Source organism: Caretta caretta, chromosome 9, assembly GCF_965140235.1.
Source record: "Caretta caretta isolate rCarCar2 chromosome 9, rCarCar1.hap1, whole genome shotgun sequence".
Classification (NCBI taxonomy): domain Eukaryota; kingdom Metazoa; phylum Chordata; order Testudines; family Cheloniidae; genus Caretta; species Caretta caretta.
Genome location: NC_134214.1, coordinates 11,067,475 through 11,129,637, shown reverse-complemented (window position 1 = coordinate 11,129,637; position 62,163 = coordinate 11,067,475). Strand labels below are relative to the sequence as shown.

The window sequence follows — 62,163 nt, the reverse complement described above, 5'->3', positions numbered from 1 at the left end:
AAACACTTGAGTGGGGTGTTTAATGGAATTTATAAAGAATGTGGTAGTTATGGTGCTATCTTGATAGGAGCATAAGTTACTCTTACCATGAATATTGAAACTCATTTGTAAATCTTTGCATTCAAAAAATATGCTGCAGATAGTCTGGTTCAGTGCATGAAAGTGTAAATGATTATCCTGTCAAACTTGTTTTGCTGATATTAGAAATGTAGAAGAGGGTGAATAGGGAAGGTTTATCTTTCAGCTCAGCAGCCTCTGTCCATAATCCAGTCAAGCTGGGAATTGCCCCTTGCCATTCTGCTCTCACCTCCTGTCCATGGAAATTCTTGAGATGAGTAGGCAGGTCCACAGAAGCAATATTTAGTTGGGAAGTACTAGTATTTTTTTTTGTTGCTTTTCTGTAAGTGGGATAGTTTTTCCAAAATGGAATGTCACAGGCTCGGCCAGTGGTTCTCAACTCTGATCCTCTGCTTGTTCAGGGAAAGCCCCTGGAGAGCTGGGCTGGTTTGTTTACCTGCCACATCCACAGGTTTGGCCAATCACAGCCTCCACTGGCTGTGGTTCACTGCTCCAGACCAGTGGGGGCTGCAGAAAGTGGCATGGGCCAAGGGATGTACTGGCTGCCCTTCCCACAGCCCCCATTGGCCTGAAGCGATGAACCGTGGCCAGTGGGAGTCGTGATCGGCCAAACCTGCAGATGCAGCAGGTAAACTGGCCTGGTGTTCCAGGGACTTTCCCTGAACAAGCAGTGGACCAGAGTTGAGAATCACTGGGCTAGGCAAACCTGATCAACATGTAATCTTGGGCTATACTCTGCTATAGAAATGTCATTAGGCATACTCACTTCAGTTATAACAACAAAGAAGTTCAGTACCTTTCCTCCCATAGCAACTCTAATTTCAATGGTACAGCATTTAATAGGCATGGCAGAGTGGAAAAGGAGTGACTGAGGTAGAAATGGTGCTCTTAAAGTAAATAGCTACTCTATCTCAGCTTTGGAAGTCCTACCACACCTGCCTGCTCCAGCTTTGTCAGTGAAAAGTCTCACCCCTATACCTGCACAAAATGTGGTAGCTAGGAGTCTGTAAAGGTAATCAAGCTCAAGGACATGAGCACAAAAGAATTCATTGTTAAAAGGCTGAAGGCACATGCTTAACTTCAGGCTTTTTTCCTGGCCATTCTGTTTTTAAAAGCTCACCTCCAACACTGCTTTAAAATGTTAACATCTAGTATAAATCTTGCTGTAGCTGGACATAATTTGAAAAGCTCTGAAACCTTGGAAATGGTTCTATAGATAAAAGGTAGTGAACAGAATGTGCCAATCATTTTGGGAAAACATGAGAAGCTAAAGTTAGGCACTGGGCTATACAGAATTGATATTCTTAGCTGAGGGCTGCAACATGCTAATAGTCTTATGATTATCATATGCAGTGTTGTAGCCATGTTGTTCCCAGGCCATTAGACATTACCTCACCCACCTTGTCTTTTATTGGACCAACTTCTGTTGGTGAGAGACACAAGCTTTTGAGCTTCCACAGAACTCTACTTCTGGTCACCCTGTGTAAGCTCAAAAGCTTGTGTCTGTCACCCACAGAAACTGATCCAGTAAAAGATATTACCTCACCCACCTTGTTTGTCATGATTATAGTGTCATTTGGGGGAAGAAAAATGGTAAACTTATTCCAGAGTTAACAGTTTCAAATATAACCCTCTTATTTGTGTGACAGATTATATTTAATGAAATAGTGGAAATGGAAGCTTTGAAAGTTGGCTTTATTTACAAACTCATTCTTCCCCCCCCCTTCCTTCCAAATTTTGCAAGAAGAAGAAATGTAGTCTGCTTGTCATTATCTAACATTAAGATATAATGCTTCCTTGCAGACTTTTCTTTGACCATGAGATGATCATAAATCAACATTGCAGAGAGTGTTCACACTCAATGTAATCAGTGATGTGTTAGAGGGGAAAGTAGGAAGACTAGTTGTGTCCCTAGAAATATGTAGGTTTCAGAGTAGCAGCTGTGTTAGTCTGTATTCCGCTGAAGTGAGCTGTAGCTCATGAAAGCTTATGCTCAAATAAATTTGTTAGTCACTAAGGTGCCACAAGTACTCCTTTTCTTTTTAGAAATATATACTGACCTTGTGCCAACTAAGAATTTGAATCACTGACATTGAGGATTTCCCAAAAGTCATTTAGTCATAACAGCAGGAATGAACAGACAATTTAATTTAAAGTTTTATTTGTTAAACAGTCTCTGCCAAATTGATCATTTAATGCATTGTGTACAACATACATTTTCCCAGCCACTAAAATATGGACTTCAGTCTAGTAAACATTTCTAATAAGATATTTCTAAATAAGGAAATATGCATTAAATCAATTTTACCAATTCAGAAGTACTAGTGTGATGTGAGTCAGCTGTAGTGGAGTTTGAAATATTATTTCAAGCTCTTTCTGCTATGAAGACTACTAGAGCTGCTACCTGCACTGGAAGGCCGTGAACCAGCACTTCCTGTTGCTGCCGGCGAACTGAATGATAAACTCAGATCTATAATTTTAAGTGAGGATGCTTGGCCAGAAGTTGAACCCACGGTGCTCCTAGTTGATCTAAAAGGCAAAACAAAGTTATTGTAAAGTTAGAATGTAGACAAAACCCTCTTGATTAATAAGGGAAAAAAGTGTAGTTGATAGTACAAGTGATCACCTGAGCACTTTGTAAGACCAATGCACCTCATCTTAGTGTGTTAGTAGCATATGCATTGATGATCTTAAAAGTTTGGATTCTGCTCTCCAGTAACAGTGATTGGGGGGAGGGAGAAACTGAGCAAGGAAGGAACTAGCTTCAAATTATGTGGGCAAGATGTTTAATGTTTGCCCCTGATACTCTAGAAATCCTCATCTAGGCTCTTGTACTACTGTCTGAAGACACCTACAAGAAATGTGTCTGGTCATAGCTGAAGACTTCACTCAAGCCACAATATTTGTAACACTGAAGGTAGAGTACATGTCCTTTGTAACAGAAGAGAAGGTACTTTGGTTTGTTAATCAACCACCAGAACAAGCTTTTTTAAAATAAAAAAGATCTTTATATGTAATGGGAAAGGGAACTGAGTTTAAGACTAATAGTCCAGAAGACTGCAAGTGCAAAAATTGCAGCTGTAAGGAGAAGAGCTGGGTCCTCAATCAATTTGAAAATCATCTAAAAGTGAACTGTGCTCCAGTGAAAGAGCAAAGTAGGAATGGGAAAAATGAATAAGCAATTTCAGAGCACTGCTACCAAGAAAGTCTGAAATTATTGTCCTGATTTGAAGTGAAATAGACTAGGCTAGACAGAGGCACAGGACTTGTCCACACATCTAAAGTGACATAGATTCTTCTAGCAAACCCACCTAACAGAAGACTTGAGGAGAATCTATAGTGAAGCTTTTACTAGCCAACAGACATGAACAAGAAGGGACAAAATGAGAAATCAGGGCGTGGGAGTACAAGGAATAACCATGTGCAGTATTAACTTTAACACTCACCTGACAGAGGCCACTGAGCTTTGTGAAGAAGATCTAGAACTGTAATAACTACCTATGGAAGCAGCTGTAGGAAGTTCTAAACAGGACTAGAAGAGAAGAGAGATCTACTATTGGTCTTTGCAAGTGGGAGATATGACACATACACTACTGATTTTCTATGATACCATGTGTGATAAGCTACTTTCAGTATATTCCCTTATTTTCAGTGCTAACAGCATGACCCCTGTGTTTTACAATGGCCATATTGTATTTTATGAAATTGAGGCACAATGCCTTTGAATCACTGAAATAAATCCATTAATTGTTCTTTACTATCTATAACTGTGTCAGCATTTTCAATAACAGTTCAAGTCAACTAGAGATGCTACCTGTTGAAAGTATGTTTGAAAGGGTAGAGTTAAATCAGGGTTTGCTTCTAATACATCAACCAACAATTTGTCAATGGTTCTGCTGTAGTCTTTCAGCTCACGGAGGTCAATGTCTTCTTCCTCCTGTGTTTTAGTTTTACTTTTCTTTAAAGATCGAACTTCTTTGGACAGTCTGGAACACTTTTGGCATAAAATAACAGGTAAATGCAATTTAACAAAGTTATATTATGAAAACAATTTAAATACCAATTTAAATGGCCAAACATTGTTAGTAACAGACTTAAAATTTAAGTTTATGCTGCATTTTTACTATACCCCAACTATAACTCAAACCAATAAAATAAGAGTTGTCACTTATTTATGAAACCAACCTGTGCCATGACTCTTTCTAACTTTGGCTTCTGCTGATCTATTTCTTTGTTCAGCTGCAAAATATGAGCTTGCTTCTCATTTGTTTTTTCTTGGTAGACAGCCTCCTCTCTTATCATGATGTCTAAAGTGTTTTCCATACTCTGCAAGAATAGAATCATAGAATATCAGGGTTGGAAGGGACCTCAGGAGGTCATCTAGTCCAACCCCCTGCTCAAAGCAGGATCAAATAGTACAGATCAAACCTGAACATCAAAGAACAATGTTATTAGTTTAAAAATTATGTGAATGTTAAACAGCAAATACGGTGATTAATACCTTTTAAATAGTTTACTGCACTTAACATTTTGTATTAGGCTCTTGATCACAATTTAGTTTTTTACTCTTGTTGCTTTTGGCCCCAACTTTTGAAGGTGTTTAAGGGTTTCACCTCTGTGTTATGATACCTGATTTAGGAGCCAAAATCCCATCCACTGTCAATTTTAAAAATCTGAACCTCTAACTAGAGCCTCCATCCTTAAAGTGTGTTAGAACTATGATCAGACAACCCCTACCATCCGTTGTCTGTCTTGTATGATCCATTAATCAACTGTACATAACATGCTTAACACAAGCTCAAAGGGATGGAGTCCTTGGCCAGCTGGTTAGAAGAAAGGAGGTTACTGTCTCTTTTTAAGGGCTCCCCTATAACGGGGCAGAGGGATAAGTGGGGAGAAAGCTTACAGGGACGAGCAGGAAGCAGTTGGATCACGTGTGGGTATGGGAGGTATTGCTCTTCCTGCTGACTGGAAGAGGTGGGGAGTGGGGTATTTATAGCCCATGTAGCCTCAGAGATGCTTTTTTACATGGATGAGGCTCACAGCAGCAAAAGTAAGTAGGCTGCAGCATCAGATGAGGCCTTCAGTCGACATGGCTTGGAAGCAAAGATGCCCCAAACCATATGGGAAAGAGTGCAGGGATAGCATGCTCCCAGCAGTGTGGTAGAGGGGGTGCAGAGGCAGGGGAGAAAGGAGGAAACACCCTTGGGCAATAAGGAGGGGACACCAGGCTGTCATCAATCACCCAGCAGCAGCTACTGTAACTGCAGCAAACTTCTCTGCCTCCTACTTACATAGGACTGCTGGGCCCCACCATGTGACACTGGAGGTCTCCAGGAGCTTCCGTGACCAATGGGACCCTGTGAGGATGAGTCAGAAGGGGCAGCAGCAACCCAAAGCCATGTGGCTGTTTCCCCCTTGTCGGAGGGTGAGTTAATGACCCTCTAAGGGACCTAGCCGAAGTCTCTCCCTCCCATTCATATGTGGGAATGGGTGTGGAGGGAGGGATAACCCCCCACAAGCAGCAACAGCCTGAGCCAGAAGAGGAGAAAGAAATGGCTCCTTGTAGGGACAGGGCAGGGTTGACTGCTTCCTACACTATGCCATAGTGAGTGGTTGACCCCTTGTAGGAATGGGGGGGATGGAGGGGGAGGTTACTTGGGCTTCTCTGTACTGCATAGTAGGCAGTGGGTGTTGGTTGTACTTTCATGCCCCACAGCGTGGGAGCACTTGTGATTAGGAGTGGGGGACAGTACAGCAGGGCAGCTAGTCTGGAACCTTGGCATATAAGGGCTTTCGAGTCGGGATGTAAATATCAGTTAAAAAGGTTAACTGGTTAAACAATTAAAATTATATCAGTTAACCGAGCTCGTTCAGGCAGGATGGCCAGGGCTGGAGTCCTGCTGGCCCGGCTGGGGTCCCGCCAAGTCTGCTGGCCTGTGGTCCCAAGGGCCCGCCGGGGCTGCTCTGCCTGGCCCGCCGCAGCCTGGGGTCCTTCTGGCTCACCGGCCCGACATGGCTCTGGCCTGACATCACTGGCCAGCCACCGCGATAAATGGTTAAGGTCTGGTTAACTGTAAGCCTAATTCTTACCAGTTAACCTTTTACATCCCTACTCACGAGGTGGTACAAATATCAGCAGTGCTGCAAACATTTAGGGTTTAAGAGCACAGATTTAACAATTTTGAGCAATTTCATAGGACGCTGGCCCTATCTATGATATGGCCAATTCCAGAGGCCCAAATATTGCAGTACATGGTGTTGGTGGCAACCCATGGGCCAGCGTCATATTTGTCCACTAGTTGCCTTTCTTGTCTTATGTTTGCCAGCAGGTTGCGAGGTTACATGGATCCTTGCAGCAGGGTCTTTGTCCAAAAGTTTTTAGTTGGGTAGTCTTAAGAAAGGTCCTTTTGAGAATCCCCGTTACTGTTGAGACACTTACGGATTTGTGGCACATTCTCAACCAACTATGCAGAAGCAAATAGGAGGCAGCCTTATTCAAGGCAGCATTCCTGGTCACTTTTTTGTGTGGAGTTTTTAGGGTCAGTGAACTAGTGACTGGTCAGTGAGGGATACTTTGGGAAGAGCTTTGGCATGGACGAGTGATCTGTCCTCTTCACCCTGAGACTGGGGGAAAAGGGAGTCCATAATGCTATAGGAGGGTGGTAAGATTGGGATTTGCCCAGCAGGGGCAATAAGGACTCATTCATGGGGATGATAGGCCCCTCACAACATACCAATTTATTACAGTTTTCAGAATGGGACTTACAAAGTGGGAGCTACTGGAACATGAAGTGTGTTCCCACTCATTCTGGATCGGAATCACAACAGCTGCGGCCTAACTAGTGCTAGGAGGTCACAGCAATTCAGGCAATTAGGCAGTGGCACTCAAACGCATACAAGACGTACATAAGACCCCATGTAGGGAATCAGAGCTAATTTTCCTGTGTTTCCAATTTTAGAACCAAGCAAATGGGCCAAGTGACTAATGCTGTGTATCTGGTTACAGCGTTGTATACTGGGAACATAAGCAGGCTTTCCAGTCATCTGGAGGTTCACAGCTGTGCCTAGATTCTGAGGCAATCTTGCACCAGTATAGAAGGTGGAGTGTGCTGTGGGACCAGCTGATGGCTGGGAGTAGGCACCATGTGCAATTACTGTTCATGCTGGTAAACAATTTGGGAAGATGTAAGGGGGGGGGGGCGGTGAGGACATATTTTTGTCCAATATTAATGAAGGACTCTGTAAATACGTGAGAATGCACTGGGAAATGGGAAGCAGCCAAACTAAATTGCTGGCACCTCTTTGTGGCAGATGTCCTGTGCAGAAGGCATTCGCCTTCCCCGCAGCAGGTCTGGGAACTGGTGGGGTAGGGCAGGGGAGATAGGTTATAATATCGTAACTTAGTACAAATAACTCATGGGAGATGTCCAGTGCAGGTACTGATTATGGAAGGAATATGGTTATCAGATAAAATGGATTGGAAGAGGATTTGAAAGAAAGCATCTGAGGAATTGGAGTTTGGAGTGCCTACATCGCATACAGCAGGGAGCCCCCCCCCTCCTTTTAACTTCACATAAGGGAAGGGTTGTGGGGTCCCAGCAACAGGATGGCTGGGACTAGGTTGGGAATTACATGGAAATGACTAAGGAAAGGTTGATCTTCATTATACAATCTACTGCCAGGTACTCCCAGATATTTTAAGTGAATAAAGTTGCAGCCTAATTAAAGCATACCAATTACTACCTGTCTTTCTTCCAGGGTGGCCGGCCAATGGATGAATAACTATATAAATCACTATCTGTAGTTTACGTATATGTAGATTTCATATGTAGTAAGAATGACAAATCCTGGGTAAAATTTTCAGATGTGCCTAAGTGACCTAAGAGCTTAAGTCGTGTTGAAAAAAATCAATGACACTTAAGTTTGTTTCAGAGTAACAGCCGTGTTAGTCTGTATTCGCAAAAAGAAAAGGAGTACTTGTGGCACCTTAGAGACTAACCAATTTATTTGAGCATGAGCTTTCGTGAGCTACAGCTCACTTCATCGGATGCATACCGTGGAAACTGCAGCAGACTTTATATATACACAGAGAATATGAAACAATACCTCCTCCCACCCCACTGTCCTGCTGGTAATAGCTTATCTAAAGTGATCATCTAAATGGCCCACCTGATGATCACTTTAGATAAGCTATTACCAGCAGGACAGTGGGGTGGGAGGAGGTATTGTTTCATATTCTCTGTGTATATATAAAGTCTGCTGCAGTTTCCACGGTATGCATCCGATGAAGTGAGCTGTAGCTCACGAAAGCTCATGCTCAAATAAATTGGTTAGTCTCTAAGGTGCCACAAGTACTTAAGTTTGTAAGTGCCTATGTTATTTTGAAAATGGGACTTGGGCTCCTCTGAGTTTGACACTTTTGAAAATTTTACCTATTGTCCATGAGCAGTAGGAAAGGGGGTGCAGAAAATTCACAAAGGAGAGAGAGGAAAAAATATTCCCAGAATGCTTCTTAATCCATGAGGGGGAAAAAATTGCCATTTGTATAGGCGAAAACATAGTTTTCCTTAGCCTAGGCAATCTCATGTGCCCGTTACCTGAAGGTCGTCTTGAAGCTCCTTGATCTGTCTTCGCTTGTATCTGTATTTTTCATCAGCAGCTCTTTTCTCTTCTTCTAATTGCAGCTTTTCTTTGTACTCCTCACCTACAATATCAAACACTCTGAGCTAGAGTTTAAACATTGTACAAGGTGTGCACATGTTTAGGACATTAGATTTTCATTCCAAAAACAGACTATTGCTGCATTTTAAAGTAAGTGCACCAAAATGTATTCAAGTACAATACATTGAGACATCATTTTTGGCCATATCTAGGGTAACGGAAGTCTTCTGCCAGACAGCCTTGAGGATCTGCAACTGTGCTATACTAAACTGGGCAGTATATTTAGCAACTCACGTGTCTGGTCTTGCAATGATCAATTGCTGAACAGATGTATTTGTAGATCAAAAAAGGAAGTATAGTTGGTGATAAAAGGTTGAAGCACCCTATGAAACACTTTAATCTTCGTTTGATTATTTAGGTAATTGATTAAAGCATCTACCAGGGCAAGGGGGAGCCTTAAACATTCCAGTGTTATCTACAGTGCTTCTGAGAAGCCTCTAGGACTTTCCTGTGGAATTATTACCACAGGTATTTTAGGAAACTTACAATTTTGTTACTCAACTATGTAACTAAAAAATAAATACTGTACTATATTTGATGTACTATAAGATGTATACATGAAATATTAAAAGAACAACCAAAAAGGACATCTTTATAGGAAGTCTGTGTCCTAAAGCGCCCACAGTACCTGCTTTTAATTGATTATAAAATTACAGGGAACATCCTAAAAAAAAAAAAATTTTTTTTTAAAATATAAATACTCCACAAACTAGTCACCTAAAAACAAAGAAAAAAGTGACTGGTTTATCAAGGATAAGGATTTAAGATCCATTGTTATAAAGCCAGCAGAGGCGCAAAAGTTAAACAACAAGCCCTATCTTCACACACTTATTGATATCATTGATAACAGTGTTGCATAAACAAGACTAAACAGAGAAGACTAATTGTAAAAGCAACTTGTGAAAGCTGTAAATTTGCAATGAGCTTTCAACAAAAGGCAAACATAAAATCCCACAGGATTCCACAAACCGTACTGTGGGGATTCAACTTGTTTAAAGTTGTCTATGCAGTACACGAACAGTGGCACAATCCTCAGCTCACCTTTTTACCAGATAACAGCACTGTCCTATAACGAAAACAGGAAACAAACAATACTGTCGATAAGGGGCCTGCCTTCACCAGTGCCTCACAACCACTATGCCTTGCTGTCCTGCCACTGGATTCAAGTACTTGCAGACCTACTGGCCATTCCTCCTATCACTGATGAATGGGCTTTCAGTGGAGACACTTTGTGCAGTCTCTCTACAACACTTTATGCCTCCCTACTGTGGTTCTGCTGTACTTGAGAGTTTTCACAACCCTTACTTAAGCTTAAGAATTTGCATAAAAATAAGAAAAGGAGTACTTGTGGCACCTTAGAGACTAACGAATTTATTTGAGCATGAGCTTTCGTGAGGGTGGGAGGAGGTATTGTTTCATATTCTCTGTGTGTATATAAAGTCTACTGCAGTTTCCACGGTAAACATCTGATGAAGTGAGCTGTAGCTCACGAAAGCTCATGCTCAAATAAATTCGTTAGTCTCTAAGGTGCCACAAGTACTCCTTTTCTTTTTGCGAATACAGACTAACACGGCTGCTACTCTGAAACCTGTCATAAAAATAAGGCAAAACTTGAACTTTAATAGCTTCTTTTTCCTGTATCTACTCTGCCCTGGTGAACTGACAGCAACATTCAAAATTATTCTCTCTTCTGCTACTATCAGTGTGTTCTGTAGCTAATTTATTCAGTAAGTACAGCCCTTTAGTATCATTGTTTTGTTCCGTTGTCCCTAGTTTATGCTTTCATCTCTAACTCACACAAGTAATAACAATGTTCATTTTACATACTTGTCTCTGTCACTGTTTTAAAAGAGTTCCGATAATTGCTGTTGCAGTTATTAAGAACGTGCATGGTATTTTGCAAGGCTATGACTTCTTTTTCAGCTTTGCGGATCTTTGCATCCAAGTCATCACCTTCACGTTGAAGGTCCTCCTTTTCCTGGGCAGCCTAAAAATAAAAACAGATCTGAGAGAGAGAGAAAGAAAGAATCCAACAGACATATTGTGATGGCTGTCTCTGGGCTGCATGGGTCTAACTGAAACACACTAATAATATCATGGCAATAACAGAAGAATACTTGATGTTAAGTAGTTAAGAAGAAAACCTTTTTCTATACTCTTACAAGAAATTAATCTTAGAGCCTGATCTTGTCATGAGCATCTATGCAGAGCTGATTTCCCTGGAGTTTTATGTGGGCACAGGGGTTCACATGTGTGCTCACAGTAGAAGTCTTAGCTACTAAGCAGCCAGAAAGTTCTGCTTTTTCTAGGTTTGAAAACCACATGGTGAGATAAGTTGTCCAAAGCACTCCCTAACTATAAGGCTGTTCTTGGATTATACAAATTTAAGACTAAAAGAGAACTCTATGATTAAGCCTTTCCTTTTGTACATGGATTTCAATAGAGTGGCTATAACATCTTCTGTGACCTATAAAACAGATGGACCAGACAAGTTAGTTCATTTCAGATTTTTGAAGCAAATAAAAATTAAGTCAGCGGTGCACTGTGTGAGCACCTGATTGCATCCACATAGAGCAACTTGCAGGATTGGGGCCTAAACTAGAGTTTTTCTGAAATCTAGCTCTGTGGTACAGATTTCTACTTCACAGTACTCTGTGGTACTGAATACTACTTCAGTTATTTTTTTTTTTTAAATCCTATTCCAAATTGAGTATAGCTGAAGGAGCACAAGAGTAAACTGCAGGATGTCCTGCAAGGCATTTTGGGCCAAGGTCCCAATATGCCACATGCCATTCAGAAGAGCAGACTAGTTAGAATAGGGGTACTGCACTCTGGGAATAGGGGTAAAGAACCATGTTCCCAAGACAGCAGGAAAGAATGCAGCTAGGACCTTTCTCCAAGAGAGGCAACTGGTGGGAGGTCAAGGTGGTTGTCTTAGAGGTACGGGAGTTGAAACCAGAGTAGAATAGGGGAAGCTATAGTTTAAATCAACACTTATGATGGAAGAGTTTTTAGTCGATTAAAAGCATTCCAACAGTAAAGTAACTCAACTACCTTAATGACATAGTAGGTCTGAGTTTTCTCCTCTTCTCCTTCAGGAGGCATCATGACGATGGTAAGAATTTCATATCTGCATCTTAGTTTTTCAATTTTACTTAGACGGTCTTGAAATTCAGCACTGATTGATGGAAGAAAGTGAACACACATTGATTGAGATGTTTAAGAAAATATACGTTTCTGTCTTGTACCGTTTTATAGGCTATTTCTTGTATTACAGCAGCACTTGCTACTACCCCAGTAGTCTGAACATGCACAGGGAGCCAGCCATGAAAGCATTACTGCTACTGCTGTTAGGTAGGTTTATTTATTCCCAGTCCTCCCCAACCGCAGACATCTGGTCCTCTTCCCACCCCCACAACTTCTCTCACACTACTGCTTAAAGTGGACAAATTTCAGATCCCTCACATCACAGAGAGCTCTGTGATACACCTCCCCCAATCTTTAAAGCTTTGGTATTTAAGTCCTACAGCTGCACAAGATGCCCCCTGCTGATCATTTCTTAATATTGATACTGGTAAATGAGAATAAGCAACAGCAGGCAACAACCCCAAATCAAATTACATGCAAGTACTAATTAGCTGTGTAACTGTCAAAGGAAAAACATACAGTCTGCACTCTGGGTGAGGAGTTAAGCTTTAGTCACACTAAATCACTCTAATTTCCTATTGCGTGGGGTGTGGTTAGCAGAGGGGTGAATAAAAGCCTGCCAGCTCAGCTATTGAGTGTTTGCTAGCTTCCTAGTTAGATTTAACTACTTACTACAAGACAGATATTAGGTGGTCAGAACTAAAGATTATAGTAAATATTTTGAATTAATTCTCTTATTATGAAGGCAACAAAGAAGTCTGTGCTTTCTTGTAACTTTCTAATATCACTTTACCACAGTATAATCAACTAAGTGGTATATGTGTACCATTTCTGATCCACAGGAGATTAAAAGCTCTACTACACGGGACTGTTAATGGAGATTCTCCGAATGCTTGTAAGAACTGTTCACTTACTGGGTCACCAATGAAGACCAGTTTTCTCCAGTATTTTATTCCTGATGAGTAGGTCCTCTCATAAAAAAATAACTTGGCTGTTATAACTAGCTATTGTAACTAGCTCTAAATATACAGACAATGTAGTCACCAGCTATCCTGAACAAATGCAGCAGTGGAGGGTCAGACGTAGGAACTTTGCCTTCAAAAGCCAGACCTCTATTGCTTGAGCTTAAAGAGATTCTGTATGGCAGTAGGTATGCAATTACAGATTCCTTACAATACCAGATGACATATTTCCACATTGGACAAATGATGATTTCTTGTTCAGGATAGGATGGGGGATAGCAGAGAGTAAAGAGATATTTGCCTAGTGGTTAAAGCAGGAGACTGGCATCAAGAAACTTAGGTTCTATTCCCAACCCTTCTGCTGACTAGCTGTGTGACTTTGGGCAAGTCACTTACTATCCTCAATCTTTTTGTTTGGGAAATAAGGATAATATTTACCTCCCTTTGTAAACATTTTTAGATCCCACATGAAAGACACTATATAAAAGTGATTTAAAAAATGATGGCTGAGAAATTAATTTATTAATGCTGTACTCAAAGACAGGGAATCTACTAGCTGATTTTTGAAATGTTTAAGAGAGGAAAATTGTAAACAGACCACACAGTTCACCCAGATATTTTGAATAATATCTTAATGTATTGTGTTTCTATTTTCCATTTACTGTTAAGAACATTGAAGGTAATGTTTTGAAAATAAATGGTAACTACCTTACACTTTGCCGTTCCTGCTCCACAAATCTTATCTGTGATTCAATCATTGCCTTGTGAACCTTAATTTCTTCAGTTCTTTCTTCCATAGCTGTATTTAACTGTAGCTTTTGTTTTTCCAGTGAGAGAACTTGCTCTGCTTTGTTGTATAGCGTATCTCGAAGACGTTTCAATTCCAATTTTAAGAGATTATCTTCAATCATCAAATCCTATCAAATGCCAAAAAAAAAAAAGAGAGAAATAATACAAAATTAAAAGGTAGGTATGCTTTTCAACTTGATTTATTTTTAAACCGACACATTTTTAGAAATTCCAGTTTCCTGTAAAGCACTCTTTAAACAGTATTTCTATACCACAAAAACCAGCACTGAGCCTTAGGTTATTGTCTTACGCTGTAGTCTCAGCTGAGCCTCGACCACCCAGAGTTCTCTTGGGGACAGGGAAAAGGTGAGGGAAGCACTAGTTTCAGAGCTCCTGCTGCACCTTTTCAAGTGCTTCAGGGGCTTTTGCACCTCTTCCTTGTGTCTCACAGCAAAAGGAGGAATAGGACTTTTACCAAAATCTGTTCTAATTAAGAAGTCAAAATAAAACAAAAGGATAGCTGTGATTTATACAGAACCTACATTACCAAACTCATACTCCCAAGGTTGTGCTGATGAGCCTTGCTGGGAGGAAGAAAAAGCAAACACAAAAAAAGTCTTAGTTTCAGACTTTAGACCATAAGAAAAACAAAAGATTTTTGCAGAAAGGATGACAGTGGAAGGGAAACCAGTTATTATATGTAGTTGGTGCATCCTATTTGTTATATGATATTTAAATTAGTGAGCCAGAACATCCCATCAGTCTCAAAGTTGGAGGGTGAACATCTGGGTTTGGGGCATGCTAGCCAAACAGTATTAGCTCGTTCTTTTCCCTGTCCATGTAAGCCCCTCTGTATGGTCATCTTGGAGCTGTGGCTCCACAAGGCTTTGGAGACTGGGTAGAAGGAACAATTGGGGTTCATCTGCTCTCCACAACATTATCCCTTGCCAGCTCCAGGGATATTCTATCCATATTCTATTGTATTACTGATGTTTCTTTGAGAAAACTTTAATCCGAAAGTAGCATTAATTTCAAATTAATGATTTCTCAAAGAAACGTTAGTAATACGCCTCTGGCAACAAAGCACCCTCCAAATGGATATTGCTTCATAAATGCAAGGGACTTAGTCAGTAATAACTGAATTCCCAATGGAGCCCTACAACTTGAGGTGGTAAGAGGCTACAGTTCCTCTGCACCAGGGGTTCCCAAACTTGGTTCACGGCTTGTTCATGGTAAGCCACTGGCGGGCCTCAAGACACTTTGTTTACCACTCGCAGCTCCCAGTGGCTGTGGTTCGCCATTCCCAGCCAATGGGAGCTGCGGGAAGTGGCGGCCCCTGCTCTACACCCTCCCCAGACACTACCAGCTAATGGGACAATAGCCATGAAACTGTCCTTCCTTTGAAGATCTGGGTATTACAGGGAGGCTGAAAGACCAAGAAACTCCAGAGGGTTTCCCTCTGGAAGGAGATGACCCTGCACAAAAGAAAGTAGAAAAGAACCCCCAATCTATTAATTAAGAGTGTTTAGATGGTTTATTCTTAAAAAACAGAACAAAATAAAAAACCTCATACTTTCCATTAGTAAAAAGCCACAAATTATCATCATACCTGCTTAAGAGCTTTGGCTTTTTTTAACTCTTTATCCGATTTGTCATTGAAAAGGTTTAGTTCATCTATTCTGATCATCAGACCAGTCATTTCTTCTCCTGTCTTATCCATTGCTCTCTTGATAAAATGGACATCGCTCTGTTAGAAAATAAATGGCTTTTAGTTCATGACCCCGGAAACAGATTACACCAATTACTAGCAATTAATTAAAAATTACAGATTATAAACTCTTTAGGACAGGGGCTCTCTGTTATATTTTTGTACTGTCTGTACAGTGCCTAACACAATGGGTTCTGGTCCATGGTGCTACTGAAATATTTTAGGCGGGGTGCAAGCAACCCTTTTATGACACCAATACACAACCTTCTTATTCATGCAGTCATAGATTTTAAGGCCAGAAGGGACCATTATGATCATCTAGTCTTTCCTCCTACATAACACAGGCCATACAATTTCACTGCATCTACCCCAGCATTTATGGTTGAACTTTATAGAGCATATAAAGACATCCAATTCTGGGTAAGACTCCCAAGTGATGGAGAATTTACCACATCCCTTGGATGTCTATTTCAATGTTTAATTACACTAGTTCAGAATGTGCATCTTAGTTCCAGTTTGAACTTCAATGACTTCAACTTCTGGCCATTAGATCTTATTGTGTCTTTGTCTGTTAGACTAAAGAGCCCTCTAGCACAGCGGTTCTCAAACTAGGGCTGCCACTTCTTCAGGGAAAGCCCCTGCTGGGCCGGGCCGGTTTGTTTCTGGGGGCTGCGGGAAGTGGCACAGGCCAAGGGATGTGCTGGCCTCCCTTCCTGCAGCCCCATTGGCCTGGAGCAGCGAACCGCGGCCGGTGGGAGCCGCGATCGGCCGAACCTGCAGACGCGGCAGGTAAACAAACTGGCCCAGCCCGCCAGGGGCTTTCCCTGCACAAGTGGCGGCCCTAGTTTGAGAACCACTGCTCTAGCATCAAATATCTTCTCCCTATGTAGGTAATTATAGACCATGATCAAGTTATCTCTAAAGCGTCTCGTTGATAAACTACTCATGATATGCTCCAATGCTTCATTTAAAATTAGACTTTTTTTACTTAAAGGAGCAAGTGTTCATAGTTTGAAAATTGTTTAAAAAGAAACAAAATAAAGGCGCAAATTTGGGGGATAACCTGAGGGTGAGAGGAGAAGTTATATGTATATACACACAAAACAAAAATATTGGTGTGTCAAACTCATGACGGGCTGATGTAGAAACAAGTTAGGTGCATTTATACATTTCACTGTAACTGTGCTTGCAAGTAAAGTAACTTGCATATGCATATTGGGTGACTTGTGATATACAAGATCTCCTAGAGCAACATTTTAAAAACAGAAAAAAGTTGTTTGTACAAGTACTGGGTCAGCTTTGGGCTTGTGAACGTGAACATTTTTTCCTTTAAACAAAGGACTTAAACTTTAACTTAAAACTAAAATCCTAATTGGACAAAAACAATGCAATTATATTGTAATACATAAGAGCTAGTGTCAATGGAGCACAATATTATCATAGAATAATGGTCTCTTACTGATGCCTTATTGTGAAGACAAATCTGAAAAGTTTCATTTTTAGCTCTGATTGCTTGAAGATCAAGTAGATGTAAAGTAAGTTAAGTTTGTGCTCAACACAACCCAAAATCCTCCTTCATGCCATAAGAACATAAGACTGGCCATTCTGGGTCAGACCAAAAGGTCCATCTAGCCCAGTATATGCCAAGAATCTTCAGTCGTCCAGTAGCTATACATTTCCCACAAGGTACATCAGAGGAGTGTGGTGTGAGGTTACCTGTGTAACTTACATGAAGTTCACACATCCTAGTACCAGATTAATGAATAAAGAAAAAATCTCCCTAAACTAATTTGTTAGGATTTCCAGAATTTATATCAGCAAAGATGATATTGTAAGTAAGTTACCTGAAGTTTCTTGTGCTGGGCATGTAAAAGATTATATGCATCTTTCTTTTCTTCTAAGGTCTTTGTAAGTTCGGCAACTTTTGCTTCCAGAACTTGCCTTTCATCTGTATTAACATCCCCTTTTAACCGTGACAGTCGTCGTTCCACTTGCTGAATATAAAAATCCTGTTAAAATTATATGTAAAAAATAAATTGAGAGACTGAGATAAATAATTGTAGCTCTTTCTATAATGCTAAATCATTGCATATAAACTTTGGAACTACATTTTGGCTTTAGGACAGTTGCCTAATTAAGCTATTGTTATTTTACAATAATATGCGGCCTATAGCCTTCTCATTTTAATGTGAAACATTAACAAAATGCTCTTAAATGATTGGTGTGTGATGATGGATCATAAGTAATCCCCTAAAAGTGTAACAAAGCACACACTGCACAGATAGGGAGTCAGCTATAGGGAGGCTTACAGCAGTGTTGCAATCTTGCCGTACCAGTGGAAATTGATATAAAGGGGCAAATTTTCAAAGTAGTGCATAGGAGATATACACATAAATCCCATTAGCAAATAACAGAATTTGGGCATGTACCTCTCTTGTATCGCTTCGAAAATTTATCCTGAAGCATCAGTAGTTCAGAGGAATCAAAGTGAAGAATTGATTTGGGAAATTAAAGTGGAGAACAGAAGATACAAAAAATAATACACACACACACACACACACTTTCATTCATGCACCTGGGGAGATGGAACTGTAGAACTCATCACAACCACTGATCATTTCAGAAACTGCATTTTCTAAGCAGTTAAAGACAGAAAAAACCCAAACAAGCTATTCATATGTTAGCCCCATAGAACGATCACAAATGAAACTGAGGGCTTGTTAACACTTTTACCTGATTATACATGATTTCCTGTTGCTTTAAGGTGTCTGCATCAAGTATACGTAAACGACTGTTAAGGTTTTTAAGTGATACTCGGGTTCCCTCGATTTCTGCAATAATAGATTTCTCCTTCTCCCCCTGTATCTGTAACTCCTGAGTTTTCTTGAAATGGAGTTCTTTCAACTTGTTCATTTGTGTTTCTTTTTCCTGATGACAAATTACTCATTAAACACAAAAAGTCAGTTTTGGGTAATGCCTTGCAGGGACACACATTTGTCTTTATCATTCATAGAAAAAAAACCGATACATATAAAATATTCTACATATGAGGTATTGGAAGCATGAAATTTTAGTATCAGAAGTTTTAGAAACTGTTTGCTGGTTTGAAAAGTCTTTGACTTTGGAGGATAAAAATGTGTTCTTAAAATTTTGTCCTTGCAAAAGTACTGGAGTGCACTTTTGAGAGACTTTTGTTCCTTTTAGTCTGTACTCCATTTCAGCAAACTATAAATTCTTGCCTCTTTCCAGTCTTACCCCTCACTGCCTTCCAATATACACCTGTAAAATAGGGTTGCTTTTTTGTACTGATTTCTTACAAATGACTTACAATATGTTTTTTCAAGATTGTTTAACAATCAAAATGTATAACAGAATATGTATATATAATATAGTTTTGTTTTAAAATATATTCAGACATTTTAAAATCACTTCATTCTTTTCATACCTGCCAGGACTTAAGATGAGGTTTCTATGCTGCAGTTGATACCATTAACACCTGAAGCAAAGTAGGAAATTCAGTTCCTTGCTCTGTTTTAGGTGTTAGAGATGTCATCAACTGTAGTGGGATAGAATCTTGAACTCTGATTGTGAGAGGTAAAAAACATTAATGTGACCTGAAATGTATTAGAAACATATATGAACCAAAATGCTAAGATTTTTCAATCATTTACAAAATAATATGCTTAACTGTTAAAAAACAAACAAACAAAAAAAACCACCAAAGGATTTCTACTTGCCAAGACCTGAATTCAAAGTTTTGCGTTTCTCTCACCATCTTTAATAACATTGAGAGATGACTTGAAGGCAGGAGGGTTGAAAGAGAGTTTTATTTTTGGAATAAGTGTTGAAGGAAAATTATTGAACCCTGAACTCAGTAACTTGGGGGCAAGTATGGACTTGATCCAAAGCCTACTGAAGTGAATGGGAAATGGCTTTTGGATCAGGCCCTAACTGAGGAAATGATTTTTTTAAGATTTGTTTTTAAAACATATTTATTTTTAATTTCTATGACCACCTATGTGTCCAGTTAGGGCCAATTTTTTTGAACTAATGAAAAAAAAAAGGCAAAACTATCATCTCAAATAGGATCAGAATTTGGTCCTTAGTCATTAAGGTCTTAAGCAGTTTTTGTATTTTTAAATGTATTTAAAAAAAATTTTCTTCCTTTTAAAAAGAGGTCCCCCCAAAATAGATATGGGCATTAGATAAGAATCAGTCCCTACAACACTGCTTTGCTACAGAGTCCAGGAGACGTCAGGAAACTCAAGCATAAGTGACGAATGGGATTTTGTCTGTATTGTTCTCAGTAAATATCTTTTCACAGTAAATTAATAGATGCGGGAAATAGACATGCATGCCTAATGTTGATGGAAAGCATGCTTCTGACTAATAAATTACAGACATTGTTCAAGAACAGTTCATCTTATTTAAAATATTACCCCAAGGCTGTAGAGCTGCCAAGCTCAGTGTCAGCTTGGGTTATCTGCCACATATGTAAGTAAAGAAACCCTGCTAATGGCTTAGCCACCCTAGGAGCAGATTTACGAGGAAGCAAATGCAGTTTTCAATTTACAGAAATGTTATATAATTCCAGCTAGTTTTCAGATTTTCTGCAGTATTTAATCTTTTTTAATAGCAAACCCAATTTTTTTAATCTATGTATATAGCTAAGGTTCATTTTCTCTAAACTGTGTATTAATATTCAAAGTGCAATTTAATGTACATAGTAACTTTATAACACAAGAGCAAAGTTCATGAAATAAGTCCCAAATGCTATCATGAGAGCAGCATTTCACACAGCTATTGCTTGAAAAATAAGACAGGGTTTGGGAAAACGAAGTGGCAGAAACAAAATATGAGATGGTGTGCATGACTGTAGTTTTTCTTGTCACTTGTTTGAGAACACCTGTTCTGCCACTTGTGTAATGAGGTCATCTGACAACTTTAGAGCATCCAATACCCTATCATCAAGCAAAATGTCAAAGGTTTATATCAGATATGTCAGAGGCTAAACATATTTATAAAGAATTATTAACAAATTGGGAAACAGGGAGTTTGGTGTTTTTTTTATTTATTTTTTAAATAAAGTATAGGAAAGCTCATCTGTCAGGCTGATGGGGAGCCAAGGACCTGAAAATCCTAGACTCCCAGAGCATCCAGACTCACAGTTCCTAAGCAGCCCAAGCTCACAGAGCTTCCTGAGTCCATGGCTCCCAGTAGAGGTGGATAGAGAATGGTAATTCCATTTTGTGTAGAAATGTGAATTTTTTGGTTTTCATTCTGACGCTGAACCAAATCAAATTTCAAAATCTTAAAATCCTCCATGAAATGGAATTAATATTCTCTGCCCATTTCTAGTGATAGCTCCTTAAAATTTAGCCACAAATCTGGGATTAAATGACCTTTGTCTAGAAATTCTACTGGATGTTTAATAACCACAAGTGATCAAGATCTAGGTTTCATCTGATCTGAAAGATGGCAGTTCCACTTCACAGTGCCCCCTCAATACCATGCCTTGATTCAGTACCAATTCGGAGGGAAGAATGCCACCTATCAAATCCACATACCACTTTGCACAACACCAAGGCTTTCCCTAGGGATCTCCTATCCAAGTCCTGACCCAACTGAATATTGCGTACTTTAACGTTTGAGGGGGAATGGCTGCAGGCCATATTAATTAATAAATAAATTCAATTTTAATCCATACATAAATGCTTGTCCGAAACACAACCTGTAAAGTCCACATTAATCCTAAGTGGCAGATATTGTCTAAAAGGTTTTACTTTAACGATTTTCTCCTCTTCTTTTAGTATTTCTTCCATCCTGAAAGCTTTTTCTTCTAAACTCAATGTCTTCTCAGTCACAAACTTCAGTTTATTTGAAAGATGCACATTCTGATCTTTAACATGGCTTAGCCTGAACAAAATTATAAGGCACAATGAGTTAAAATGAAGGGTACACACAAAACACTAAAATGTTTAGAACAGTTGCTTGACATTTAAGAATGTCTAAAAATGTTTAGAACAGAACAGTTGCTTGAGAAGTGAATCTAATAAAGCAATTCATTATATTCATCGAAAGGCATGTAAGTGTGTAGAGTGCTTAGGTCTGTTTCAGACAACTGTTATGGACACTATTACCACAATTTTATAAACTAAACAAAAAATAAGATGACAGCCAGGGCCCACACAGATTTCCCCCCCCCCCCCCTCAACTGAGATGAGACTCACAGAGTATTTCAAGGCTATTTAGTCCAAAGAGTAACTAGGACAGTCTAGCTGTGTCACAAAATATCCTGCTAGTTGACTACTTAAGTGTCCAACATTGTTTAAGGTTCCTTGGTATGAATAACTTGATCAAAGATCTGATTGTTACAGAATGTTATAAACTTTTTCTAAGAGTTTATCTTTCTTACCTGATGTGTTTTTCCTGGATTTCTTTCTTCAGATTGGCCATTTCTGTTCTCAGAGATTCTAAATCAGAAGCAGTTCTGTCCACAGTGGCTTTTAAAGTATCCAGCTAATAAATAAATAAAGTAAAAAGGATCATTTACTCTATTTTGTAGTGTGGAACATTTTAGTACATTTATAAACAATTAATTTTCAGAAAGCTCACTTACTGTTAAGCATTACCAACACTGAAACGGATAATACTTTCTTTTATAAGTATATAAATATTAACAATCCGCCTTCGGTGCCCCATCAAAAATGTCAAAACATTTGCTAGTGTTGCTAACAAACCTGTATTTCTACAAAGCGAAGATTATTCTAGATAGTTTTAAAGTGTTTTCTCTAAATGGAAAAAAAAAAAAAGGTCCAGATTCTCAACTTGTGTAAATTGGCAAAACCCATGAAATCAGACTGATTTACAGCAGGTGAGAATCTGACCCTATATATTTTTAATTAATTAATTATCAAGAAGAAAGAATGGGACCAGATACTGCAACTGCATCTGTGTGAGTAAACCCTTGTGCTTATGTGGCGTTCCAATGACTTCAATGAGGCTCCATATGGGCACTAGCGATGGTATGAATCCAACAATTAGTGCTGGCCCAAACTCTGCTGATTGCAGAACATTACTTTGGTTAAACTAAGGGAGGATTCTGAGGTACGAGGACACACAGACTATTCATAAAAATTAAACAATAAGTTTTATGATCATAATGGTACCTTCTGACCTCAAAGTCTATGATTCTATAAAGGGAAATATTTTTATGCCACACAAAATTAACCTGTGGAACTTTTTTCAGCAAGATATAATTGAAGTAAATAGTTCAGCAAGAGAACAATACTTAGCATTTTATACATTCCAACGTCTTTACAAACGTTAGCTGTTTAATCTTCAAAATACACCTTTGAAGGAGGGATGCAGGTATTGTTCCCATTTTTACAGATGTAGCAACCCACTACCCCATATTGCCTCTTTATTGGGTAGCTTTATGAAAATGAAAAGCCTCTACAGTTATTTTAATTAGGACAAAATTACAAGGGCTGTCAGCCCTCATTCTTCAGAGCATAAAATGGTGATCATCTAGAGAAGTGAAGACATTTTTTTTTCACCATGTTACAGTACTACAAAATTAGATGCACGATATGTGTGGTAAAGATGGGGCATTATACTCTGAAGCATTTAGTAGTCACTGTCACAGGCTGGATACTATTTAAGGGAAACATTTGAACCAGCCATTGGAAGGCAACGCAGTAATACAAGGCACTTCCTTTCTCAATGGCTACATGCTTCCTCCTCTGCAGCATTACCAGCCAAAGACCAAGCTCAGGATTCAAACTCCAATACCCCGCACTGCATTGGCAATTGCAGACATTTTGTTACAACATAAGGGCTGTATCAGAAAATGAGAGAGGTCACCATATATTTCTGCATTTTTGCTGTCACATTCGTTTCATTAATTAAAAGTTATGTTTTTTTTTTATTTTTTACTTTTTCCTGAAGCATTTAGTCGCTATTACCTCATCCTGGAGTTGAACTCTATAAGCATCTTGGTTTTGGTAATCTAATCGGAGTTTGGCAGCTTGCCGGTCAGCAACAGAAATTCTCTTTTCATACTCCACGTTATTCCCAGTCTCGTTTGCCAAAAAACGAATCTTCTCTTTAATCACATCTTCTTTCTTTCGGATCTCCTGTCTTATCTGGGCTAATAACTAGCAGAATAAAAAACATTTCAAGTGTTTTAAATAATGCAACAAGCATAGCCGTAAGACTGTTACTCTTTGTTTTTGGCTATTGCTTTACCTCAAAAATGATTAATAGTAAAAAGAAACAAATCAAAATATACTTTAATGCAATAGTATGTGGTAACCTAGGTATTGCAGCACCATGAAATAATTTCCTTTGATATGTGACTCATTGAACTCATATATAGCAACATAAAATACTGAAAATATTTTGGATAGGCAACTTCTATTCCAGTTCTCTCTCTCAGTATTAAAAATCACTGTAAACTTACATAGAACAGTGACACGCTCAGAGTGACAGGAAAGGAAGAGGTTATAGGCATAAACAGCATTTTAATAGACCAGAACAGGGGAGAGGGCATAGAGGAGGTTACAATTATAGTAATAATTCATAGCCATGACAAATGATGACCAAGGTGTGCGTGAGGGTTTTAGCACAGCAGATTTTAGGAAATGGTGGATTTTGTTGTTCTTAAAGAATAAGTAAAATGGCTCAGCAAGAACTTAGATATTGGTGAAACAATAGTGTACAACAATTAATTTCATGTTCTTTGAAAAGTGACGGCAAAAAAATGGCACCATCTCTCTTAGCTGATCCGGTCCCTATATTAAGAATCATAACTGCTTATTTTAATCAAAAAATAAATCAACAGGACTAATTGCAGAGTATGTGAGAAAAGGTAGCAGAATCTGGCCACTAGCAATTATATGGCCTACAGTACTAAAGAGCTCAAGTTATTCCAGCTAAGTTTCTACATTAACTCACATTCTAAATGATTCCTCCTGATTTTTTTCTCTTTATTATATTGTTTACTGTTGTATAATAATAATAATTCAAAACACTTTTTCCCACAGAGCTTCCTAACCCAAATGTGAACAACATGCAAAGCTGAAGTTCCCCTGTTTTTCAGGGCAATTTCATACTAGCCAAAGCTGAGATTTAGTGCAGAATCTTCTTTCAGACATATGACACCTTTTCCAAAATCTGAAGCTATCATATGAGGCTTCTGAAACTTTATAAAAATTCCACTTTGATACCTATGTTTATTTCTACACACATTTCAAATTCAATACATATATTCATACAAATTCAATACATATATACATATATATACATGTATTCAAATTCAATACAAAAGAGAATGTGCGTTATTTAACCCCCTTTCATTATAGCTTTTTTTTCTAGGACAGAAACATAAATCTCGAGGCTCTAAGAGAATGAGAAAGGTGACAAATAATAGAAGCAAGCATTAACTTGTAAAATGTAATCAAAACAACACTTTTTGAAAGGCTTTTTAAAAAGTGCTAATGTTGATTCATGTTTGTAGAAAGCTCTTAGGGCTAAATTCTGACCTTAGAAAGCACTAACTCCAACTGACCTTTATAGGGGCCACACATGCACATGACGGCAGAAATCATATCTGTCAGAAATCTAAAAATTAATTCCCCTATTTTCCCTTTGAGTCATGTCCCAGACCTGTAATTTCCCCCTCCCCCCTCTTTTGCAGCCCACTATCCTTTTCTAAGAGGAATGGGTAGAAGTCTACCTGCTCTTAGTGCTGATAAGACAAGACAGAGGGAACATTATCAGAAGTTGCAAGGCACTCTAGCTCCTGATGGAACAGGGAACGTCAGACTGGAACTGAAAATTAAACCTGAGACTCCTGTATGGTAGTGCAGAAGAGTATCGCTTAAGTTGAGAGGGACTTTACTTAGCTTTACAGACACCCCTTTAAGACTAAGAATATTTATCAAAATGATGCAATGCAATGCAACTGTGTAGGTAATCTTCTGTAATATATCTTAAATTTGAAACAGCTGAGTGAAATGTAAAGAAGACCAATGCAGAAAGGAATAGGATACGGCCCATTATGTTTTTAATGTTCTTCTATTTGAGACAATAGCACCATTTTCATTATTGGTGCAAGGTTAGGCCCACTATTTATATAAAGCAAACTCTGAATACGTGGTTTACCAAAGCACAGTGATCTATTTCTTGATCTCTTTTCTGCATCTGCTCTATTGTACTTTCCCACTGTCTGATCAGCTCTTGCCTTTCATGGTGAACTCTGCGAAAATCTTCAGCTGCCTTATCCAGCTCCATCTGTAAAGAAGTGAAGCCCTATTAGCAATGGTTTCTAATTTTAAGAAGTACTTCAAATACGGAAAATAATCTTCATTTGCTTCATACACAAACCTGAGCACTTATGGTTTCTGTAAGCTCATTGTCAAGAATTTTGTGTTTCTGATTAGCTTCCATAGTCATCTTTTCTATCTGTTGGGTCAGCACCTGAAATGAAATGATTTAAGGACTAACATAGTTAATTAATTATAAATAAATACAAAGCTCTGCTACAGTTAAGTTGGGAGTTAATGAGACGACATCTATGTCATGCGTTTGAAATGCATAAAAAGCTAAGGGTCCGATCTTGTAAACCTTTGCTCATGCAAGCAGCCCTAACTCATAGAAATAGTCCCTTTAACATCAATGGGACTATTTGGGTAAGCTATGGTATCTGAATTGTCTGTTCATTCAATAAACATGACAGTAAAATTAGCTTTAATTTGAACTGTGTGCAAAGAACACTTACATTTATCAACAAAAATACTCTTTTCCTAAGTGATAAGCTACTTGAGAACCATCTATGAATTTTGAACTAGTTGCTTGATGCGTCTACTTTATATTTAATATCAGTCTTTCATTTCTCTGGTCAATTTTATTCAAATAGCCTTATTTTATCCTCATTGATATTAAGCAGTTCAGTTCTAGTTTAAACAGGAACATCTAAATTACTTGCACTTGTTTTCTCAGAGGGTCATATGTCCTAGATTTCTAGGATGACCTTCCTATTGAATTCAGCATGAAGTTCTGTTTAAAATTTTATCCACGGTGACTACTGGCCATAATTAAATATTTATGTACTTTCAGGGTAAACTTCAGCCTTATCTAGCAGAACAAACAAATTCTAATAAGTATTAAATTGTGCATTTTAGCCCTTTATAAAAACAGTCACCTATATGTAGCCAGACAGACAGCCCCCCCCCCACCCCCTCAGACCAGCATTGCTGGAAACACAGGAGGAAGCCGGAACAGGGCACTTAACATATATTCCAGCACAGCCTTTGAAGCTGTGAAAGCACAGGTGTGCTGCTACAATGTGCCTCTGGGAACAGATACAACGATTAAGCTCACAGCAGGCAGAGGCCCTGTGACAGACATGGCTCTTAGCCCCTACTAAATAGCGTGATGCACACACACCAACATCCTAGGTGGGAAAATATTTACCCTGATAAAAGAAATGTCCAGTAGTCGACACTTATTGTTTCTCTCCCTTGCAAGTGTAAACTACTCTTGCGAAAGCTGGCGTCACCCAGACAGACCAGCCTCAATTTGGCATAAGAAAGGAGAAAGAGAATAAAGGAGTACAGAGGTATAAGTAGGGGACCTACAGCACCATGATTTTTGAGTGCTTTTCACTATCTATCTGCTGGTCAGATAAGTGACAGCCTCCCAAGGCTTCTGCAGCTAAGAGGGTCCCTAAGCCTTGTCCCTTATTCGTCTTTCCGTGGAATTGAGTGACCGATCCTGGCTTGGCACCGCTGGAATCGAGAGATGCAAGGAGGGTAAGAAGCACCCACACCTGATCTCCTATCTTTAGTTTCAGAGGAACAGCCGTGTTAGTCTGTATTCGCAAAAAGAAAAGGAGTACTTGTGGCACCTTAGAGACTAACCAATTTATTTGAGCATGAGCTTTCGTGAGCTACAGCTCACTTCATCAGATGTATACCGTGGAAACTGCAGCAGACTTTATATACACACAGAGAATATGAAACAATACCTCCTCCCACCCCACTGTCCTGCTGGTAATAGCTTATCTAAAGTGATCAACAGGTGGGCCATTTCCAGCACAAATCCAGGTTTTCTCACCCTCCACCCCCCCACACAAATTCACTCTCCTGCTGGTGCTAGCCCATCCAAAGTAACAACTCTTTACATAATCAAGTCGGGCTATTTCCTGCATAGATCCAGGTTTTCTCACATCCCCCCCACCCCCATACACACACAAACTCACTCTCCTGCTGGGGGGGATGTGAGAAAACCTGGATCTATGCAGGAAATAGCCCGACTTGATTATGTAAAGAGTTGTCACTTTGGATGGGCTAGCACCAGCAGGAGAGTGAATTTGTGTGGGGGGGTGGAGGGTGAGAAAACCTGGATTTGTGCTGGAAATGGCCCATCTGTTGATCACTTTAGATAAGCTATTACCAGCAGGACAGTGGGGTGGGAGGAGGTATTGTTTCATATTCTCTGTGTGTATATAAAGTCTGCTGCAGTTTCCACGGTATACATCTGATGAAGTGAGCTGTAGCTCACGAAAGCTCATGCTCAAATAAATTGGTTAGTCTCTAAGGTGCCACAAGTACTCCTTTTCTTTTTGCCTATCTTTAGTGTACACATATTTTGAAATAGAGCTCTATACTTTGTTTTCTTTCTTTGGGATTGTGGCTTCAGTTTTGTAACTTGTTTGTGTGTGTAACATCTCTACATTTAAATAAGTAGGCACTAGCAATTTTGTAACCACATGATTAGAATCTAGCTTTATAAATTTTGGAAACCATTTGTGCATAAGCCTGACTTGTTTTCTCTGGTTTACTGTAAAGCAGCCAACACAATTAAAGAACCTCAGCCGTTTTGGCTCTAAAGCCTGGCCATTAGGTGAGAGTACTAAGAGCCTAGCGTTGAGTTGTGCCGCCTCCATGGGGCAAACTCTTGGGGCACCTGTCAGTCAATCCTGGCTGCCCGCTGCGAAGGAGCTCTGAGCTCTAGCAGTTAAAGTCACGGGTGTGGAGAGGCTCTTAGTGCTGCCATTGGGGCACCTGTCAGTCAGTATTGACTGCCCGCTGCGAAGGAGCTCTGAGCTCTAGCAGTTAAAGTCACGGGTGGTTAGGACCTTGGGGCATCCGTCAGCCTAGCCCGGGCTGCCCGCCGCGAAGGGACAGTGCGTCCTAGCGGTTAAAGTCACGGATGGTATAAACGGGCATAGCTGGCACCTCACCAAACATCCTTGGCCGTCGGCTAACACTATATAACCTTTAAAAAAGAATTTAAATGAAATTTCATTGATGTACTAAATGGAAAACCATCACAGATTAAAAGTGCTGTTGAACAAAATGTCTTGCCTCTCTGTCTCAGTCTACCTAACCTGATGACATGACAAATCCTTAGATGCTAAAATTAGCCTTATTTTCCTGTTGAAAATATACATATTATAATGTTATTTTTTTTAAAATGGTATATCTACATACTCTTAATTTCCCATCATCCTCTTGAGCATACTTCTGGATTGTGACTGCATCATTGTCTTTATGAGCTGATTCCTCTAACCAGGCCTCCAGAGCTTGCTGATCCCAGTTCATCTGGCATCTTAAGGCTTCCAGCTTCTGCGTGGCTTTGAATATATTATTCTGGAAAAGTTTGAGAGAAATTAAATTTTAAGTTATGTATTATCTTTCTAAGCACAAAATCAAAACAGACAATGTAAGTGGATACGGACTAGTCTTGGGAATTTAGTGGTGTCTGAAGACCAGACTGTTAAGTGGATGAGTCTTTTTCTATGGCAAACGTCTTCAGTTTGAATAATGCCAGTATATGGTCCTGGCATTAAAAAGAACCAAGGCAATTAAGTTTCCATAAACCTAAAAAAGAGAAAAATTGTCTTAACCTGAGGTGAGTGAACCTTTGGCACAAGATGACTATTCTATTATCTGGAGTTAATACACGCTTGGTGAGAAATTGATCCAACTCATCATTTAATGCAGTTTACGCCCCCTCACCCCCACCCCAACCAAAGAGCCAAATTCGGATACTCTTACTCCAAGAGTGGTGCCAAGTGACTGAGAGGGGACTTCCCAATGTGAGAGGGAATGGCAGAATCCGGCCTTGTACAGCCAGGAGGACGATCTGGCCATTTTGAGCACCAAAGAGAGTCAACAAAAAGGAAGAGAGCCAACCTGAAGGAATAAAAGTTAGCCTAATGGTTTGAAAAGAAGAAAAGACATGGTAAGTGATTGTTCTCCAGTTCTTACTAACACAAAACTGTTAACATGTTCCTGAGCAAGGGCTGAAGGACTGGGTCATAAATATTTGTGGGACGTCACAGGCATTCGTGCTCCATCAACAAGTACTATTGTTAAAATTGTTGTCTTATGACCTCATTTGTCTAAGGAAAAAACACTACTCATTGCAAGAAGAATAGTGATAAACAGAACAGCTTACATTTTACAATATTTTTGAATCTTACTTCTTGACTATTTTTTTTTTCCCTTAAGGAAACCATCTGATTTTCCAGCCGTTGAATCTCTTTTTTGAGACGTCCAAGCTCTCTCTCAGCAAGGGCTTTAAAGTGCTCTTCGGTTTCAATTTCATTCTCTCTGGCTCTGTAAAGAGACTATAGAATAATATAGTTCATTATTTTGCATGGAATCGTTAACAGGCATTTAACACGCAATACCATTTTTATTATTTCACCAGAATCAGAACTCTAATAAAGGTAACATTGATATAAAACTATGAAATTTACATCTAGGGATTTTACAGAACTAAAATAAAAATGCGTATGGAGGCTTTTGAAATTCAGAGTCTGATTTGCATTGGTGTAAATTCAGAGCAACTCCATATACCGGTGTTTGGACTTTTAGATATGGAATTCATATTAAAAAATCAATGACCTTTATCAAATGTTCTCAGATTAGCCTTCCCTATCTAGCTAAGTGATTCAAAAATATTTCATGCAAGATTCAGAATCCATTATTTCACTGTTCTATAGTTCAGAACCAAACAACAGTACAGATAATCATATTCAAACTAGTCTCTCCATCATTATGTAGCTTTCTGTCTGAATCAGGAGGCAAAGCAGCAAAGAGTATTCTATTGTTTTGAGCTGGGATGGATTAGCTGACATAGATATTACCACATGCCAGCTGGGTGCCTCTTTTTGTCTCGCAAAATTGCTTTAATATATTTTCCCCTATACAATACCCAATCTTTTACCTACTGGAAGTCCTTCTCTTACAGAAGAAGGAGCACATGGTGTTCTTCATCTCAATTGCTAATTAAAACTTGCATCTAGCACATTAAAACTAAGAGGCTGTTCAGCTGCAAGGAAGCCATCTATCAGTCTCTCAGTGCCCTTTCACATGGGTTGTATCAGTAGATTCATTATCCGAGTTTCTTCTCAGACATCCATTTGAAATCATAGGCTGTGATTTAGTGATTTGGGGGGGTCCAGCCTGAGACTCCTTAAAGGGGTTCATTTTCAGAAAGTTCTGAGCACCCACCTGTGTAAATTGGGCTCCTTTAAAGTATGTGAAGTTGGGTATCCAAAAACAGAGACACCCTAAACCACTAATCATTTGAAAATTTGAGCCTTAACTCTTAGCCACATAACTAATCACAGAGTTTAAGGCCTGAAGGGACCACCAACTCATCTAGTCTAGTATATCACAGGCCACCAACACCACCTCACACCTGCACACTAACCCAAACAAATCAGGCTCTCTGCAACTCCAGAGGATTTTCCAGCAGTAGGGAATAGAAAATAATTTTTTGCCTCCTGAATGAGAAGTAATCTTCACAGTGGATGACAAAGTGAAATCTCTGTGGAGACTCCATGAGGTAAGTCATATTTTTTATCAGATGAAACTCTAAAGAACTGATATAGTCAAAATAAAGTTATGAAGCTGCTAAAAGCCTATCAGGAGGTCCCAGTAAAATATCGTCTGCATTTGGTAACTTTCAACTGATGTTCTTCAAATGCTTTAAGAAAGTGGTTAAATAGTACTCATTTTCACAGATGGGGAAATGGAGGCACTGAAGGGTAATGTCTTTCTACAGATCACATAGCAAATTGGTGCCAGATTAGGGAACAAAGTCCAGAAATCTGATTTTGAACCGTCAAGGTATGTTTACGCTAGAATTACACATCTGTGTCTGGCCCATGTCAGCTGAGCTGGGTTTGCAGAGCTTGGGCTGTGGGTCTGGAAAATTGCAGTACAGACACTTAGGCTCAGGCTGGAGTTAAGAGCTTTGGGATTCTGTGAGTGGGACGGGTCCCAGAACTCATGCTGGAACATTTACACTGCAATTTTACAGCTGTGCAGCCTGAGCCCAACTCGGCTGACAGGGCCAGCCGTGGGTAGACATTGCAGAGTAGACATACCCTCATACTGGTGTGAAACCAGTAACTCCATTGATCTGAGTGGAGTAGTTCCTAATTTATAGTGGTTTAAGTAAGGTGAGAAGCAGGCCACAGGTCTCCTGAGTCCCAGTTCCATGCTATAAACAATAGAAAGTTACAGCATTCATTTATGCACCTTTTTAGAAAAACAACTTTTTTATATCATTAATGGTATCTCATACCAAGGTCTACGCTGGATCCCAATTTGGTCCGAGTGCAATTCAAGCTGTTAATACTGATCTATAAAATCCTATAGGGTTTGGGTTCTAGATACTCAGAGACAGCCTCATTTGCTAACATGTGCAGTCACAACAGCTGAGATCCCTAGATTAGATGTATGAGGACATGCATTTATCTGAAAATTTGGGCCCATATGTCCTAGTCATATGTCTCTCAGAGTGTAAAGCAGAGTTCTCTCTCCCCTTATAGTCTTGTTTCACTTTTCAAGAATTAAGTCCCCATTAGCATTTGGCAATTAACCATCTTCTGATCTCCTTTTACAATTTTTTTTTTCCAGATTGAAACAGTTTTTTTTTTCCCCCTGGGTCAGACTTATCTATCTATTACTTCTGTAAGTACCCATTGCCAAACTATCCTAAAATCTGTGCCTTCATTCTATGCACAATAATTATTTATTCATTTTTCATTAATTTAATAATATTTTTGAGACATGCCTTCATTTATTTCCTAGGCAAGTACTGGAAGGCTCTGAGGTCTCTCATCAGTAGTAAAATGTATTCAGACAAGTAGATGGGTGTACAAATTAGAGAAAAATATCAGGCAGAATTCTAAACTGGATAAGGAGGATCTACTAGTTACAACAATTTACCTGTGTAAAGTTGAACTCCTGTCTGACGTTTTTCAAATGTGATGTCATTGCCTCAATACGCTCTTCAAAATCAGTCAACTGATTTTTTAGGTTTGCTTTTTCTTTCTGCAACTTTTGCAGCTGTAAACAAACAAAATCTACTAGTTTATTGAATATATCTTCAGAAAGCAATATATACTATTTAACAAGCAATACTTGCCTGTTTACAATATATAAATTGTATAATGTAAACCACACAAATATAGACAATAGACTTCATTTCTTTAAAAATGAAGGAAGAGAAAAATAAATATAGTTGGTCTAGATAATAAAAATGTTAAAAAAGTAATGTTACTTATGCCTTAAAAGATAATCCAATGTGACATGGAATTATGTTTATCATTTATTTATATAGCATCTTTTATCCAAATGCATCCTAAGTAACTGATTATACGAAGTATAGCTCTGTTCTTGCAAGTGGATCTTCCAGTGTTTAACAGTAAGTGCATAACAATATTATGCAGTTTACAGCAGGAACTGAAGAATACCGCATCCAACTGAAATTACCAGGGGCCAGAATATAGTTACGTATGCTGTTGTTCAGTCATTGTATATAACAGGTGTATATTAATTTTACAAATTAAAGAGCCTCATCATCCTTCTCTTGCACCTGGCACAGTCATTTTAACTAGTGCAAAGTGGGTGTGAAACTGTTATTTTTCTAATTCTGTAGCACATTACTTCTGCTGTGCACTGGTGTAAATAACTGCATGAAGTGTAGGGTAATGGTGAATCAAGCCCATGTCCTGAGAGATCAGGAGATCTGTGCAGGAAGACTAATAGGACATTGAGGTTATAAGAATGTCCCTGCATGGATCAGGACCTCAGTAAAGAATAGCTGAAGATGACAAACACAGGACCAGCCTAGAAGGAGAGGGAAGGATGAAGAGTTTGTCTCGGACATACTTTAACCCTACTCCTCTTGTGAAAAATGCCATGGGAGCTTTATGTGTGGGTAGCCCTTGGGATTTATAACTCAGCTGTCAACAGGTGCCCCCAGTAGCACAGCACCATGCTGCTGGGCCATTGGGTCAGTGCATAAACTGAAGAGTAGCATTAGCTACATGAGCCCCCGCTGGGGAGGGCCCTGGCCTGGGATAGATTCTTCCCTAGGGAACCCCAGGTGGGGTGTTTTGCGGGGTGTTTCCCATCTAGTCCTAATGGGGGCCCTAGCCTAGGACCCGTGGAGGGGTTCGAACCCCAGTGAGCAGGCAAGGGGATGCTTCATGTCCCCCCACTTCCCTGGGGGGGGGGAAGGGTTCGTATTCCGCCCCGCCCGCCGTTAGGGGCAGGGGCCGGGTCCATTCATGTCTCCCTCCCGCTGGAGGGGAGGGGGATCCGTGTCCCTCCCTCGCTGGCGAGTCGGGGAGGCGTCAGTCCTCCGGCGGGGGGTCGGGTTCATGCCCCGTTCCTGGTGAGCCGAGGGGGGGGAGTGTTCGTGTCCCCCTGTCGGGCTGCAGCCTTCCCACTCACTTCCTCTTCCAGCGCCTTGTTCTCCGCGTTGGCCACGGGGATGGCGAACCCATCGTCCCAGTCCAGCTCGGCCAGGACCGAGGCGGAGGAGGCGCTGTCGGCGTCGCCACTGCTCATGTTGGGGCGTTGGGGTCCCTGCAGCCCCTTCGGCTCCGGCTCCCTGGCACAGGCTCCGCCGCCAGCTCCCTTAGCAACGGGAAGCCCTTGGTTACGGACCAAACAGGAAGTCAGCCGCGGGAGGGAACCCGACTTCCGGTCACACATTTCTCCCCCCCCGCCCCTCCTCGCACGCGTCCACATCCCCCCCCCCACCCCCACCCGATCACCCCAGCCCCCATGCCCACGACACGTGTCTCAATTCACCCCACCCTCTTCTCCCGGGCGCTGCCTTGTCCCCCCGTCGCAGGCAGTTCCGTGTCCCCCGGGCTGAGGCGATAGGGATTTGTTACCGCAGCGTGGGGCCGGGAAGGTTGCTGTGGACCCCCCCGCCCCGAAAGGTAGGGGAGGGATTGTGTCCCCCTCTCCCCCCCCCCACACACTGCGGATTTCATGCTGGAAAGTTGGGGGAGGCATGCCTCCCCGCCCCATAGTGAGACGGGTTTGGTGCTGGGGCATCTGAGGGGTTCATGCCCCCCACGCACCTCCTGAGTGTTGTGTTCTGTCTCCTCTCGCGGCCCCAGGACCATTTAGAGATTAATGAGTCTGCTCTACATCCTTAGCTAGGGTCCAGCTGGCTGTTAGCTCAGGCAGTAGAGGCTCATGCACTAAGCCAGGGGTGGGCAAACTATGGCCCACGGGCCACATCTGGCCCTCCAGACGGTTTAATCCGGCCTTCGAGCTTCTGCTGGAAGCAGGGTCTGGGGCTTGCCCTGCTCCCACACTCCAGCTGGGGAGCCAGGTCAAAAGTTGCTCCCGGAAGCAGCATGCTGCTGCTTCCAGGAGTTGCTTGAGGTAAGTGCCACCCAGAGCCTGCACCCCGGCCTCCTCCTGTGCCCCAGCCCTGATCCCTCTCCTGCACCCTGAACTCCTCATTTCTGGCCCCACCCTGGAGCCTGCACCCCCCAGCCAGAGCCTTCACCCCCTTCTGTACCCCAACCCCAATTTTGTGAGCGTTCATGGCCCACCATACAATTTCCATACCCAGATGTGGCCCTCGGGCCAAAAAGTTTGCCCATCCCTGCACTAAGCTGTAGAGGTCCCCAGCTCAATCCCTACGTGAGCAATCCAGGTTCAGCCCCACAACTCTTTGCCCACCAGGGCCAGCAAGAGCTGGGTATCCTGCACACAGGTGGTTTTCAGTTTTGGAGATTAGACTGTCAGAGGTTGTATCACTGCCTTCTGCTAGCTGGAATATCACAGCTATATGTGAATCTAGACGTATATGAGAGTCTTCCACGCAACTGACTGGCCAGCAAAGATGCTATAAATCCCACTGATGGAACAGGTAACAGCAATTCTTCTTGTTCTCAAATGGCAAAGGCTTATATTGTATTATCATAAATGTGCCCAAAAGTTTGTTAGGTGCTTCCCTTGGCAGAAAGAAGAAAACAGAATTAAATTAAAAGCGCCCGGCCCCAAGCATCTTACAGATTACTTTTGGAAAATGATGCAATGAGAGAAATAGTGTGACCCTAGAGCAGGCGAGGGAGGGAGGATGGGGCAACAGTAAGATTACATACTTACTCAGAGAGGTTAGCGCACAGCATAATAAAGCACAGAGCGTTCTTTTCATGAGATATACGAACACAGTGAATAAGAAGACTAATGGCCAACTTGTAGGAATCATGAAAGACGTGGGTCTTCAGGAGGAATTTAAAAGGAGAGGGTAGAGGCTTTGCAGACCAGCTTGGGATGGTATGCCATGCATCTGGGCATGGAAGAAAGCATGGAAAAGACGGTGGGAGAAGCAGAGAAACATGTTAAGTCTGCCATTATTCAGTGTAAAGGGGCATATCAGGGTCCTGTTTTCCTTACTTGTGCTCCACATTTTGTCAGGAGCAATGAATCAGCAGACGTGAAAGTTTACATTTTCCAAATGTGTAGCAAGGCTACAGGGAGCAAGCTTTTGGCCTCCACATGAATAATTCCACCACACCTAGCTGCACCACCTGCCCTTTATGCCATTCTGGCTCTGGAAGTCATAATTGAACCCATGAAGTCCCTGAAGTGGCAGTAAACACAGAGAACAAAAATATGCCACCCAGAGCAGTAGACATGAGCAAAACCATGCAATTAGCAATTTCATTATCGCCAACCCCAAAAGTTCAAAAATCATGACTCAGACCCCCCCAAATCATGAGATTGGCCCCAAAATCATGAGGTTTTTTTCTAAAAGATACTGTGTTTTTTGGTCTCTGTAACAGGCAGCCTGCCCTATTAAGGGCCAGTAGGCCTTGGATCAGTCTGCTCTGTTCAGTTAGCCTTGCTATGCTACACATGTATAGGACATGAAACATAAAGGAGGAATGCCCAGCATTTCAGTGCTGAGCAGCAGTGATCTATTAAATGATACATTAGTTTTGACAACAGAATTAGTAGGTAAAGGCTGACTGGAAAGAAAACAGAATTAGCAGGTAAAGGCTAATTGGGAAGAAAACAGATTGACTGACAGTCAATCTGGGGGTAGGAAGCCTGGCTGAGAGCCAGGAGCTCTGTGAGGACTGTGGCTAACTAGAGTCTGTTGTGAGGGTGGGCTTAAACTGGATTGTTGAATGGACTAACTGCCCAGGTACTTATTAGTAAGTGTGGAGACAGGTGAGGCTTGTCTATAAAGAAGGGCTGGATGCTGAGCCTGGCTAGGCTGAGGATTCCTTTGTTTTGTGTTTTTGTTGTCCTTATAAGGACTCTTTTGCCCTGGAAGGTGTAGAACTTTCCTTTGAGGGCAAGTCACCCCTATGACAGGAGTAGGCTGAAGATCCTTGTGGGGAAGCTGAAATGGAAGTGCTGAAATGCTGTGTGTCTCGGGTGAGTCTCTTAGTCTGTCCTTTAATTTTTGAACTCTCCCTGCTCACCCGTAGGGTGTATGGGACAATTAGGCCATGTCTACACTAGAACCCTTTGCTGACATAGGTATACTAGTATACTATATAGGCTAAGCACTCCTAGGTCTACACTCGGGGCTTTTGCCAATACAGTGATGTCTATCAGAGGTGTGTTCCCTCAGGCATTTATCAGTAAGCACTCTGAGTGTAGGCCTGGCATTAGTGTTCCCAAATCTCCCAAATTTATCAAGTAAAGTGACATTGCTGCCCCCTCCCCCCAACTGATGGTGCCTTATTGGCTGCCTGATGATGAGGAGCTTCCAGCTAAACCGTAACATTCTAAATAATTAATTTGGTGTCAATTCATACTACAACTACCTAGCAGTTAATTTTGTTCCAGGATCCTACATCAGTTCTACCCCACCAGCCTCACTTCTCCTCCCCCTGCAGCTCCTGGTGTTCTTCACCCCTCTCCCACACTAGGGCAGGGGCTGCAGTAGAGTCATCTTCTCCAGCTTCTCAGGCCTGGTGTTGCAGGGAGGTGGAGGAGCAGAGGAGCCATCGCATTATCCTGGGAAAGCGGAGCTGTTATGCTGCTAGACTCTTTCTGCTCCCTCCTTCCCGCCTCCCTTCCTGTGAGAATAGTGTCCGCTCCTGAGAGGAGGTAAGGAGAGCTCAACCTGTTTCCTTCAGCAGCCCTAATTGGCTGCTCTTTTTGAGGAGGCAAGCAGGTGGGTAGGGCAGCCAAACAGGGGGGATTTTCTTAGACAGAGCTGAAATTCGCTATGGGACTGGAGCTTCTGGCCTCAACCCCAGACTGGCTCCAGCCTTAGCCAAAATCCCTTGACTCATGATATCGAGAGTTGGCAACATGGCAGAAAACATGGAAGAGATGGCTGATTGCTATAGAGATCTTTTAATTAAATGAGAACACACCCTTCCCATGAGTTGTTATGAGAATTAGTTAGATAATTATTGGGGGAGCTGGTAGCCATTTACTGTTAAGGTTTCTTGACACTTCTCATAATAAGACCCTGTTTTCAGTTGCTTATAACTTTGCTGAACTTTAACTGTTTGGGCTTGAACCTTCCATGCTGTGTGTCTGCCTCAGACTGATTACTTTTTGGAAAATTTCAGCCTGAATGGTTCAGTTGTTTCCAAGAACAAGGCTGGGGGTAAAATATGATACACCCATTAAAAAAATTTTAGTGGCCATTTCTTTGAAAAGCTTTAGAACCCTCATGCTTTGGAGCAGGCATAGGTGCTGACTCCATGGGTGCTCCAGGGCTGGAGTACCTGCGGGGAAAAAATGGTGGGTGCTGAGCACCCACTGGCAGTCCCTCTAGCAGTCCCTCCCTCCCCCCCAGTGCTTCCCACCCACTGGCCGGCCCCACAGATCAGTGACCACCCCCCCCCCCCCGCACCTCCTGCCTGCCTCCCTCCCTCCCTCGAATAGCTGTTTCGCAGCGGGCAGGAAGCTGGGAGGTAGGGGGAGGAGTGAAGATGTGGCGCGCTTGGGGGAGGGGCGGAACTGGGTGGGAAGAGGCTGGGGATGGGGCTTTGGGGGAAGGGGTGGAGTGGGGGCAGGGCCTGCGTCAGAGCCGGGGGTCGAACACCCCACTGCACTTTGGAAAATCAGCACCTGTGGGAGCAGGGACTTGAAAATTGTCAGGGATTTGCCTTTTGCCATTCCATGAAAATCTAGCCAAATTTGGTCAAGTTATAAGCCTCTGAAAAATTGCAGTTTGCACATGTTTAGGAGATGTTCCTTAGATTTTGGCAGCTAAATCTCCAAAAATTCATTGGAGGTCTAGGCTGCTGTGGGCTGTGCCAGATCTGGCTGCAGGTGCCCAAACTGGGAGCAGGGAGACTCTCTCTCTCCTGTGTTCTCAGTGATCCCCCTGCGGGGCCTAGGCAGCATGGAGGAGGAAGCTGTCACAGAGTTGGGGCTCTGCAGATTTTGCCGACCTGACAGGCAGATGTAGAACTGAGGAGTCTGGAACCCCAGGGAGATGGGACTGGAGATTTTAAAAACAAAACAAAACTCTGTTTTGATTCTTCCACAGGAAATTTCACATATCTGACTTTTTGTTCCAATTTGGAACTTTTTTTTTTCAGAAATGTGACATTTTTTAAAGGACGGATGTGCCAGTTTTCATACAGCTTTAATTGTGATACGGTCTTTAAGTACATGATCGTATTCTATTTTTTCCAGGGGAGCCTGCCTCATTCTGCACAGGTTAGACCTGCTCTGGGAATCAGTCAGGATTGTTTATTGAAGGAGGCTGTTGTTTGTAGGATGTTTGCTCTATTTGTTGCAGAAGTTGAAAGCTGTGAAGTGAAGGAGGCAGGGGACTGCAGGAAGAGAAAGGATAGTCTCAAGGTGAAGGCAATTGAATGCTCCCCTGGAAAACTGCATTCTGTCCCTGCCTCTGCCAGAGAGTTCCTATGTGATGCTAGGCAAATCACATAAACCTAACTTTTCACAGATAGTCACTAAATGTGTGTTCCTCATTTTTGGGTGCCCAACTTAATACACTGGGGACTGATTTGCAGAAGTGCCGAGTGCTCATAGCTGCAACTGAAGTCAATGTGAGCTATGCTTTGAACACTTAAATTGTTCTATTTGAGCATAAGCTTTTGTGAGCTACAGCTCACTTCATCGGAAAGCTCATGCTCAAATAAATTTGTTAGTCTCTAAGGTGCCACAAGTACTCCTTTTCTTTTTGCGGATACAGACTAACCCAGCTGCTACTTTGAAACCTTAAATTGTTCTGTAATGCTAAGGCATCTCAAATTGTTCATCTAAAATTAATGGACATTTTTAACTTTTATCTCTCTGGCCCTCAATTCACTGTCTATAAAATAGGGATAATACCACCCCCTCATTTCACAAAGGTGTTGTGAAAATTAATTAATTTTTGTGAAACACTCAGATATTATGAGGAAGTTTATAATTCTGTCTTCAGAGCAGTGTTTGAATAGTGTGCAGTAAATAGGGGGGGCACACACTGAACAATGAAAAGAAAACAAACTATTAAGTAGCTGCTCATGGACTGAGCACCATTCGTCCTCTGCATTGAATTAGACAGGGCCCCCAGGGAAAAAAATAATATCTGATCATGTAATTAAAGTACATATACACAAGGAAGCTGAATTAAGGTTGCATAGGAAATTTTAATTCTTGAACGTCCTAATTTGCTTGACATTGCAACCTTAGTAATGTTCTTTTGACATAGTTTTTTGTGTGTACTATTTATATAGTGCCTTGAAAATATAAAATGCTAAATCAGAGTTAAGTATTATTTCATGATATCCATGGAAATTCCATATCTATGGATTTATCGGAGCCCTGATGCTGACTAAATACATCACTATAATAAGCTTTGGAGTGTATGACTGTTTTCTACCTTTGCCTTGTGGAAATATATTCTGTACATGTCAGTCATGCATTTATACACAATATATTAATCCAGTAGATGGTGCTGCATGTCTATATATTTCAGTGTTTGTTTTTTTTAACAAGAACTCAGTTGTCAAGCTCCTCTGTTTAAAATGGAGAGTGTGATTTCTAGCGAAAAAACAAACAGAAAATGCTTCCTTGCTGGTAGAATCTATCGGTGCTGTATTAGAGCTTTATGGAAGGAAAGAGAAGTAATTTTGAACAAAATAAGACTATAACTTGACAAACAATTTCCCCAGCATATTTTCCCACTGAAATTATGGACTCTTTGGTTACACAGACCACTATGTTCATTTTTCAAAATATATAACTGCAAAACCACAAAAAGAAAAGGAGTACTTGTGGCACCTTAGAGACTAACCAATTTATTTGAGCATGAGCTTTCGTGAGCTACAGCTCACTTCGAAAGCTCATGCTCAAATAAATTGGTTAGTCTCTAAGGTGCCACAAGTACTCCTTTTCTTTTTGCGGATACAGACTAACACGGCTGTTACTCTGAAACCTGCAAAACCACAGTTATTCGGCTTTGTAAAGATTCCAAGTTTCTATTGTATCTAATAAAAATCCAGTTTTAGACTTACTAATTTTGATTATGCTCAGTGCATTAAATAGCACATATGCATGAAAATAAAGCTTTTCATGATGGTTTGGCTTCTGATAATGACTATGGAGGTAAATTTGTTACCTGTAAACAGAGAGAAAAAACAAATGTGTAGACATTTCTTGAAAAATGTCTGCAGTCTGTATAGGTCATCAGGAAAAACAATATCTTATTTAAAAGGCTGTTGCCTAGGGCATTTTAAAACCGAAGCTACAGGATTGCAAGTTAATAAAAATAAACCAAAAGATTATATATTTTACATATGGCTCCTTTCATCTGGTGACCTCAAAATGCTTCACAGCACTCAGGGAGGGAAATATTTTTAGACCTGCTTTACAGATGGGTAAACTGAGTTGGTAGCAAAATGAAAGAAGCCAAGAATGGGAAAAAAAGATTATGGGGATAGCAGTAATGAGGAAAAGAAGAATTGGAAGATATGAGAGTAGAGATGCAGGGCTGACACTGCAAAGGTTCTTGCATTGTTATCTGATTTGAGATGAATATAAGTAAATACAAGGAATCAAGAAGAAGTCATGGTAATTTCTGCTCGTATTAACTAAAAACATTATTTCTTTATTGGACCCTGTAACTCCCACCTTGGGTAGGTAGAAACCGATTGCACCATAAAGTGAGGTACTCAATATCCAGAATCATTGTGGTATCAATTGTAGAACGTCCATTAATTGCTAGTCAATGAATGAAATCAGATTGGTACCAGATTTTATTTCTTCATAATAAAGAGAATCTGGACCAAAATCAAACACTCTTGAACACTGTGGAAGTCTACGTGTGTATCTGAACTTTGTGATCCAATCCATCTCTACTGTATTGTTGCCAGCACCCAGTGCCGAGAGGCTAAACAACAGCTGAAGTTGGTTCGCTACCCGGTGTGCTACACCCAATAATCACAACGGGGTGGAGAAGCAGAAAAGTTTATTTGAAGCTGTAAAAAGGTACAGGGAGAATAAAATCTCAAATCCTGCACACAGAGCAGGAAGTTACACAGGCTTTTATACATCCTTTTTCCCAGCATACTTATCCAATAGCAAGCTGCCCTAAGTATCCATATAGCCAGCCAATCCAATTCCCAGCTAGTTCCCTTGTTCTCTGTATCATTTCTTAAACCATACATAAAGCTGCTTTATTCAGCATTGTTCTTCCATATCTGCCCTGTTTGGCCTTGCTTAGTTTCAGGCAGTCTGACTCTGCAGCATATTGTTGCAGATTCTCAGCATAACTGCTGTGTGCGCCTCCAGGCGGGAGGGCCAAGGACACTTGGGCCTAGTGCGAGGGGGCTTCATCGACACTCGTGGTCTTCCATCCCCTCGAGTTACCTAGTGGCCATGCCCCAGTTTCCCCGACACTATGATGGTCTCCAGTAGAATCTCTGAGGGCTGGTCTATCCTTAAAAGTTTTTCTGGCATATCTGTGGTGGTTAGGAGTGTGATGTATATTTTACTAACATGGCTATGTGGCCAAAAGCCCTAATGTAGACACAGTTGAATCAGCATAACTGCACTTTTACCAGTATAGCTTGTTTTATTTAGGGATGGTGGAATAACAATACTGGTGTAAAAACAACAAGGAGTCCGGTGGCACCTTAAAAACTAACAGATTTATTTGGGCATAAGCTTTCGTGGGTTAAAAAACCACTTCTTCAGATGCATCTGAAGAAGTGGGTTTTTTTTTACCCACGAACGCTTATGCCCAAATAAATCTGTTAGTTTTTAAGGTGCCAGAAGTTGTTTTTTACCCACAAAAGCTTATGCTCACATAAATCTGTTAGTCTGGACTCCTTGTGTTTTTGTGGATACAGACTAACATGGCTACCCCCTAATACTGGTGTAGGCTCCAGCTTTGCCAGTATACGAGTGTCTATAGTAGCAGCACTTTCCCAGTATAGTATATTGATTTACTTTCAGCAGTGAGGGGATCGTAGTTCAGACATGACCTTAGTTATGGCTAGGAAGGTGGAGAGCTGTCTTTATAGCATCTGTTAGCATCAGCCAGTTGAGGGCACCAAGACTGCAGTCAGATCTATGCCCAGTGATCAGGTGGTACATTTTCAAAACGTTATTCAGAAAGTGTTCACGTCAACCCATTGCTAGGTTTTATTTAATAACCTTCTAACCCCCCGCTCTCTCCTCCCCCGCCCCTGTGTTCCTCTAATGTCTTTTACAGCTCTTGCTGCACAGTTTGAAGCCTTAGAGCTGTATTCATCAATGACTCACACCCTTGCTTAGGGGCCAATTTTCATAGAAGCTATATAGGAAAATCTTGAAATGCACCTCTCCCATGCAGTGCACAAAATGATTTTTGTATTCATTACTATTCTAAAAGGACTTGTTGCCCTTTGGAAATGTTCAGTTATTAGTTATATGTGTGTGTGCGTGCACAGAGCTTAGAGGCCATGTTTGAGTGCTCTAAAAATAAAAATGTATCATCATTATTATCATTAACCAGGTCTATAGTTACCTTTCAGTTGACTAGTGTCAAATTGAGTGGCAGCAGGCAAATGCAGAGGAGTTAGGACTGATCTGGTTTAGGTTAACAAATACCATAGACTCTCAAGCACTAAACTTATTAAAAACCATCCTCACACTTGATAATGATTAGCAGTCTTGTCAGGAGTTTTAGGAGGGAAGCCAAAGACTGACTGTAGGAGACTGAACTGCTCTCTTACCTCTCCAAATTCTTCCTCAAGGTCAAGGTTAAAGCACATTCCTGGAGCAGTGAGGGGAAACTTACTCCTTGCACTAAAAAAGCCAAGTGTTAGAATTTACCCACTCAAGCACCTAACCTTTGCTGGTGACGGCATCATGAAAATGGTTAGCCATAACAATATTTCTGATAGATCACTTTTAACAGTGAGGGATTTCTGTATTAAAGAACCGTAAAGCATAGAAAAATAGCTAGTTATTTATGACAGGTTTCAGAGGAACAGCCGTGTTAGTCTGTATTCGCAAAAAGAAAAGGAGTACTTGTGGCACCTTAGAGACTAACCAATTTATTTGAGCATGAGCTTTCGTGAGCTGTAGCTCACGAAAGCTCATGCTCAAATAAATTGGTTAGTCTCTAAGGTGCCACAAGTACTCCTTTTCTAGTTATTTATGCAGAGGAGACTATCTTACCCCAGAATTACTTTTAGCAATTTTGGGGAAGACAGAGCACTTGATTCTCCACTGGTTTGCCCAATGTGTTGTTGTACAGGTGTACACAAAGTGGGCCTGAATCACCACAGCATTAATTTAGTTACTCCTCTATAAACAGGTATAAAACTGGAGTAATACAATGGTGATCTCTGATTGGGTTGCATTTGACACCTACTTTGCACTGGTATAAATGGCAATGCAAGGTACAGTCAGTGAAGAAATAGGCCCTGGTTGAGATAAAGACTGATGCATCATGTTTATCCAGAGTAGCACTGGTGTTCATGTTCACTAATTCCATCCATTCAAACACCTTTATTCATAGTCTAGACAGATTTGTAGAGTTTTTTGAGGTTCATTAGCACTAATGTGGCATCTTCCAATAAAGAATCTCAAAGCACTTCGTAATCATTAATTGGTTAAGCTGTACAATGTTTTTGTAGGTATCATACCTGATAAGGCTACCCTAAAAGTGAATCTAATGACTCACCATAGGCTACACAGCAGCTGTCGGATGCAGGAGTAGAACCAGGTTTCCTGCTTCTAAGTCATATGCTTTAAGCGCTCGAGTCTGCTGCTTCTCGTGCTCTTTTTAGTTCCAGTATTTCAGCTTGTGATTAGAATCGTAACCATTACTTTTTCTGTTTGTCCAACAGAATGAGAGACTCCTTCTCCAGACTGGGGATGTGTCTGACAGAAATTCATTTCTGTACCCAGGCCGCTCTGGTGAGTTCTTCTGGGACCTGTGTTACAAAGATCTTTTGGGATTTAGCTATATACATTCTGCTCTTTACCTAAATTAGTGCAGCTACAGCAGCCTTTCTGCTTGGCCGAACAGTATCCTGCATTTCAAAATAGCCAAAGAAGCAGCATACTATTCCTATTTATTTGTATTACAGTAATATCTAGACATCCTTAGCCCCATTGTGGGTACATACAAATAGCAGGACAGTCCCTACTCCAATGAGCTTACTGTGTAAATAGACAAGACATACAACGGGTAAGGGAAAAGGGAGTATTATTACCCTCATGTTATAGATTGGGAAAAGAGAACTTAAGTGACTTGCCCAAGATCACGCTGGAAGTCTGTGGCAGATCAGGGAATTCACCCTGTCTCCTGAGTCCTGGTGCAGTTTCTTAACCACAAAAACATCCTACAAAAGAAAATGAATAGGTTAAGAGGGAGAAGGCTTCTTTTATAAAATGCACAAATCCTGGGTAAGATAACCAGCTACCAGAGGGGGAAGAGCTAGATATTTTAGTCATTTTGAACAACAAACCTACACCTACAAGATATAGAACTTTAATACTGAATTATTGCAAATGGATATACTGAAAGTTAATGAAGGGGAAATATGGAGTAAGGCAGTAAGGAAGCATGCTGTATGATAGCTTGTCACAGTTGAACAGTGCATACTGTAATTTTGTGTGGAGAATAAAGCCTGTGCTATTATGAAGCTGGATTCTGAACTCTGCCAGACTAATGTAGTAAATGTGCATCCCTTGCATGTGGCCCAGGAAGATTTGGTTTGCCCTTCTTGGCTCTCTTGCTGTTAACATTAAAGGAATTGAAGGCAACGCTGCAGAGAGGTGGGTGGGTTTTGTCCTCTGAGCTGCAACACTCCACCTAATACCAGGGTAAATTTCCAGAGAGTATTATTTAGCCACTGCCAATCACCTGCTTCCCAGCACAAGTTTGCCTTCCTCCCCTTATGTGCAGACTAGGAGACAAGAATTATTACTTGCTATTTACTTTGGGAAACAAATTGTGCCCTATATGTAAAAGTAATTGCTGTTGTGTTTACGATGTAGCTGGTACTCAGTTATTCAATAACATCATATGTCCATCCCATATAGAATACTGATCATTGTAATGGGTTCTACAAACCCCATACTGAGCATAGGCTGAAGAGGGAGGAGAGTCTCTTCTGTTTACAAGCAAGCAGCTTGATCACAACCCCACGCAGTTGCCAGAGCTGCCAATCATGGAGGGAGGCACCAGAGCTTCAACCAATAGAGGAAACAAGGCCAGGGGAGAGTAAAGAGGAGGAAAGGGAGGCAGAAAGACCTGGGACTGAAAAGGGGTGACAACCCTGCCCCATGCTACCTCCAAGAAACAGCCAGGTGAGTGAAGTGCTCACAGGGCTGAGTGAAGTGCTGAAGGGACAGAGTGAAGGCTTGACGGATTTAATTGGAGGTGAAGGTCCAGGAACCGACCTGACTGAGAGCAAACTAAGGAGGGTCAGTCAGGAGAAGTTGAGACCCGTTGAGAGACCACACTAGGAGACAATGACAATCATACATGTATTTAAGTCATGAATGCATTTTACCCCCATATATAGCATTGCACAGCCAAGCAAGTGGGGGTTGCCTTCCTGTGCATCATCAAGGGCTGTCTCCTGTCAGAGGCAGGATGCCAGACTGAATGGACAAATAATCTGATCTAGCGTGGCAAATCTTGTAGTACCATCAACCCCAATTCAAATGGTTTTACTCATTTGGATGTGATTGAGCTGGGAGGCTACAGCTTTCTATAGTCATGATAACCCTGTATCATACTCTACAACCTTAGTCCAAATAAGGGTCATATCCCCTCCCATATTTCCAGGGAATAGTAATGAAAGGGGTGCAAAATTGATTCCTTTAGGCTAAAATCTGACAAAAGGAGGCAGTGTATTATCAAGTCCCTCACCCTCAACTATCTTTCTCCATATCGCTGTGAACTGAAGTTGGATGTGTGGCTGGATGCTGAGGGAGAACCACCAAGACATTTTTTGCAGTAAAAGCCATAGGGATTTTCCCTAGTTAATTAATGTTTCTATAACAAACAGTGGCTGCACACAGACACTATGGTTGTCAGTAGGGACTTCCATCACCTAAAGCGCACACCCATATCACTTGCACTAAAGGAGCATTTGATGGTTAGCAAATATCAGACTGTCCCATGGTAGCATCCCACAGAAGGAGCCCTGATCATATGTTCTGAGCCATTGTATTACATTTAGGTTAGATTATGCCTATCCTCCCTAAATAAAATGAAATTAAACCCCGAATCAAACAAATGAGATGTATGATCATTGATCTGACTTCTACTCCTTTATTTGCATAAAATACTCATTCTATGCCTGTCTATTGTCCATTTAGATTGTAAACACTTCAGGGCATGTGCCATTCATTCTTACCTCTGCAAGGTATCAAGTTCACTGTTGGCACCTTGCAAATAGGGCTAGTGTTTCAGAGGTACTAAGCACCCGCAGCTCCCACTGACTCTGAAAATCAGGCCTCTAACCAATATTAATTAATTTACAAAAACTCCTTCTTTTAAATCACCCTTTAAGGAGGTGCAGGATGGGCCAGCCCAGGACAGGGAGGCTGAAAAAGTCATGGTGCCATGAGGAATGAGGAGTCTGAAGATTACTACAGAGTTTCTGGGATCTCCGTAGAGAAACACTGGCTTTCAACAAATATGGGTTTTTCCTGTGTCTGGTGAGATTTGTGGGCTAGAAGGACCACACAGCTGACCACTCCATGGCCAAGAACCTCCCAAACCAAGCATAGGATGCAGCAAAAACTCTGCAGCTATAAGGCAGTAAATTTATAATGTGTTCATGGTTTCCTCTGTATACTGTGCAGGGCTGGCCCTAGATCAAATGGTGCCCCAAACGAGGAGCATCTTCAGCATTCCCCCCCATCCCATTTGCTAAACTTTTGAATATCTTATTTTTATTGTATTTGTAGCCTATTTCACAACTTTGATGCATGATTTGCATGCATGATTTATCCCTATCATATAAGATGATATATTTTCATGCTAGGATATGTAAATCTGTATTTATTCATACCATATATAAGCAAATAAAAAAAATTCATTTCTTCTAAGCTTATAGAAACTTTTTAATTTTAAGGATAACTGAAATGTACTAACATCAAGAAATTGAACTGTGCACCAGCATTGGACAGTAGTAAATAGTGTTACAGTAGGTGACCGCCTTAGAATGTTAACCCTAGTCCTGTAGGTCAAAAAATTGCTTTTCTCGCCTTTGCCCTTGCGAACTGAAGCATAGCGTCAGAGAGATTTTCAAGCGATAAAATAGCAAGCGATGTCAGTCTCTTGTTGGCCATTGTCGATCGAATATATGTTTTAGTGAGCCTGAGCTTTGAAAAGCTGTGTTCACCACTCATGACTGTGACCAGCAGCGTGAGCAGAAACCTCAAAGCTATCCTCACCTTAGGAAAAGTATCTTTCAGCTCTGCATTATGAATGAATTGGAGAACTTGGAGCGCAGAGCGCTTTTCATGTTGCAAAATGTGACGGATGTTGCCCAATTCAACACAGAAGTTTTTATCATTGATGTCCAAACATTCCCCATGTGTCACCCTCCAGTGAAGGTTCATACAATTGTTCAAAAATGTTTTCTGCCGGCAGCTTATTAAGGTCATACAACCCCCCCACCCCACCCACAGGTCTTTTTGTGGTGCTTCATTTGTCCAAACCTTTTTTCGATGGGCACTTGAGCGGTGTTAGTGGGCGAGCAAAAAAACTCCCTCTTGAATTTTTCTTGCGAGCTTCCCATCACCTCATTTCTGCCCTCATAACCAGACTGTGTCTTCTTCTGGTGAATACGAGTGTCCCTGAAGACAGGCTCATCTCCTAAGTTTTCCACTATTTCTTTGGCAGTTTGATGGCATCTTCAAACCGATTGTCTCTATAGGCCACAATGATATCAAGGCAGCTTCTCATCAAAGTAGCAGTGGTCACGATGTTCATTGATGGAGTTTGTAATGCCTTGCTTACAGTGTTTACTTGGAACAAGCTATCATGCAAAACCACAATTGAGACCAGAAATTTGAAGTCAGTGATCTGGTTTGCCAGACTTTGCACATTGTGTCAGTTTCTGGCCTTGGCCTTACTTGACTGTGCCAGTTCATAGAATCATAGAATATCAGGGTTGGAAAGGACCTCAGGAGGTCATCTAGTCCAACCCCCTGCTCACACCAGTTCCATCAGGGTGCCGCAAACTTCAGTCACTTGGTACCTCACTGGTCTTATGCTATCAATGAGGCTCTCCCAGCAAGTGTGACTTAGCTGCTTCACAGTCGGATTTGTAATATAATCCGTGAGGATCTTCCACCTGATAGTTGAGACTGAAAACAGAACGTATATCCTTTGCAGTGCTCTGGAGAGAGATAATGAATCTAAAGAAGATGACTCTGCATCAGACACAACCAGGTTGCGGGAATGGCAGCCACAAGTCCAGAAGAAAGCTCTTGGATTCAGCGCAAGGATCCTTGCCTGGACACCACTGTTTCTTTCCTCCATGTCCTCACCATTGTCATAGACTTGGCCGCAGCAGTCCTGAAGCTTTATTTTATTCTCATTCAAATTGTTCATAAACAGTTCTCATTGATTTGACTGGCAATGCCCCGCCCCTTATATACCTGCGAGGGCATGGCTGACTACATTCTAGGAGGTTCAAGGAAAATGTAGTTCTCAGAAAGTCTGGAAGATTCCATGAGATTCTACAAAGCTCCAGAACATTCTAGGAAGTTGTGAGAAATGAAACTACATACGGAATACTTGAAACGTTTTACTTAAAACATTCTATTTTCCCTTTTGTCACTAACAACAAAAAACAGCACCGTAAGCCTGGTGCTGCTCAAGCCCAGCACACCGGCTGGTCCCCTGCCCCTAAACTGTCCCTGATAGTATGACCAATGTCTCTGTTCACCATTCTCTCTAGGGAAGTGTTTCCCTCTCTCTCCTCTTTTAATTCAGTCTTCATTGGCAGAAGAGTTGTAATCCATGATATTTAGAGAAGAATAAAAATGAGATGCAAAACACAATATAAAGAAGATCATTCTTATCCTATCTCTCAGGATAAATGTCAAAGCAGGTTTTAATTACAAAATGATACCTTTTTCCATTCAGTATCATATCTCCTCTCTTTATACACCGAGTAGCTGGGAGAGTCAGTTTTAAAGACTGTTTCTGCTTTCAATCCTCCTGAATCTTACCTTCGAATTAAAGGTGTTGCCCTCCCAGTGATCAGCTGGACATGGTACACTGGTGACTTGTCTTGTGGGATAGTCAGCAAATTCCTGGAGCAATTGCACAGTAGTTTCAAGCTTTTTCTACCTTTTACCAGCTTATTGGGTTTAGGTGTCTTACTGCAGAGACAACAGACCTTCTAAGAAAATGGCAAGGTTAAGGGTAACCTGAGTGGCCATACCCTGGTGTAAAACAGGAATACCTCAGTTGAAGCCAGTGGAGTTATGCTTATGTGAAATTGATGTAAGAGGAGAATTGGGCCCATAATGTAATGACAGAGCCACCGCAAATGTAACTGAATCCTCAAGTGACTACAACCTCTCAGATCCAGCTGAGCCTTCTATGTTTGCGTCCCCCTGGTTAAGAACATAAGAATGACCATAATGGATCAGACCAATGGCCCATCTAGCCCAGTATCCTGTCTTCCGGCAGTGGCCAACACCAGGTGCCCCAGAGGGAACGAACAGAACAGGTAATCAAGTGATCTATCCCCCGTTGCCCGTTCCCAGCTTCTGGCAAACAGAGGCTAAGGACACCATCCCTGCCCATCTTGGCTAATAGCCATTAATAGCCACTGATGGACCTATCCTCCAGGAATTTATCTAGTTCTTTTTTGAATCCTGTTATAGTCTTGGCCTGCACAACATCTGACTGATCGGCGAGGCCCCGTTTCTCTTTTTTGAAATCACATGTCTTTAATAGGATTCTCGATGCTTGTTTTGGCAGGTTCCCCATTAAATGATCGAAGGTCCTTGGACAGTAGTTAGTTGTTTGTTTCTCAGCAGTTCTTCTTCTTGTGGAAGGGACTTAGCTTTCTTCCTACTGGCACATGCGGAGCCCAAGAATGCCCTGCATTGTCAAGGCAACAGCATTTGCTTGGGCAGCAGCAGGAGAAAAAGAAACAAGAACATCCTCCACAGGACCAAGTCTTGTCCAATGTCGTATGAGCATGTGACCTAGTCTGCTCAATGCAACCAGTACCTATTTATCAGTTAGAAATGGCAGAGACCGCTCAAAGATTTGTTTAGTGTGTTGGAGTATAAATGCTACAAAACACCATCTAAAGTATATGCAGATACATGGTACAATGGTGTCTTTGCTTCAATAAACTTGCTATGCTGTGTAAAGGTATCACATACCAGTAAGGAAATGCCTCCATAAATCAAATGCTTTTAAATCATTTTTCTCAGATAGTTCTGTTCATTAGGTATTCTTTCAGTTTGGCAGTTCTATTGTTATCCACAGCTCCAAAAGAATAATTCCTGTTGATCTTTGTTATCTGAATCTCAGTTTTTATGTTGTTCAGTTCACTTCTCCTCAGTTACACAATTTGTTACTCATGCTGGCCAAACTTTAAAAAAAAAAAAAGGGCCAGATTCTCAGCTGGTATAAATCAACATAGCTCCATTGAAGTCAGTTGTGCTATGCTAATTTATACCAGCTGAAGAACAGATGAGTTTGGTGTAGAAAAACTGCTTTTCTGGCTCTTGCCAGATCAAGACCACTAGAAATCCAAGTTCTCTGTTTAGCCATCTAATAGAAATGGCACATGCACACAATCCTGCAAAAGTGCCCGCAACAGCACACAAAGGCAGTAGATCCTGGGAGTCTTTCTACATTTTCAAAAAAGACTTGCAATATTTCTGGAATCTCTCCTGGCTGCTCAGCCCATACCTAGAAAAAAATATGCCTTTTTATTATAATTGGAGCAGTAAATGGATGTTCTCACAGTGATGTGATAAACCATAATTCTCTCATTAGAAATCAAGTGACAGTATCTAAAGTTTATTAATACATCCAGTCTTATACACAGTGAGGTCAAAAGATCACGAGAACTGTGATTGTAGGTGTTGGCTGGCAGTTCTGCACTCTTACTAAGATCCTCCATTACAGTCTTCTTGGCTGGCATAAACTAATAGGTTTTTGACATTTGTAAATGCCTGCCTTCCCATATTTGCCACCTTAATATTATACGTATAGAAGTACCACACAGCGTATCACATATTATTGTTCAATGTTACATGACTGTTATTTCTTCCCTATCCTCCTCCAGTACCCCTGGGGCTATTATTTTAATAACGTCTTTGTTTATTAACATTTTATTCATATAGCAGCATCGTGTAGATGGTCCTTCACAAAGTGCTTTCAGTTCAAGTTAGACAGTCTAATTTTTCCCTCTCCTCTTTCTCCTTTCATTTTGTTGGGAGTCTTCTATTTAGTCCCAGACCTGTGAAAACCTAAAAGATCAATAAAACTTTAATCCTGAAAGAACTCCCAAACTGCCACAGAGTGGGGTGCTTACAGAGACTTTGGGCCCAACTTAATATTGTCCTGCATTTGTGGAGTTATTGATGCCAATGCAAAGTGTGTATAAAATGCTACCCAGTTACAGTGGTAATGATTTACACCCATTTTGTATTGGTGCAAAAGACTATATAAACTGGAGGGTTATAGTGAAGCAGGCCTTTTGAAATATATTTCATTGGAGGTATCGGACATTTGTTGGAGGTTTTGAGTCTAGAAGGAGTCCAGATTAAAAGATATAAAATCTCTTAAAAATTAAGATCTTGGAAATGTGTTTCAACATGGACAGATGCATTAAACAATCTCTTCCCAACATCTCAGCAGAAATATCAGAAATCCTATTCCTCCATGTAATGTGGTATATAGATATATGTAAGACATAGAGGAAAACAGCAAAACCTTTCAAATAGACTTGGTTCTGCTAGGAGAAAGAATCTGCTGTCTGACTGTAATTCCATTCCCCATCTCCAGCCTCTCCCTACACTGGTTGAGCCTCACTGCTCCTCCAATGCATAATGCACTCCCAGCACAATGGAGAGAGGCCAGGGGCAGTATGGTGAAAAATCAAATAAAGCAGACAAAAACTTGACAGACTCACTCCCTCTAAGTGTCACAATATGAACTGGCCAAGTGAAAAATAATGGCTATTATCCTGTCTCATTAAGTGACTTAAATGAGTTACAGCCTCATTCAGAGGAAGTTCTCTGGGCTGTTTCCATGGGCTACTTGTGTAATTTGCTTGGTAAGATGAGGAAGTCAGTTTTCGTCAGCTTGTGTAGGCCTGATTTTTCTCTAGACCCCAGTGTAAATCAGGAGTAACTTCACTGAAGTCATTGCAGTTATTCCAGTGTTAAATTGATGTTAGTGAGAGCAATACCAGGCCGATTAGGCAACTTTGCAGTTCATGAACAGTGCCCATGATTTCTTCCATTTACATTCCACGCTGGTGGGTGGCTCCACAAATGCACTGCAGTTGTACATTTCTGGTAAAGGCTTGTATGAAGCCATGAAAAAATGGCCCTTAATGTATGACTGGTTATAACTTTAGTCAACATGCAGGACTATGGTACTTTGAGAGCCTGCAGCCAGTTACAGTACCTACTTCCTTCTAAGCAGCCATTTGGCTGGCAGATATAGGTATTCTAGTAAATAGTACTCAGAAGGTATCCTTTCAAAACGTTTTACAAACATGGGTACAGATTCACGAGAGCGGGTGCAAGGGAGGTAGAGAAGTGTACGTTATTCCTCACTGTGCAAGTTATAGGATGCCTCTTGAGCCTCAGGGAGATTTAACTAGATGGCAAGTAGCAGTGTGACCATTGCCACCCACCTCCATCAAGTTTCCTACTATGGAAGTAGCAACTTAATTTGGAGCTCCGTGGATACCCGTTGTGGATACCAGAACTGGACATACTATTCCAGCAGCGGTCACACCAGTGCCAAATACAGAGATAAAATAACTTCTCTGCTCCTACTCCAGATTCCCCAGGTTATGCATCCAAGGGATTGTCTTCACTACTGGGGTAAGTCGACCTAAGTTACGCCACTCCAGCTATATGAATAATGTAGCTGGAGTCAACGTAGCTTAGGTTGAGTTACCCTGGTGTCTTCACTGCGCTGCGTCAACAGGAGATGCTCTCCGGTCGAGTTCCCTTACTCTTCTCAGAGAGCTGGAATACCGGGGTCGACCAGAGAGCACTCTACCATCTAAAAGGACCCCTGCTGCATCGATTGTAGCAGTGTCGATCTCCTCATAGCGAAGACCAGCCCTAAGGATCGCATGAGGCCTTTTGGCCACAACATCACACTGGGAGCTCATTTTCAGATGACTATCCACCACAATCCTCATCTTTTTCAGAGTCACTGCTTCGCAGGATATTGTCCCACATCATCTAAGTGTGGCCTATATTCTTAGTTCCTAGATGTATATTAAAATGCAAAGTGTTTGTGCGTACCCAGTTCACCAAGCAATCCAGATTGCTCTATATCAGTGACCTGGCCTCTTCATTATTTACCACTCCCCCAATGTTTATCTACAAACTTTATTGTGATTAAGTAGAAAAGTTAAGTGGTATATGGCCAAGAACCAATCTCTGCAAGACCCCACTGGAAACACCTGTTTGATGATGATTCCCTATTTACAATTATATTTTAAAATTTACCAATTAGCCAGTTTTTAATCCATTTAATGTGTGCTATGTTAATTTTATATAGTTCTGTTTTTTAATCAATATGTCATGTGGTAGCAAGTCAAATACCTTACAGAAGTCTAAGTATATCACATCAACTCTATTACCTTTGTCAACCAAATTCGTAATCTCATCATAAAATGATATCAAGTTTGTTTGGCAGGATCTATTTTTCATATATCCATGTTGATTGGCATTAATGATATTACCCTCCTTTAATTATTTATTAATTGATTCCTGTATCAGCTGCTCCATTATCTTGCCTGAGTTCAATGTCATACTGACAGACCTATAATTATCCAGGTCATCTGCTTACGTTTTTTACATATTGGCACTTTTCCCCAGTCTTCTAGAACTTCCCCACTGTTCCAGGATATATTGAAAATCAACATTTATGGTCCAGCAAACTCCTCAGCTAGCTCTTTTAAAACTTTTAGATGCAAGTAGCTGCTGTTTAGCATCCTCCTGAGATACTAGTAGAAAGGAAGGAGTATTACCATCATCATATGATGAGATTGTGTCGTCTGTTCCCCGCCTCCCATGCAGAAAAGAAATATTTGTTGAACACTTCTGCCTGTTCTGCATTATTATTGATAATTATACCATTTCTATACCACTGTTAGGATTATATTTATTCTGAATGTACTGGAACAACTTCTTATTGTCCCTAACTGTGCGGGTCATAGATTTCTCCTTTTGTCCCTGTGCTTTCCTTACCAGTTTTTTACAATTCATAGCTTCTGATTTATATTCATTACTATCAACAACCCCTTTCTTCTATTTGTTTTATATAAAATATCTATCTATCTATCTGCCTTCACTTTCCCTCTAAAGAAGGTCAGTTTTTTAAGCACTGTAGCCTTCTTCCTCAATTATGGCTTTTTGGTCATCTAGTAAAGTATTTTTAAACAGTTCCCAATTATCATTCACTTTTTTGAATTAAATTTTTCCTCCCAGCTGATTTGGCTCATAACTGTTTTCATCTTTGTGAAATTGGCCCTTTAAAGCACCAAGTATGTATGTATATATGTGTGTGTGTGTGTGTATATATATATGTATATATATTTTGTTTGGATTTTATTCTGTTTCTACATTATAAATGTGATCATTTGTACCTAAAGCTAAGATACCGCTAATTTTGAGTTCTGTGATCAGTTCCTTTTTATCTGTTAGAATGAGGTCTAATACAGAATTCCCCCGTGTTGGTTGCCACAATTTTTGAGTTAGGAAATGGTCATCTGTAATATTTAGAAATTCCAGGAATGTTTTTGTACTGGCAGCATGAGACCTCCAGCGTATGTCACCCAGATTGAAGTGCCCTGTGGATTATGCAGCTTTTTTCCCTACACATTAAAGATAGGTGCATAAGGAGCCAGTCGTTCTGTTCCCTAGTGTGATTTGGTTGTCTGAAGCAGATACCAACTAATACTCCAACTTGTGCTTTATCTGTTAGTTAGGACATTGATCCATGAGCATTCAAGATCATATTCTTCTGAGTTACAAGTGACTCAGAAACAGGTAATGCCATTTTTGACATAAAATACCACTTCCTCTTCCCTTTTGTGCACTTGATCATTTCTAAATAAATTATAACCATTGATTTTAACATTTCAATTATGCAAATCAGTCCACTAGTTTTCAGTAATACCAGCTAAATAGAATTTATTCTCATAAATGAGCAATTGCAATTCTTGTTTGTTACCCAGGCGCCTACAATTGGTGTATAGGCAGTTAAAGAATTTCTTCTCTTCATGTCTTTAGGTTTTTTGATTAATTTCTTGATCAATATCTTGATTTTGTGGTAAATGAGTGCCCATATCGTCTCTCTTTTTACCATCTCCTTTTGTTATGCTGTATACACGAATCAGTATTCTTCATTCAGGAGGCACCCTTTGGTTTCTTTCTCATTCCCTCCCCTCTTTTGAATTTGGACACACATACACCCAGAAGCTGATCATTTGATCACAATAGATAAAAAAGACACAGTCCTGTATCATACCCACTGTTATCTTTCCTTCAGATGCACGGTCTACATTGTCTAAATAAATGAAATTAAAAAAAAAACCAACCAAATGGATATATGAGCAGGAAGATTAATGAAGGTTAGGAACTTTGAATCCAGCAAACAATTTTGATTCTATGTCTATGATGCATTTAGATGCGTCTGTTTACTTTAGCTCATAATAAAATAGCATATATTGTTCACAGAGGCAAATAGTATTACATCTGTTATTTTTCCTTGTCTCACCTTTGTTCCAGTGTGATAGAATCATATTTCTCTGCACCGAGGTACTCCTGTTGATGAAGAGTGAAGTACACAACAATAGATTCAAATCCATTATCAAACAAATATAGAATAGTGAGCTTTTCAGGAAGTCATAAGAGAAAGATGTTGTCTTTTTTCTGGCCTTACGCTGAATGTGAGCTACACTTTTATGCAAACAGGACCCAGTGATGTTTTTAGTATGTTATGTACAAACTACTTTGCTTTGTAAAATTCTCATTTATTTCTGTTTTTGTTTGGTGACAGTCTTGTTAATTCAAGCTGCAGTGCGCTGATCACTAGAGAGCAGAACGCTGTCCCATGCTGCAATGCATCATTCAAAGTTGTTTGTGAATTTGTGTCAGTTTGCCCACTCTGCTCAGGAATCCGCACAGAGCATATCATGAGCCCCAGGTAAGTGCTCCCGCTGACAGAGCTATTGAAGCCAGATGTGAACTGAGTGATGGTAAGATTAAATTAATCAGAATTGTTCACAAAGTAAACTCTAAATGCCTACAAATAACTATTTACTTACTTCACCTGTGTAACTATTGACTTTGGTTGACTTGCTCCCGATTTATCCTGGTATAGATTAGAGAAGAATAAGGTCCTATATCCTCTTTTTCTTTGTTTCTTAAACCCTGAAAGATCCTAGGAACAAGGCTGGGTTACTGGAGGGGAGATGGGATTTAGTTCTTCAGTAAAGACATGGAGCTCTACTGATGTCTCCTTCTCCGAGCACATTGCCTCCATCAGGAGCCTTACAGCTGTTAGCAGTCACTGGCATTAATAATGATAGTGAGCATCACGCTTTGTCTTAAGTTTTTGCAGGTTTGGTGTCCTAGTTTTGTTTTGTTTTGTTTTTAGTATTGATGTTAATTAAATTTAGCTCCTTCCAGTGCTGGTTGCTTGAAGAGGTCTTTTCCCAACTTTCTATAATTCTGCAATTGGTCAAACTGTTTCTTTATTTCTCAGTGCTAATGGGAATTTAAGTGATATGTTTATTTGTGGCAGGATGTTGGAATCTATATCAGTGTGGTGTTTTATATCTTTACTGCATCCAGTCTACTAAATACCTCCTCATATTCTTCAGAAGACAAGATATACACCTTAACCATCTGATTTTATAAACTGATCTTCTCCTCGTGGGACACATGGAATTCCTCCAGGTCTTTGTGCACAAATGCATTTTGCTTTTATACTTCTTTGCAATTTGTACTGAAAGGATTTGAAGCAGTCTGACTGAGACTCGGGCAACCTGGGTTCAATTCTGGACTCTGCTATAGACTTAATGTGTGGCCATGGGCAAGTCACTTAACTCCTGTTCACCTTAGTTCCCCATCTGTAAAACTGAGATACTTCCCTTTGTCTGTGTTGTGTAGTTAGACTGTAAACTGTTCAGGTGAAGGACTGTCTCTTACTATGAATTGTATAGTGTCTAGCAGAATGGGGACCCAATCTCAATAGTACTGTAATACACAGTAATAATAAGAGCAGCATACTTTTGCAAAATGGTTGTTTAATTGCATGCAGCATTACATCAAATTCTTTATGTTGGATACTCTTACATTGTAATTGCATCCACATTTATTGCAAACAAATCGGTTCTCTGCTGTTTGCTTGCCATTGTATTGTGTTTCTGTGCCTTCGTATGGATTTTTAATTAGATGGACTTCAGTTCTTGCTAACACTTTCACTTGGGGCAGCATAGCTTTCACTAGTTCTAGAAATATCCACTGTTTTCTTGTAACATGAAATCAGTTTCACATTACCTTGTTTTGACCTGGTTATCAATTTTTAACAACAAATAATTTGGTGTCTGATTAATTCTTCTGTTAACTATTCAAATTCTCATGATTTAGTTTTATTATTTAAGTCTCTAACATAATGGTTAATGCTCTCAGCTCTTAGCTTCTGTCTTGTCAAGAATATGTGCTTTTCCTAAGTGACATTCTTATGTATATCAAAGTATTGGACATTTTTGAATGACTTTTGAATACAATTTGCAGTTCTTTTCGTGCTTCTACTGAAATATATTGCATATCTCCAATATCTCTGTGCCTGCTGCAGTAGCAGTATGTTAAAGGATTTTACTCTCTTGGATTTCTCTGTAATATTACTTGCTTCTAGGAAAACTGAGCAATGCAGCCACCATCTCCATCAGTTTTCTGCCCAGTTCACTTCTAGGCTGAGGGATTCAGGCTCCATTTCCCTCCATATATTTAGCTTACTTGTCAGACAGGGTAAGAGATCAGTCTTTATCTCCTGGCGTTAGTCATATGACATAGTCCCATGTTACAAAAAGTCCATACCCTTGTCACATGACAGGGTGGTTCAGTCAGTCTCCAGTGACTCCAGCAGCCGTTGTTACAGTAACATAGCATTTAATTCTCTCTTATGCCTCCAGAGGAAAATATAGTCTTCAGTATTTACAGAGTCTTTTTTTTTTAAACATGGGGCCCAATCCTGTAGTTCTGACTCAGATAAAATTCCCAATAACAATGAGTCTGATACTGCACCTATTAAAATAAATGGATAGATTCCCATTGACTTCAATGAAGCAGAATTGGCCCTAGCTGGGGAGTTGTGTGTGTGGAAGCTTGTAGGAAAAGGATCTTGAATTCTACTGAAAGGTGACACATTTGATATATTTCAAAATTATCATAAAGCAAATTATTGTGGCTTGAATTTCTATTCTACAACCGTATTTAATTTATTCTGCAATAATCTACTTCCTCAAATTAGCTTAACAAAGAGAAGGTTGAAGGGTGACTTGATTACATATTAGCATCTACATGGGGACCAAATATTTAATAATGGGCTCTTCAGTCTAGTAGAGAAAGTTATAACATGATCCAATGGCTGGAAGTTGAAGCTAGACAAGTTCAGATTGGAAATAAAGCAAAACTGTTTAACAGTGAAAATAATTCACCACTGGAACAATTTACCACGGTCATGGTAGCTCCTCCATTATTGACAATTTTAAAATCAAGATTGCATGTTTTTCTAAAAGATCTGCTCTAGGAATTATTTTGAGGAAATTCTATGGCTTGTTTTATACAGGACGGCAGACTATATGGTTACAGTGGTCCCTTCTGGCTTTGAAATTTTGAATAAACGTCCATCTAATTAATGCCTAATTTTTTGCAAACCTGGGACTGTTTTGGGGCGGATACCATAGTCTTTATTCGGCAGAGATCCCACTGTCTTCAATGTGGAGTTTTATCTTCAAAGAGTTTCCCCTTCAGTAGGAAATTTTGTGTGAGTAAAGAGAGCAGGATCAATCCCATATATTGTACAGACTTGAAATCAGGAATAAATGTGCAATAAGAATATGACAGTGGCTCTAATTCCTTTCACATTAATTTTAACTGTTGTTATTAATTAAACCCTGAAAATCAGGGATTTAATGGAAACTTTGACAGACCTTTGATTATAACATTTTAACAGTCTAATACTCTAAGGTGTCCTCTACTGGGTGCATAGGACATACTGTACTTCAGAGAGTGTGGGAAAAAATCATAGGTTTTTACTTTGAATTTAAGGTACTTTTTACATTTATGTCATGCTTTCCAGACTTTAGGATCTCACTGCTGATTGCTACAGCTGGGTGAGCTATATAAAGAGAATTATTTATTTAACCCTTTTTTCTGTTCACAAATAATCAGCAATCAGAGTTAGATTTTTATTAATTGATTTATTGTTCAGAATTATTTGACCAATGTTTTATGAGCATGTATTTCAGCCTGTGGATTGTGGAATGTATTTCAGCCAATGCCTAGTACAGTGGGGTTCTGGTCCATGATTGGGACTCCTACGTGCTACTGTAATACAAACAGATGAAATTTGACATTTTCATTTTACTGAGGAAATTCATCGCTGTATAGAGGACCAGCACAAAGCCTTTATGTCTCATGTGTGGCCTCAAAATACAGCTTGTGTCTGTAGTAGATGTTGTTGTGTAAGACTGTGGGGTGTGCCTGCAGAGACCAAATGTGACAGGAGGGTCTGTGGACTGCACGAAGTGAGCAGAGAACTGCAGACAACAGGCTCCTGTTACTGTGCTCTATGATTTTTACCAAATTATTTTTTATTTATATAAACTTGATGTACTTTGCTGAGAAAAAGACATTGCTGATCCTCTGCATGGGATGAATTTCAATCTCTTCCATTGTTGCCAACTCTTTTGATTTTATTTCAAGTCTTGTGAGATGTGGTGTTTTTATTAAAGCCCATCCCAGCTCTTGGATTCATATGAATATGGGAGAATCTCATCTTTCATTTTAAAAAATAAATAAATTTTAGACCAGGTGGATGTGGAGAAAAGCTGGAGAACATAAACTTGAGTGCTGACTAATGTTAAAAAGCAAATAAAAAGAACCCCAAATGTAGTGTTTATTTTTTAAAAACTCACTAGTTTAAGCCAATCTCATAATTTTGCTTGACAAGATTTTTGAATGTTTGAGGATGGCAATATAGCTTTTGTGTCACGGGTCTGCTAAGTCACATGGTACTCTTTCTGCACTCTGATTGGGTAACTGAAACTTGAGAGTATGAGATAGTAAATATAATGTGGTGTGTTGTAAAGCTTTTATTGGCATGAGTTTGAGAAGTCTGTATTACTCACAGAGATAAAGTCATCCCTGTGTTATAAGGATTTCCCAAAACTCATGAAACTTTAATAACACACCACCTTATTAGAACTGTATATGCACATTGTTTTACAGTAAAACTGTTTGAGAAACTATTCTACAAATGCTTTTTCCAGTAGGAAATGGCAATTAAAAAAATGAGTGCTGTAAAATACTGTATCTTACATTGCCATTGCATTTTCTATCCATGAATCTGAAAGCACTTTACAAACAATAATTCATTAAGATTTACAACATGTCTTTGAGGCTGGGTATTATTTATTCACATTTTCCAGAGATGGAGAAGTTGAGGCACAAGGAGGCGCATACAGAGATGCTTGCCCAATGTCTCATG

General features: G+C 40.5%; 1 protein-coding gene and 1 long non-coding RNA gene across 6 annotated transcripts; one reads left to right on the top strand and one right to left on the bottom strand.

Moving 5' to 3' along the window:
- Window positions 1–2,222: 2,222 nt before the first annotated feature.
- On the bottom strand, window positions 2,223–34,418 carry CCDC39 (coiled-coil domain 39 molecular ruler complex subunit). Of its 3 annotated transcripts, XM_048864857.2 has the most exons (20): window positions 34,179–34,418; window positions 32,667–32,786; window positions 29,903–30,049; window positions 28,908–29,066; window positions 25,798–25,890; window positions 25,576–25,704; window positions 23,376–23,567; window positions 21,824–21,927; window positions 21,192–21,324; window positions 18,142–18,336; window positions 17,253–17,417; window positions 15,310–15,447; window positions 13,620–13,828; window positions 11,857–11,980; window positions 10,630–10,789; window positions 8,679–8,785; window positions 4,264–4,404; window positions 3,893–4,072; window positions 3,525–3,610; window positions 2,223–2,607 (listed from the first exon to the last, which is right to left on the bottom strand). In XM_048864857.2, exons 1-20 carry the CDS (start codon window positions 34,293–34,295, stop codon window positions 2,439–2,441), a joined length of 2,868 nt encoding a protein of 955 aa, XP_048720814.2. In that variant the 5' UTR covers window positions 34,296–34,418; the 3' UTR covers window positions 2,223–2,438. The 3 variants fall into 3 exon arrangements, with proteins under 3 accessions (XP_048720814.2, XP_048720816.2, XP_048720815.2); XM_048864858.2 differs by lacking the exon at window positions 3,525–3,610 and having other exon boundaries at window positions 2,514–2,607; XM_048864859.2 differs by lacking the exons at window positions 32,667–32,786; window positions 34,179–34,418 and having other exon boundaries at window positions 29,878–29,972.
- Window positions 34,419–34,535: 117 nt separating this feature from the next.
- On the top strand, window positions 34,536–60,512 carry LOC125642524 (uncharacterized). 3 transcript variants are annotated; one of them, XR_012669844.1, is made up of 6 exons: window positions 34,536–34,675; window positions 35,436–35,622; window positions 45,029–45,098; window positions 46,230–46,496; window positions 57,445–57,591; window positions 58,192–60,512. It is a non-coding gene; the product is annotated as an uncharacterized LOC125642524 (long non-coding RNA). The 3 variants fall into 3 exon arrangements; XR_012669843.1 differs by lacking the exon at window positions 34,536–34,675 and having other exon boundaries at window positions 34,684–35,622; XR_007358428.2 differs by lacking the exons at window positions 34,536–34,675; window positions 57,445–57,591; window positions 58,192–60,512 and adding an exon at window positions 47,711–48,202 and having other exon boundaries at window positions 34,684–35,622.
- Window positions 60,513–62,163: the final 1,651 nt, after the last annotated feature.

What these genes read in the sequence shown, in the direction of transcription:
- CCDC39 (XM_048864857.2), bottom strand. Translation starts at nt 34,295, where the DNA reads ATGAGCAGTGGCGACGCCGACAGCGCCTCCTCCGCCTCGGTCCTGGCC. An exon ending in AAAAAAAAAATAGTCAAGAA is followed by an intron (nt 29,067 to 29,902) that starts GTAAGATTCAAA and finishes AAACTTTTCCAG; the next exon opens with AATAATATATTCAAAGCCAC. An exon ending in TAAAACAGTGACAGAGACAA is followed by an intron (nt 8,786 to 10,629) that starts GTATGTAAAATG and finishes TTGATATTGTAG; the next exon opens with GTGAGGAGTACAAAGAAAAG.